Source organism: Furipterus horrens, unplaced genomic scaffold, assembly GCF_987537825.1.
Source record: "Furipterus horrens unplaced genomic scaffold, mFurHor1.1.pri manual_scaffold_7, whole genome shotgun sequence".
NCBI classification, from domain to species: domain Eukaryota; kingdom Metazoa; phylum Chordata; class Mammalia; order Chiroptera; family Furipteridae; genus Furipterus; species Furipterus horrens.
In genome coordinates, this window is record NW_028327177.1 from 30,624,313 (window position 1) to 30,696,401 (window position 72,089).

At 38.8% G+C, this 72,089-nt stretch overlaps 1 long non-coding RNA gene across 1 annotated transcript; it reads left to right on the forward strand.

Annotated features, from left to right (window-relative positions):
* The first annotated feature begins 30,454 nt into the window (after positions 1–30,454).
* Positions 30,455–35,289, forward strand: LOC150004208 (uncharacterized). Its single transcript, XR_016512278.1, has 3 exons — positions 30,455–30,647; positions 34,500–34,620; positions 35,175–35,289. It is a non-coding gene; the product is annotated as an uncharacterized LOC150004208 (long non-coding RNA).
* The last annotated feature ends 36,800 nt before the right edge of the window (positions 35,290–72,089 follow it).

A 72,089-nucleotide genomic window follows, 5' to 3' on the forward strand; every position in this document is an offset into this window, starting at 1 on the left:
AGTATATAATGTCAGTATTTCCATGGTCACTATGGAAACTATATCCTAGAAAAATCCAGTCACTTATTTCAGTATGACCTACCCCTTATAAAAATAAATTGGCCATTTCTAATAAACTTAAGCTTTTAAAATTGTTCCCTTACTAAATCGTTGGTAATTGTACTCATTAATATTCTTACCATGACCAATAGTACAATTAATATAAAACCAAGGCAGAATATCAAGACAGCTCTGGTGTAGTGGGAAAAATCATTGGACTTGAAATCAGGCACCTGGGATTGACAGAGACTCTGCCATTTACTCTCTGACCTTCTTAAAGTCACATCCCTTTTCTGAGGCTCAGTTTCCTCCAATTTAATATAGGAATAATAACACCTACCTCCACAGAGTCCTTGTTAATGTTTGATAAAATGACAAATAATCAGTCCATGGAAGCTACAAAATAAGTATTAATTATTTGTAATTATGTCTCCCACTAATTTTCTGCTACTGTGAGTGACATAATAGAACAGGATACAATTAGCATGGGTAAAGAAAATCAGTAAATTCCATCTTAAAACTCAATTAACCACAACTTTTGAACTCTTTCTCTCACCACACATTTATGAAAGATAGTAAAGTGCTATAATATAAAGCAAAAGTTTAATTTTCTTTTCTCTTGTCTCAACAAGTTTCCTCTTTGGAATTGATATTGGCCCACAGACATGTATAGACATGGAGACAAAAGATGTAACAAGAATTCACAAACTGGATGCTCAGCTCCAGGTATTTGAAAATTAAGTGGATTTGGATTTCTGCTTTTAATTATTCACTAAAAATCCAGAAAAAAATACAAATAAGTAGTTGGAGCAATTTATGGTAGTGCAATTATAGCTCAAATTGGTCTAGGCATGGAAGGGAGAACCCTCTGGGGAAATCAGTTCAGTCCACTGCCTCATCTTTCTTCTTGGTAAAATACTCATCTCTCAAAATCCTTATCAGATTATTGATGTAGTAATTAAAGTAATGATCCTGAATTCTGGGTGATTAGAGTTCTGAATTACAAAGTTTATTTCTCTTTAATTTATAAGACATCTCAACCACTTTGGAATAAAAATGAGATTGATTTACTTATTTATTTCTTAATGACTGCCACCAATCCACATCTTTGTCTAATGAACTTTTCTATTATTTCAGTTGACGAAGCAGCTTCATCTGGCCTTGAGACTTAGGTCCATCCATTGTCAGATAGTGTAGTACTCCTCTGTCCTGAGTACAAGTTAAACATGTGGCTACAGCAGTTTAGAGTCCAGGAACTCAGTCCCAAGCAATCTCCTGGGCATTTGATGGTCACTTGGGACACTTGTTGCTTCACATCTGGAAGCTCCATGACATTCCAAAATGTGCAGGCTTCTTTGTATATTGTCATGGTCCCTAACAGACTGAAGACCCCAATCCTCTATGGTACCAACTCTGGTGCCTATAGGTAAATATTTAACAACTTGCTCTCCCAAAGGAAAAGGCCACACTTTGTAGTAAATGCCAGTCTCTATAGTGTAAATACTCCTGTTATCAACCAGAAGTATCTATATGTGGATTTGAAAAGAGATGCTACACACCCCAGTAACTTGGGGGTAAAAAAGAGTTACATAAGTAGTTTTTAATAACCCCTTTATTTAAGGGCAGTGCTCATCTGGAAAGACTGATGTGTCAAACATAGTAGGTGTGAATGGAATTACGTCGCTAACCTATTGAAAATTCCTCAATGGCTCCCTTTTGCCATAGGAATATTTCACAGCAGGTGAGTGATTTTGGTACCTGGACCTCTTCTATCACCTCTACCCTCTTTCCAGCCTCATTGATTATTTTTCTTCCACCCCCAAGCCATACTAAAAATATGTTCACAATATCTAAATGCTCCATATATTTTCATGACTCACCCCCCCAGATGAAGAACAATCATGAGTTTATACACAATTAACAAATGCTCCCAGGCCACGTAGGAAATGTTTCCTGCTCTTCTGATCTTAGTTCATCTAGTCCTTGTTATTTCCACAGCACTCTGAGACTTTAAAAAATATGTTATTTGAAGTGTATCTGGCTTCTTGTGATCGCTGAGCTGCTATTACCTGTTATATGCTTTCTGGAAGGAGAAGTGAGAAAAGAGATTTAGTATTGAAAATATTAAGGACTTGATTCCAGAATAAAATTTTCCCAAAGAAAAGTGAGATCAATTCTTTTATACCAGCGTATACATTATGTTATCTTTGTCTCATTTCAATGTGTACAGGTAAAAACTTTATTCCCAATAATGGGTCCTTATTTTGGGCTTAATTTTTCTAATTCCAACTAAAAACTCCATGACTGCAGAAAGGTCAGTTTTGTGACATGACAGAAGCTCAAAAAACATTTGTGAAATGGATGTATGGGTGAATAATTATAAACAAAGTGTCACAAAAAAATCTAAAGTCCTAGTTTTGAAGTTCAGTCATTCATTAGGAAAAGAGACCATTGCAAATTTTGTGAGTTGCCTATTAAAGGCCAAGAAGTCATGAAAATATATTGGAGTGGATCTTTTCTGGGGAGAAAAGAAACCAGCAAAGATTTTATTAGTCTTAGGAGATGAGAGTAAAAAATTGAAAATTGGGAACTTCAAACACATGACTACTTTTTCTCACAGAATATTTGCTGAGTTCTGGGTCTGCATAAAATGCTGGTGTATCAGAGTCCCAGAGAAATAGGACCAATAGGATCTGTATCTGTATCTGTATCTCTATCTCTATTTCTATCTCTGTCTCTATCCTCTCTATCTCTATCTCTCACCCTTACTCTTTATCTTTATCTCTATTTCGATCTCTTTCTTCTCTATCTCTATACACATGTATATCTATACATATCTATATAGATATACATGTAGATATGTATAAATATGCACAAATATGGATGATTGGAATTTATAAAAATATTCAAGTGGATATTTTAAAGGGGCATTTTTTAATAATAAAATGTTTAATTCATTTCAAAGCTAGCATATCTCTAAATTTGATTTCACCCCATAAAATTTTTAAATATTTTTATTTAGCAAAACTACATGAAAAATAGATAAACTATAATCATAATGGGAGACTCAAACATACTTTAGCCAATAGCTGATAGAAGAAGCAACAGAAAAACTCAGTATGATGTAAAAACTCTGAACACAAATAACAAACTTGGATTATCTGACAAATATAGAACATTGAATACCTAAATAACATTCTTTTCAGATGCACATAAATATTTACCAAAAATTAACCAAAGCTAGGCCATTAAGCAAGTCTCAATAAATTCAAAAGACTGAAATTATGTAGAATATGTTCTTTGACCACAGTAAAATCAAGAAAAAAAAATCAGTAACAAAAAGACGATTAAAAGAATTTTAACTACCTGAAATTTTAAAAAATAGATTTATGAATATTTCATGTATTGAAGGAGAAATCAAATTGAAAATAAAAATATTCTAAACTGAATGATAATAAAGATATGAGATGTCAAAACTTGTGGCATGCAGCTAAAGCACTGCTTGGAGGGTAATTGGTACCTCTAAATGGAGGAAAAAGAAGTCAGGAAGTCAATAATTTAAAGTTTCATCTCAAGAAATGAGTAAAGAGGAATAAAGAGCCCATCAAACGCAAGAAAAGTAAATAGAAATAAATAATTAAAAGGACAAATCAATGAAATTTTTTAACACTCCACAAACCTCCAGTAGAAAATGAGCAAAAGCAAAAGTTAGTTTCTTGAAGAGACTTATAAAATTAATAAATCTCTAATAAAACTTACCAGAAAATAAAAATAAACAATATCAAGATTAAAAACAAGAACATTACTACAAATCCTATGGATATCAAATGATAGCAAGAGGATATCACAATAAACTTTACACCAACACACTTGGTAATTTGGATAAAATATACAAATTCTTCAAATAAATATTACTTTATTATAACTGACAAGAAAATTAAAGAAACTTTAAATAGTCAAAGATAAGATCTATTTAAAAATGAAATCTGTTATTAAAACTACAGAGCAACTCATAAAAAATGCAAAAACTATAAGTCAAAATTGAAACCAGTGATATATAAAAAAAATAATTCAGTATGGCCCATAGATTTTCGTCCAGTATCAAAAGGTTGTTTTAATATTAGAAAAGTTAAGTAACATAATTCATTACATTAACAAATAAAAGCAGTGCACTTGAATGGAATAAAAGAAAGAATATGACACAAGTCAACCTCTATTCACAATGAAAATTTATAGCAAACTAGAAATAGAAGGAAACTTCCTTAATTTGATACATAAATTATTTGATATATTATATTCAATAGTAAAATGCTAAAGATTTCATTCTTGAGATCAAGAGTGCATATGCTATGATTCACTTTATATAAAATAAAAAACAAGCAAAGTTAACTTATGTGTTAGAATCCAGGGGATTGGTTACCTTCTGCAGGAAGGGGACTTCTGGGGTGCTGGTAATATCTGGATATCTAGCTATATTCATTTTTGGAAAATTTATTGATCTGGTCACATAATATGTGTAATTTTTTCTATGTTCATTAGATATCAATAAAAAGTTCATTGAAAATATTCTGAGGAAAATTTTAAAATCCAACTTATATTTCCAATAGCTAGCATTTTCCCCTAAGATAATTGGTTGTATTCTTCAATGCTCAGGAAGTTGTTTACCATCGTGTTGACTCAGTCTTAGCAAGGACGAATGATGGACATTCAGAAGCCTATTTAGAGAATTTGAGCTCCTCAAACAATGGGAGACCATCCAGCCTTTCATCAGTTTCCTTATCCTTAAGTGAGCTTTTCCAACACCTTTTCCATTCCCCAGATAATGCAGTTCTATTTCATAAAACTTTTCTAGTGTGTGTATCTGCCCAGAGACTATCCAGAGGAAAGGCCTGGTGACCTACCACAACTATGCTTCTTAGTGTCCTACCCCAATGAGGTGGAAGGCAAGGTGAAAAGGCAAAATCTCTTAAAGCACAAACCATACTTTCAGCAGTAGCAGGAAATGAAGCTAACAATAGCCTACATGGTCCACTGGTCAAGAAACATATTCCCCGGACTTTCTACACCAAGAGCAGTAGCTGTATGCCAGAGATGACAACTCTTGATGCTGCTCTCAAGAAAATATTCTCCAAGCAAGTTGCACATCTTCTCTCTAGGCCTCAACACAAGAGTCCCTTTCTCAATTTCATTGTATTTTAGCATCTGTTCAGGAGCTTCCATAGCCTCACAAATGACTAAGGAATCAGGTGAAGTAGTGGCATATTTTCAGTGGGTGTTGTTGACTTTTTCCCCCCTCAAAATGAAAATCCAGTCAGCCAGGTTTAGCAAAATAAACTGTCTGGCTTTTTATCCTTTTTCTAATAGGCAACATAATTTTTGATAAGTTGACTTCCCATTCCTCCAAGAAGTTCTCTTGGACTTATTCCAGTTCCCAGTCCTCTCCCTTCTCTGAACTCTGAAAGCATGTAGGAGGGATGCTCAGCTTACAAACTGGCTGCTTTTACACACACACACACACACACACACACACACACACACACACACACACACCCATGCGATGTAAACTTACAGCTTGGAGCCCTGCCTTTGGTACAGATGTAATATTTGTGTGGTCTTTAGTTTCTCAGGATGGTCCGTGAAGCCTGCTCAATATAATTGCATCCAAAAATTTTGTATTTGTAGAAGAATGAAAACCTTTGTCTTTATAGAGCAACATTTAGCAGCAGACATAAGCTTTCAGAGTTCTATCTGGATCTAAAAGGACTCAATCTGTCCTTGGAGATAGAGGATGATTTTTCCTTGACTTGCTCTAAATGCTTTGCTTGTGGCTTACAAACCCAAAGCAATCAGGCTCTTTGCTAGTTCTCTTAACATCCTTGCTCATCCATTTTTTTCCCTCTTTGATTATTCTTTAGGCACACTGAAGAATATGCCAAAGACATTTCTGCAACCTTTTGTACTTGCTCTTCCCATGACTGGAATATTGCTCCATAAGACCTTCACTGGATCAAATCTTTCTCATTATTTGGTGTCAGCTTAAGCACCATCTCCTTAGAAAGACCTTGACCATGCAATCAATCTATAAGGCATTCTTCTTTTTCTATTTTATTTCTTTATTATCTTGCATATGGTGTATCTAACCCCACTTTAATACAACTCCATGAATGGAGGGATCTTGTCTGTTTTATTCACTCTTATCTCCCAAGCATCTAGAACAATGCCTGACACACAGTAGGTAGTTGTGTCCATTTGAGTCCTCTAAGGAGCATAAGCCAAAATAGGATTAGACATGCAAGAAAAAACTTACTGTGGAAACCACCTGTGAAGGCTAAAGGTAGGAAGCATGAGTAGGCTGGGAGAGTTTCCAGACTGTGAGATAGAGTCTGATACCTGAGAAAGGGGAGAGGAGAAAGAAGATTAGATAAGAAGAGCCTCAGACTACAAAGCAGTTCTAAGAAAGTCTTGGCAAGGGTGAAAGAGGGGCCTACACAAAGGTTGCCCATTAGAGAAGTCCCATATTGGGTAGGAATGGCTCAGACAGTCACTAAAAGTAATCCTTGGAAGCTGGATTTACAGTGGATCCAAAGGAAAAACATCTGAGCCTATAGTCCATGAGGCTACCTGTGAAGATCTGAGTGGTGAACTTGTACGGCCTCCCCACCAGGTTACAGATACTTGTTGAAAAAAGGAGTAAATGGAAAATACATGGAAGACTCTCTAAACTCAATGCTGGAGATGCCTTCATGGCCTTAACTGGATGAATTGTTGGATTCTTCAGCTGGTCTTGTACAGGGTTGGTTCTTCTAGCCCATCATTTCTGTGAACAAGCCATACGTGGGGCGGGGCTACTACTATGCTTGATACCTCACAATTAAGACTGTAATTGCTCCATAAATTAGCTTTATTATTGTCATTATTCTTGTTTGTTTCTAACCAGATGATACAATAACACAAGAAGGCTTATAAATGCTAACTTTCCCCCTGTTTTTCTCCACAGTTCTTAGCATAGTGCTAGGCACATTAGAGTTCTAAAGATGCCAACCTCAAAAGCTTACGTGAGCCAGGTATGTTATGAAAATGAGTGAAGCGGGTCTGGTGCAGAGTGGGAAGGAATATGATGAACTGGAGTGGGCTTGCCCCATCGAGTTGGGGTACTGCTATAGAGCTGTAGCCAATTATTACCAGGTGGGAATGCAGACTCTGAGTTACCAAATCAAGTGATGCCAGAAATCTGGATTTTTACGTGAAATATCCTGATTTTCAAATGTTGGGAACTAATTAAATATTTCTTAAGCACTCAGCAGGCTAACACTAGCCTGGCCAAGCAAAACATGCCTGTGGGATGATTTGGTCACTAGTTTGTAGTCTTCATTCTAGACTTTGGTTGATGGACAACATCCTAGATCTTATAACTCATAGTTTTGTTAAAAAGTTTTGTGGCAGTTATTCTTGGAAGTTTTCTCAGAACCAGCCAATGACTAGCCATTTAAGTCACTCCTGAGTATCCTGGACCCAGAGAGTGTCAAAGAGAATAGAGCATAAATGTCTGAGTCACGAAGGTCATAGGGCTCTTGAGACTGGGATGAAGTCCTCCATGAAATGCAAGGTGACAGACATCTCTTTACCAGTGTGTGAGCTGAGCCAGTCTGCCAGTAAGAGCAGGGCTAAAGATAAACAGATGGAACTTCCTTCCTGTCCAGAGGGGGTACAAAGTAGCCTCAGAAGAGAAGGAGTAAATTTTAAGGCAAGGTTCACTTTCAGCAAATGTTATGTCTTAGAACTAGAAAATAGATTTTTTTCTTTTAGTCAGTCACATGATTAGAAATTTCAATGGGTAAAGGTAAGAACAGCAGTAAAAGTCATTAGCTATTAAAAATTATGGGAGATTTAAAAACAGTATTAATAATTGTTAAAGTCCCTCCAAAAATGACATTTTAATCCATTTTTTTCCTGCCTGTATACCCAATATATTCCCAGTGATATCTTTGGTACATTTTGAACATGTTTATGAGAATGCTGACTTTTAATATAATGAATCATTTCTAATACACAGTAAGGACACACATCCTAATTTAAACTCCAGGTTTGTGGCACTGATGGTAACTCTCTGCTTGGGTTTTCAGAAGCATGAGTGAACACAGCAAATTTTAACAGACCTAGGAGAATGCAACATTTGCCAGAGTTTCATGCATATGCTTACTAACAAAATAGTCAGCAGGACCTTGCTTTGCTTTTAGGTCTACAAGAAGCTCCTAAGCTATGCTACCCTTTCAGAATAAATCTATGTTCATTTCTTAAAATTGTGATTCTAATTCACCAAAGCTGGCAAACTGCTTCTAAAATTTCAACTCTGGTTTTATCAATATTTCTAAATCCTTCAAATTTTGTATTTATTTTTTATTGCTTTATTGTAAGATGATTGACTTCTTCAAAAGTTATCTGTCCAGTTTTACCGTAAATAACTGCACTTCAAGAGTATAATGATGCTCTTCTTTTTTTCTCTTGAAATTTCAAGTTCAATGTATTTCCATGTTTTGTCACAACAGTAAGAAAGCACCACTGTGTGATTAACAAGCACTCCGACAATTTGGGTTCCTCAGTCCTTACATTCCCCAAAGTCCTTGATCTGAGGAAGCAGCTCAGTAAATCTCGTCATCAAGTTTCCCCCTCTGAAGGCATGAAAATAAACATCATCTGCCCCTGCTGCTTTAACTACTTCCAAATATCTCAGAAACTGGCCATGTGTGTGGGGACTGATGTGGAGAATAGTCACAGTTGGAATCAGTTGCTGCATCACATCACACAGCGGACTTGCCCACAAAGGTCATAGTCCCAACCTTTGCAGGAGGAGGCGATGAGAGTCTGGCACACCAGCCTGGGCTACTGCCTGCAATGAAGAGTCAGGCTGATTCTTTCCCTGTTTCACTGCAGGTGCCCCATGGATAAGTGAACTCATCTTCCCCATGCATAGACCACACTTCTCAAATTCACTATGGGCATGTAGTTAGGACTTAGCAGCTCATGTATGTTAGATATTCACACATATATATGTACATGCTTGTGCAAGAATCTATGCCTGTGACGTTGTAAAACATTCAGAGTTCCCATAACCCAGTCCAGAAGACTGTCCTACAAACTAAACTTCTAGACATTATCCTTTCATTTATTCAATAACTGTTTAATGAAAACGTTCTGTGCCTAAATGCCTAAATTTAGCTCTTACTTGTTTGGTTTTTAATTGTCAACCTAAATCTCTTCCCAGTGACAGTGCAAACAGGACAAAGGGGTTTATTTTCCAATGGTCCTGACAGACACTGATGTAGCAATTAGCCTCTCTAGATGGGATCCCCTGCTATTTCATCAGTATACTAACTTCTGTGCACTGGAATTGAGAATGCTGCCAAGTGCAGCATTCTTTGTGGGAAAAAAATAAATCCTAGTTTAAAATCCTCTACATAATCATATTCTTCTTCACTTGGCAAAACTCTTCACTCCTTTGACTGAGACAGTAACTGCCCTTTTAAAAAAAACTCACAGAATAAGCCTTGCATATTTCTAAATCTTTCTTGAAATATTATGTTTACTGTATATGTTCTACTGCAAGTAGTATTTTTATAATCGATGACTAAATGCTTTGTGACCTGCCTACATTTAGCTCTCTGCAATCTACCTTTTAGTCCACATCTGCTTATTGCTAAATAGCCTGCTTTCACTGTAACTTTGTGTTAAACATGACAAGCTATTATCGTGTTTGCTATTTGCTGCCATTTGCAATTGTCATCTTTTAAGACATGCTGTCTCCCTAGACCACTTTTGAGCATTTGCATGGCATAAAAAGAAATGACTGCAAAAAAATGCTCAAATACTATGGCTGGATGTGGTTTTAAATGAAACATCTGGCCTTATTCAAATCACCCTTCCTTCTGATGTGATTTTCTTTGCATGACTAACAAAGACAGGAGGTTTAGTCAGATGGCTTTTCCCAGGAGTTACTGGAAAAAGGGAATTCTTCCTCTAGGGACTGTTTTTAAGCTCTTCAAGGTTCTTGGGCAGAAATAGGTGCCCCTCATGCTATTCCCCTCAATATTCTCTAGTCTACTGGTAACTTTGATGAGAAAAGTGTCTGGAACAGAGGAGGGTCACCCAGGGACAGAGGCACAGTGAAGAGAAGGGGAGAAGCTGGGGAAGACTCAGCCATAGCTTGCAAAACTGTGCAAGGGAACCGGGCTTGTTCTGGCTGACTTGAGACTGTGGAATAGTCTGAGTACAAAGAGGAAGATTTCACTTCAGTAAAGTCCTTTACTTGCTCCTGCTTCAGGTCTCAGCTGAAAGAACACTTCCTTGGAAAGTCTTTCTCTTCCACCCAAGCTATGGATCACATCCCCTTGACAATCATGTCACTCTGCTTGTTTCTTCAAAACAGTTGTGACATTTGTGAGGTTTTCTTGTTTATTTATTTGCTATTTTTCGTTCTCCCCAGTGTGAAGGGAGCTCCATTACAATAGGCTGGAACCTTCTCTGTTTCGTTCACCCACACACCCACCATCTCCAGAACAGGGCTGGTTACACAATTTGTAGAGCTCAGTGCAAAATGAATATGCACAGTGTTTTGTTCAAAAATCAGGAAATCAGTCTTGCTAAAGGTACTAAGTTATAAAACATTTTACTTTCTTGAGTGGGCTCTCTCTGAACCCACCACTTTGTCTTTTGTTTGCTATTTAATGACATTCTCAGGAAAGAAAAGCTGAAATTGTAAATTACTTGAGTGGATTTTACCTTTTATCTTTATATCACACAATGCCAGTTTTAAATGCAAATATAAGAATATTTAACTTATATGCAAAGTCACCCAAATTAGACAATTTCTATTTTTTCACTTGTACATGTGCGTAATTTCATTCTTACCAGAATAGTGAAAATGCTACACAAGACTAACTCAACAGTTTTTATTTCACTTCCTGATGAATTCTACTGACACTCTCTACTTTCAGCTTACTAATGAGTAAGGAAGAAGGGTGCCAACACTCCCATTCCACACAATCAAAAATCCACTTGGCTATAGTCTCTCTATATCCTTGGAGGGTTAGTCCCAGGACACCCTTCTCCCCATTGTGGATGCTCAAGTCCTTTATATAAAATAATATAGACCAATGCACATAGTAGGCCCTCCGCATCAGCGGACTCGCAACCTCAGATAAAAAATAATGTATTTTATCCAAGGTTGCGTGAATCTGAGGATGTGAAACCCAGGAATACAGGGGGTCAACTATACATTTATTGAAAAGATCTGTGTCTAAGTGGACCCACACAGTTGAAATCTGTGTTGTTCAAGAGTCAGCTGTGTACATCGTTCTACCTTTCCCTTTCCTTCATGTCGTCGTTCCAGCATTAAGTGGTTGACTAATACAGGGAACTGACATGAATAAGAAAGAGTGTGAAAGAGTTTCTTGGTCCTTGTTCTTTTTCAAAAACAAACAAAACATAACAAAAAGCATCTATCTCCCCACCTTACTGGGTAGCAGCAATAACATGTTTTCCTTGTACTAGCTTTGGATCTCCCCAAAAGACCTCACATTGTGGGTCACAGAAATTCAGTGCTTGCGGGGAATCCACGCAGCTGTATGTGCATGGGAAGGCAAAGAGCTGTGGGTATCTCCTTTACTCGTGAGAATGCTTCACTGTCCCATCAGACTTTACTGACAAAACAGAAGTTCAGTAAAAATACTCACAATTGCAAGATGGCCACAGCGGTGCATTAAGCCACATGTGAGACCATTTGATTGCACTGGTCTCTATCCATAGAGCCAACCCTGGTCTGCACCCTGCTATCTTGGAAGACACTGAACACTGAAGATGAGCACATCTGTTCCTGTTGAACAAGTGAATGAACAATCAGAACTGTGTATCAATGACCTGGGCTGCAGAACTGAATCATGGCCCATAAAGAGAACAAAAGTGGTAAACAGGCTAGCTCTAGTTTTAGTCCTGATGCTGTTCCCCTTCTTAAGCTTATTTGTTTGTACCTTTTGCCTCGGTGTTCTATGAAATATCCCTATCTCTATATAATAAATCTTCCTTAATTTATCTAGGTTAGAAAATATGCTTTTGCCACTGTCTGAAAAAGAAGTTCATTTTGTTCTCTGCCTCACTCCAGGATACCACATTATCCAGTTCTCTGCACTTACCCAAAATTTTTACACCTCCATGATTTTGCTCCTCAGAGCTGTTCTCAGAATGGCGATGTTCTCCCTTTTCTAACAGACCAGTTCCTTCCTTCTGAAAGACCAGCTTTCCTGTGACACCTTCTCAAGATCTCACTTGAGAGAGTTGCTCAAGTGTCATTGCATTGAGAAAAATGGTTGACATTTCGGCTCCTGAAATCACCTGTGGGGCACGGTGAAAGATTGTTCACTTTTGTATTTCTGTTGTCTGGAACCTAATATAGTGCCTGCTCTTAGCAGATGCTCACTGTCTGTTGCATGAGATTTAGTTGTTGACTTAGCAAATTAACATATATTGCTGGGTCTGGGAAACAGTGTGTTAGGACTATTTTCAGAATACCCCAGTTACAAATTGGTTTCCACTTCCAAGCCCTTATTCTTTTTTGTTCAAGGATGGTTCTTCATTGAAAGAATTTTTAGCTGGCTGTGGGAATGAAGTGAGGCAGTGGTACTAGAAAGGAGGCATATTTAAATGGGCTTGGAGCTAAACTATTCCAGGGACTGCCTGAGCTCAGCTGTGCCTACAGTACTTTTGGAACAAACTAATTATGAAAGTATAGACCAAAGATTACTGACTATGACATCCACATTCATTCTTGAAAAATATGACTCAGTCACAATCCCTGCACATACCTTGGAGTAGGAATCTGAGGGGGAAGAAATACCTATCTATTGCAGATGCCATTCACTAAGATCCCCAGACGGTCTCCAAAGCAGCCTGCACTGTTCTTCTTGTCTGGTCTGATCCCACTGGAAAATAGTCCAGGACACTAAGTATTTCCACTGAATACAGCAGTCTTGGCATTGTGTTTTGGAGGGGTCTGTCCCGGTGGGACACTGTTTATCACTTATTTTTCATCCCAAGTGAGAATTAAAGAGAATTACTATAGAAATAAATCCTGCTTTCATTTAAGGACACAGATTTGTTAAAATGATATATAAAATATTATAGATATCATCATGATTTTGCAAAAAAAGATCTTACCATTACAAAATAGAAATCTTAATGAATAAATGGCACACATATTAAGACTTCTTCCTCATACTGTCAAGAGTTGGCAGTGAGGAATAAAATGTTAGATCATATGAGGACTACAAAGACTCAAGTGGGAAAGAGAAAAGGTGAAAATTCTGTGTGCGACAGAACAAGCCCTGGAATTACTATCATCTTGGCTTGCTTCACCATTGCACATATGAAGTGATTCCCTACTGAATGGAACACAGGCAGGTAAGACTGGCTTACATTCAAATGATGGGCAAAAGTTACTCTACTGTGTTTGAAGATCTAAAAGCTCTAAAATCCAGATGAAAAAATAAGAAGAGAGCATCACATATCCAGCCCCCCTCAAATGCAATACAGTGCAGGGAATCAGTTCCACTTTGTTTATTTCTGTGGTATAATTGTGAGTCTGTCTGATCATTAATTCTAGGCATATAACTCTCCATTATACCACTGTCTCTGCTGAGTGAGTCCATGTCAAATAATGGTTAAACCTTCTACTGTTCCCCAAAAGACTGAGCACCAGCTGGGTGTAGATCAGTTGCCAACACCAGCAGTCATGTGAAACCCACTAATTGGGCACATAACTCCAGAGTACACAAACATGCCTATGCCAAGGGGGTGGCTGTGCCTCCCAACACCTCCAGAACATGCAATAATTCCATTGCTTAAAAAAAAAAAAAGAAAAAGAAAAAAACAGAAAAGACAAGACTTGGCTGAAGGCAAGATTGCTTTTCAGAAGGGAAACTTTTTTCCCAGGGTGCACTGTGCAGACAAAACTTACAGCATCCCTTCCGAAACTGTGTCTGGAGCAGTTTTCCAAGATGATTAATAGAGCAAACATTTTTCACAAGGGCATATGACCTTGGAGAGCACAAGAGGACAAAAGGATAGGTGGCAAGCTGAAGGCTGACAAGACACCTGTGTCCACATACACTTCTTATCAGGGCCTGTGACACACTGTGCTGTCCCTAGAGGACCAAGTTCTTTACCTAAGGAAGATTTTCTTTCAAATTTTGAGACAGCTGGCTGGTATACTGTAAGTGTAGAAGCTGTGAAGATAAAATTATAAGATTCTTGCACCAAGTTTCCAGCTCTGAGCTGTGGGTCACAAGTTTAGAAACAAATTTCCAAATGCAATGTGTATGTTTCACTGGAGAGGGGAGGAAAAATAGAGTGGATATTTTGGAGAAAGAATATCAATATTTTTGAGGACCTGTTTTTTAAATCTTTATAACAGTTCTCGAAGGCAATGTTCATGTTCCCATTAACAGATGAACTGGACCTTGAAGATCTTGGTAAGATCATATGGTAGAAAGTAGTAACAATGTGGAGATTCAGGCCCAGTTAGGTATAGTTTCAAACTTCATTCTTCTTCCACTACCCCAAGCTATGTCAAGCTGGATAGAAAGGATTAAATAGATAGGTCTTGGTGGGAATTCACCTGCTTAAAAAGAGCACATATCTGATTGACCATCACATTGTGGTGAGGGTCTCTGCTGAGTTGGTAAATGTGTAAGTTTAAGCAATGCTGAATTGTCTTGTACTAAATTATAGTAATGTTGTCCTTAATTCCTGGCTCTTCTCTTACCTCTTAGTTTTTCAATAGGGTTTATTTCTCTCTTTTTCAAGATTTTATTTATTTATTTTTAGAGAGAGGGGAGAATAGGGAGAGAAACGTCGACGTGGAAGAAACATCGATTGGTTGCCTCCTGTACGTGCCCTGAGCGCGGATCAAACCTGCAACCCAGGCATGTGCCCTGACCAAGAATCTAATCCACGACCTTTCACTTTATGAAACAATACCAAAACACTGAGCCACATTTGTCATGGCTAATTATGTCTTTATACTTGCCTTATTTGTTGACTTAAAAATAGTTATTGAATAACTGATCTAGCCAGGTACTGTCCTGTGCAGTTGGTATACAATGGTTGTCTTAGCCTGGGTTTCCCCTAAAACTGAGCTGGAGACTACAGCTTTCATGCAGATGGTTATTTGATCTTAGAGAACAGGAGTGAAAAATCAAGAAGAATAAAACAGGGAAGGGGGAAAGCCAGTATAAAGATATATTATAGAGTTAGCCACCAGGGCAGGTGGTGGTGCCCAGTCCTGTCAGCACATTTTGGGGAGTGTATAGAGGGATCAGAGGAAGAAGCGTTTATCCATTGACTGTGGCCTGCTTTGGTTGGGAGTTACCCTACAGAACATTAACATTCATACACTTCTGGGTTGCACAGGAATGAATGTCAAGCAGACTTGCAGATGCCCCACTCAGCTGAGTGAGGGAAGCTCCCAGTCATGAAGCAGAAGTGTGTGTGTTACAGGTTTGAGGTAAGCTCTGCCGTTAAAGAGCAGTTTGAAACCTTGTGGAACTCTGCCAAAGCTGTGAGCTGAGGTTGAAAGGGTGTGAGATAATAAGCAAGATCTGATGTAGTGAGCTCAATGGATATGATACTTGTTCTCACGGAAAAGCCAACAGTTTAGTAACAGAGATGTATATTAAATAAATTAACAAACTACATAATTACAAATTTTGATAAGCACTGTAAAGGAAATGCACAGGTGCCAGGAAAGCGTAATAGGCTGGGCGGGAGACTTCTAGGCTGAGACCTGCGGAATGAACAAGAGGTGGCCAGGAAAGAGAGGAGGGGAAAAGGGAGGGGCATTGAGAGAAAAGAGCTTTTGCACACCTGGAGGCAGAGTAGATCCTGATGAGTGATAGAAACAGAAAGAAGCCCAAAGTGACTCAGCAGAAGGAGGAAGTTGGAGGGAGGTGTGAAGAATACCTAGAGAGGTATGCAGTTGGGTTCTGACTTTTGCTCTGGGTGGGATGAAAAGCCAATAGAGGTATTTTAATATGTTTGAAAATTCTCTATGATTTTTATGAAAAAGAAATTTTTGCTCTGCAATAGGGGAAGCAGGGAAGCTTTTCTGGGGTAGCTGCAATAGTCTGGAGAAGGAATGCTGGTGTCTTACATTAGGCAGTGACAGTTGGGAAGAAGAAAAGTGGGCAGATTGAAGAGCTACCTTTCCTTCAAGAGAAAGTAGTATAGACCAGAGATGAGGATAAGGAAGAAGGGGGAATCAAGGATGACTCCAAGATTTTCATCTTGTGCATTTATTCACTCACTCAACAGATACTTAGACTCACAGTCCAGGAGAAAACCTAGAAGGAAACAGACAATTCCAGAAGAGGGTAGTAAGTGCTATGAAAGCTGCATATTCTGGACCCCATTAAAAGCTAACGTAAGAGAGGTTACTTCCACCCATCCAGATGACCATAAATGTATTCTACTTGATATTCCCTAGAAGACTACCTTCCAGTTACCCAGAATACTTCAAAAAGTTTATCCAGAGAGGAATCAACTACACATGGGTTCTTTTATTCTCACTGGTTAATAATTGGCTTCTCAGGCATCTAGATATATTGTGTTTAACCCAGAGCATTCACTCCAGGCAATGGAAGTACTTAATGGATTGGAGTTCATAGGGCAGGATTAGCAGAGCAGGGTCAGTATTTGTGAAGAAGTGTTCCTGACATGATACATTGGTATTCCTTGTTCTGCTTTTTTTTTTTTTTTTTTTTTTTTGATGCCCCTGAAGCCCTGCCATGCCACCAGGAGTCCCATCCTCTAGCTGGCATTCTTACAATTATTTTCCAACATTCCCAGGCCTCATTACACAGGTATCCTTTACAAAATCAAAGAATTTTCCTCAAATCCTGCCGAGCTTGAGTCCTTAAGTTTATGACCATTTCCATGAAGGTAACTCAACCTGTTGTAGCATTTGCATTTGAACTTGCAATAAGATATCATCTAGCCTCTCTGAAACCATTCCACGTATGCGATTTGTCAGCCACGGTTTGGTCAAAACTGATACAAAATAACATTGAAACTAAACTGTAATTGAAAAATAGAATAAGTACTACTATTTTAAAAAATGCAGCACAAGAAAATTACCCTTGGAGGACTAAGGAAAAGACTAAGAAAAGCACCATTGAGACAAGGAAAGCACTGTGTCATGCACACTTTTAACAGCTGAAAACTTAAGATTTGTACTCTCTCATTCTGGCTAAAAAGCCATGGAAAACTTTGTACTAACTTCTCTTTCTGAAAGCATAGCACAGCGGTGAATCAGCAGTGATGGTGGCAGCACTAAATGGAGTGTGCCTGCAATTGTAGATGTTGACTCTTCTTCAAAGTTTTTGCACCATTACTTTCTCTTCAACATCCTAGAACCATGCTGTATATTCACTGATTGATTGATCATCTTACTGACAGTCCCAAGGTTTGAAAATGCAAAGATAAATGATTTTCTTTTTAAAAGACTCTGCAATTAACTTTTATTCTGTGTTCAGGGAAAACAATTTTGCTGGTTTTAATGTACTGTTCAAAAATATACTCAGTAGATTTATCTGAAGATAGCATATGAAAGCAAGATTTGAATTATACTGCTGAACTGCTGCTGATGTTTGGTAGGAACAAATTTTATGCAAACGAAAGAAAAGCTGTGGAGATAGAATGTAAGCTTTTCTCCTAACATCCTGCCTAAGATCCTATATCATGGAGCTGACTTCTATGCATAGAGTTAGGCAATCAGTGCATTCCATCCTCCTGACTGCAGCTTCGTTCAGAGATGAGCATGTGACCCCTTTAAGGACAATCAGAGCCTTGTGGAACCATTAAAAAGATCCTTTCTCTTTCTCTCTGATCTCAATCTGTGAGCAGGTATAAGCTTGGAGAGGTTAGTGGAATCTTGCTTCTACATGGAAAGAGCTTGTTTGCCTTCTTGGGGAGAAGCCAAGAAGGGGTAAGTAGAGTTGAAAAGGGGAGAGGATGGAGAGAAAGGAGAAGGAATAGAGGTCATGGAGAAAAAGAGAGAGGGGTGAATTGAGAGAGGAAGTGAGGAAGACGAGAAGGGGAAAAAAGAGGAAGAGAGGAAGAGAGATGGAGAGAGAAGTTGGGAGGGAATAGAGGGGAAAAAAAGGGTGAAAAGATGGGAAAAAAAGGAGGGAGAAAGAGAGGGAAGCAGAGAGAAAGGGGGCAGGAAGAGAAAAAGGTAAGAGAGGAAAAGAGAGAGAGGGGGAGAGAGAGAGAGGAAGAGAAAGAGAGACCTGAAGGCATTGGCTGAAATACTGGAGATGGGGTGTCTAAAGCAAGCTCTTAGTTATAGAGGACAGTGGACTGAGAGGGTATTTGTGTTTGTATCTTTTGCAACTGAAGGGTCCTGTCAATTACATGATACTGTTTGGTCACTGCAGTTCAGCAAGAATGCAGGCAACACTGGATGCCTTAGGAAGGACTTCCTATTTTATGAAACTTTTGCAGCCATGAAAAATTTTGTTTCTGACACATGCTTAATGACATGACAAAATATTCATAAGTCAAGTGAAAAAAATTTAAAAAACAGATTTGGTTTTTGGGTAAAATGTATGTTTATACGATTGTATAAAAGTAGACTGTAAAAAATATACTGGAATTTTACAAGTGGTTATCTCTTAGATAAGATTAAAATAATTCTAATTTTCATCTTTGTACATTTCTTTATTTCTCATATTTTCTACAATACACACAAACTGTCCCTATACTCTAGAATAAAAATATATCAGGTTGGTGCAAAAGTAATGTCTGAATTTTTTAAAAGAAAGTTTAGATAGTATTTATTAAATTTGTGCCTCTTCTTATAACTTTTTGATGTCACAGTGACTACTTTATACCTTATTTTTTCAGATTATCAAAGTATTGTTCATAATCATAGCCCTGGCTGGTTTAGCTCAGTGGATTGAGCGTCGGCCTGCGAGCTAAGTGTCGCTGGTTCGATCTTCCAGTCAGGGTACATCAGAGAAGGAAAACTCTGACTCCAAAAAACCTCCGCTGCCTTGCGGCATACCTCTTCAGGGGAAAGGCTAGGGGAGTAAACCCCGACAGAAAATCCGGAGCCGGAGTCCCTAAGGCGGTTTGACGTTGTAGTCAACACCGGCAACTCCTGCGACGCACCTGAAGCCAAGCTGTATCGACTCCGTCTTTCCCTTGGACCCTTCAGCTGCGAAGAGAGGGGGGGTCTGCTGCATGGGCAACAGCAGGCCCTCCATATTACCCTGCCCAGGCTCTGTAGCTTCAGCGTCATCGCAAGATGTCGATTCAACACGGGAGGAGACAGATACCATGTCACTCCCGAGTCGGACTGCACAGCCATTCTCAGCGGTGCAGATAGACTCTTAAGAAGCTACACCATCGTCTCTCGAGACGGACAGCTGCCGACGTTCATAATCATCTGCAATATTTGCACCCATGTTTGTCCTATCTAAAGACCACATTAGAAATGTTTTACTCTATGAGTTTCATGAAAGTGTCAATGTAAGCACAGCAGCAAAGTCTATTCAGAGCGCTTATGAGGATGATGCAGTGACTGAAAGAAGTTGGAGGAGGTGGTTTTCCTGTTTCCAAAGTGGGGATTTCAGTTTGAAAAATGAGTGAAAAGAGGGTCATCCAAAAAAATTTGATTCTGAAGTGTTGGAAGCTGTTGTCACAGAAAACCCCACCATTAACTCTAGGGAACTTGCAGAACAATGTAACGTAGCCCATACAACCGTGCTACGCCAACTGAAAAGGATGGGAAAGGTTTCAGTAGTTGGAAAATGGGTTGCACACAAACTGTCTCCAGAGAATCTGCAACAGTGTGTCGCTTGTTGTGAATCATTGCTTTTGCGACACCTTCAGGCACCAATTTTAGGTAGGCTTGTTGCAGGTGCTGAGAAGTGGATCCTTTACCATAACATTACATGCTGCCAATCATGGATCAGTCAAGGAGGAGGAAGAGATCAACAACCAAGAGGAGGACTTCATCCAAAGAAGATTATGTTCAGTGTATGATGGGATATGGAAGGAATTATTCATTGTGAACTGTTAGACAACAATCAAACAATTACTGCTAATCTTTGCTGTGAACAACTTCATCATTTGAAAGCAGCTTTGAACCAAAAGCGACCCTCCTTATTCAACAGAAAGGGTTTCATCCTCCATCACAATAATGCTTGTCCTCACACAGCTCGACTCATCAAAAATTTATTGAAAGAGCTTGTTTGGGAAATATTGCTTCGTCCTCCATAGTCTCCTGACCTTGCTCCTTCTGATTATCACTTGTTTTGGGGACTACAGAACCATTTGATGGTCTTAGGTTGACATCAAGAGAAGAGGTTGAAAATGAGTTGGATTCATATTTTGCTTCAAAACCTAAAGAATTTTACAAGTGTGGCATTTATAAGCTAGTTGAATGAAGTTCTAGAAAGCAAAGGAGGTTATGTTAACGAATAAATATTTTCATAATCATAGACTTTTCAGTTTTAAAATAGACCTTGAAATTGGACATTACTTTTGCACTAACCTTATATTAATAAAAGTCTGAAACTCATACTTTTAGATTAATTCAAGATGGCTTCCATTTAGCCCACAAGGTGCCCCAAAATGTATCAAAGTTTATGTTTTCAAATAACTGAAAAATTTAGTACTTGACTTTCAAATGACATCCTTTAGGTGCTTATGTACTTTGTTATAATGGACCTGACCACATCTCTAGCACTGTTGCACTTTTAATTCAAGCTAGGAATGAAAATTGTACTTTTCCCATGGAACGAAAGGGTTAAGTTATTACCACAGATATTAAGAGAAGGGAAAAGTTCTGAACCCTCTATTGATAGGGCAGTTGTGTCACCTGGAGGACATTTCTTCTCAATTTCATCTGACAAAAATGCTATGTGTCACACTGTTAAATAAACAATACCAAGTTCCTGTGTGGAAGCTGAAAGCCAAATAGGAGGTACTTCCTTGTGGCATAAAAGTATATATTTAAGAATTAACTTATCACATTTCACAGTCCACTGTAAACTAAGAGAGGTAGAGAAGAAAGGGTCAAAGGCTGCTCTAATTACTCTCATCTTAGCAAGCAGAATGAAATGAAGTTTCCTGGGGTAATTAATCAAGCTGTGATGAAAAGTGAAAACACACTGAACACTTGTGGTCAGGGACTTGGTGGAAACCACCACTGCTTCATGGAGGACACTGTTGTCGGTCTGGAAGGAGCTTCTCATTTAGGAAAGAATGTATAGTTAGTAATGCAAGGTCCAGCATTCAAAATAAAGACAGAAGGAAAACAGCAGCAATCAACTGACGTTGCTGTCGCTGAGTTTGGCCTCAGTTCTTGTTGGTAACAGGAGGCTTGCGAATTTCTACGGTGTGTTGGGTGGAAACAGTCTATGCCTGGTGATTTTCACAAACAGATGAATATACTCCTATTTCCAAGCATGCAATTCAGTCCCTTGGACTACAGCAAAAACTGCCACCCTTTTCAAAGGAACTGGTGTAATGCAGTCCTTACTATCTGAGCTCATATCTATTACGAAAATCAAGCTGCATGTTTTTCCAGGTGCTACCATCTTGGAAACAAGGCACAAGGGGACCAAAAAAAAATGTGTTTTAGAACCTAATGTGAAAGCCTCCAATTAGGATTTTTTTTTTAAATCTAGTTATTGAAAGCTATTTTGGCTAAAACCCGAACATATTTAAATGTCTTCCAAACTTGTATATTTGCTGCTCTTACTACTTATGCATTATTTTGGAAATGTTCAAAAAAATTCTATCAAATTAAACATTTAAAAAATTAAATATTTGACATTGTAGTTTACATTAATCTTTTTTATTAATTTGAGTGTGGAATAAGGCAATGCCTGTTGATTGTCAGTAAAATGAGTACAGTAAAATGACTAAAAAGCAAATAGTCCAACTGTCAGAGGATTTCTGAAACCAGACCAGGAAAAACAGCAACATGGAATTAAATGCCATTCAGAGACCTTGATTTGTCTATCTGTCTCTTTATGGTGTTCCATATTTCAGACCAATCTTCTTCCCTCTCCCAAACCCCACGCCCCACCCCCAAACAATATGAAAAACGAAGAATAACTCTCTTGCTTCAGAGAAGGAAAACTCTGACTCCAAAACACCTCCGCTGCCTTGCGGCATACCTCTTCAGGGGAAAGGCTAAGGGAGTAAACCCCGACAGAAAATCCGGAGCCGGAGTCCCTAAGGCGGTTTGACGTTGTAGTCAACACCGGCAACTCCTGCGGCGCACCTGAAGCCAAGCTGTATTGACTCCGTCTTTCCCTTGGACCCTTCAGCTGCTAAGAGAGGGGGGGTCTGCTGCATGGGCAACAGCAGACCCTCCATATCACCCTGCCCAGGCTCTGTAGCTTCAGCTTCACTGGAGAGGACACTCCAGCGTCATCGTAAGATGTCGATTCAACACGGGAGGAGACAGATACCTTGTCACTCCCGAGTTGGACTGCACAGCCATTCTCGGCGGTGCAGATAGACTCTTAAGAAGCTACACCATCGTCTCTCGAGACGGACGGCTGCCGACGACTCTCTTGCTAAACATTGTGTTGTTCCAAATTGTTTTTTAACCCTCTTGCTCCATTAGTCACATGTCTGAAAGTGCATAGAATATCCTCTTAAGCAAGAGTGTGATTCAAACTTTCACTACTTGCCTGCAAAAGACCTTTGACATGCCGCATCCTTGAGGAGGCAGGTGGGGTTGAGACTAGACCAAATAGTGGCAGAACACCTTTGTGAACATGGAGTTTGCTCCTGAGTTCAAGGCTGGGTGAATCTGAAGGGTGGAGCAGCCCGCTGGGCTCCACAAAAAGTAGAAGGGACTGTAATGTTGGGGGGAAATTAAACAGAAAGTGAAGGAGTCAACCTGTGGTTGCTGCCAAGTTTCTCCTCCTCTTTTCCTACAGTAAATTTGGAATCTGCTCTTATCTCTTTGACCCCACCTTCCAAATCTTTACTGGAGTCTGTATTTGTTCTTTGCATGCAATGCATTACATTCCAACTCAAACTCTAAGCCAATGTCTGGACCATAAATCTGGCCATACTACAAACCGTCCAGTTCATAAAGCCCCCCCTCAAAATCCTACAATGATACCCAATTGTTTTCTCAAATGCTTCATCAAGCTTCTCTGAAAAGCTTTTTCTTGTATTTTCAAACCTGGATATCTTACCTATTCTCTCCACATTACTCATCAAAGTTATTAGTCTCCCCAATAAACAGGCCTCTGTAGGCTTACTATGAAATAATGGGTTGAATCAGGGAAAAAATGTTTAAAAATTACTATATAATTCAAAAGCACTGAGTTGATGGCCCTGGAAGCAAGATCAAACATAATAGCTATCACAATAAAATTATTGGAGTTGAACTAATAGACACTTCAGAGTGGGTGTTCAAAATGGTAATTTTTAAGAGTTTAAAATATTACTTTTTTATTTTATGACTTATAAGAAACAGATGAGCATTGTAGAAAAATCAGAATAAATATATTAAGATAAAAGAAAACAATAAAAATTACCTATAACCCCACCACTGGACTGCTGATGTTTTTGAGGCATATTCTTCAGGACTTCATATTAATATATTTTACAGTTATGTATGCAAACCCATGTGACAAGACATCCTGTGTAAGCCAGAGCTAAGATACAGATATGTTTAGTATTATGCTATCAGGTGTCACCCCTGCCCATTTCCAGCTCTTTACAAATATATATATTTGCTTCTACATGATTCACATTGGAGACTGGGAAGATTTATGGGAATGGAATGCAAGATATGTCCAAATGTGGGGTCCAGATATATATAGTTATGTCCAGCAAACGATGTGTCTGTGTTTGGAGTGTTGCTCTTCCAATTAGGAATCAAATATCAAAGGAGAGTTATGAGAAACAATTTATTTTAAACAATGAGTTTATTGGGCCAAACTTAGAAACACAGACTGAAGGATAAAGTCATGATGCTGGTTTCAAGGTGCAGCTATAATTTCAATTCCCACCCATCCTTCTCCCAGTGCCCCAAGTTAAGTGAACTCTGGAGAAGAAGACACAGATGAAGCAAGAGTAAGAGCTTAAAATTCAAGATTCCAAACAATCTTGTAGTAGGACTCTTTTAACTGATCATAAAAAGACAATCAAGAAGTTAGGAACACTCAGGCATTGGTAGTAGTTGTTCTTACTGGAACCTCCACTGACTGTTCAAACATACATGTGCTCATATGCACACGATACTGAATGTACTCTATAATCTGTTTTTGAAAATATAGTATACTATGATCATCCAATCATGTCAGTAAATATAGTTCTATATCATCATTTTAAATGGTTTCAGAATATTGATTTTACCGTAAGTTATTTATAAACAGTGTTTCAAGATCATCCTTGTAGCTAAATCTTTGGGTGTATGCTAAATTATTTCATCAGGATGAATTCCTAGCAATGAGATTGTGGGTTACATGAAATACACATATTTAAGACCTGTGATATAAACCATACATATATTTTCTACCCTCTAGAGAGATTAAACTAACTTACTCCTACCAGCACTGAATAAAAGTGACAGATAAAATGTTATTTTTTAAATTCATGCTGACATCCTAGATAGACTAATCCCTTCCCTTTCCTAGAATCACTACCCATTGTAGATAACATAAAGGTGTTAAACTAAATGAACCTGTTCACAGTTTGCAGTGTTCAGCCCATCTTAGACCAATATGGCAGAACTACCCCACGTGTCAATCTTTAACCACAGATAATTTTGTCCCTCTTCACTCGGCAAGCCCATATCTAACTTGGCTACTCTCAGTACAGTTTTTGAGTACTGTATTTCCCTCCTTTTTAATATTATGTTGCTGAGATAATCTCCTTCCCTGATATATCATTTTACTTTCCCTCAGATCTTCTCTTGTTCGGCATCTCCATCCCACATTTCCAATCTCTCTGAGTATGTTGGCTTCAAGTGTTGGAATTCATTCACATTTGAGCCATTTTAAATTAATGTGCCAAATAAAAATTCCTGGGGCACTATCATTACTAACAATTCCCCAACACTACACATCCATCTTTTTTTTTTGCTCCTGATTTTTTCCTGTGAACTCATTTCTGATTTCATCAGTATCCTCTATTCTTGTTGTCCCTGTTCTACTCAATTTTATGAATGCATTTCTAAGCAAATCAGTCATTTAAAAGGGGACTGAAGAATACACTATGAAACTCAAACTTGTTGTTTTATCACTGAACAAAAGTTTTAAAGAATTTCAGGTGCTACACAGGAATTAAAAATTAGCACTATTATACATTAGTAAGTATAAATTAATATGTTTCTATATAAACATGTAGCAAAATTTTAAAAAATATTTTGTGTACGCAATTCTCTCTCTCTGAATTAATCTGAAGAAAATAATTGAGTATATAAAGATTATGTAAAAGTGTGTTTATCATAGCTCTATAAGTTTATAAGTAAAATAGAATGTTCAATAATAGGAAGTTGTTTAAATAAGATGCCATATGCATGTGGAAACATATATAGCTATTAAAAATGAAGGCAAATGGTATTTATATTAATGAAAAAACATAGATAATATGTTAATAAAAATGGCAGGTTGCAGAATAATTGGCATAGTGTGATCACATCTCAGTAATAAAGACGTTTGTATTTATAAAATCAAAGTTAAAAAAAAGGCTGGATACCAATTCAACTGGTATGCATGCTCAGCAAAAGAGAGTAGGGGACCAGAGAGAAGTGTTGGGGACACTTGTGCCTAGAGTAGAAAAAGGAGAAGTTATGACCAAAGGCCATGGTCAGCCTATGTCTCAGTATGATCCCTGTAAAGAGGGGTCATTCCCTCCAATTATGAAACTTTGAGTGTGATGGGAGTGAACCTGGAAGGACAGCATCCTGGGCAGTTTGGCCACAAAAAGCAGTGAGAGTAGGCCATTGGGTTGCAAAAATATAAAGGCCTCTTAAGAAATTGACACAACAGCATTTCCTTCTTTTTTTATTGAAAGTAAGTAACATAACCATTATGAAGTGAGGTACAGAGGAAATGCACGTTACTTCTTTAGTGGGGTGTGGTGGTTAGGTAAAGTCAAATTTCCAAGGGTGTGGCTTTAAAGGGTAAAGAATTTAGATCATTATTACAATCTAACACACCTGTACTTTCTCATAATTTAGACAATAATCACATAATATTTGTGTAGTCATTCCCATTAAAATACATGGTGTGATGATCAAGTGGGACTTATACCTGGGATGCAACATTGGTACAATATCTGCAAATCAATTAACATGATACATCACATAAATAAAATGAAGGGTAAAAATCATATGATCATGTCATCAGGTGCAGAAAAAGCACTTTACAAAATTTAGTACCCATTTATGATAAAAACTCTCAGCAAAGTTGGAATAGAAATAACATACCTCAACATAATAAAGACCATATAAGACAAACCCACATGTAATATTATACACAACTGAGAAAAACTAAAAATGTTTCCTTAAGATCAAGAACCAGACAGGGATGTCTGCTTTCACCACTCTTATTCAACATAGCACTAAGTCTTAGCCACAGCAATCACACAAGAAGAAATAAAATGCATCCAAAATGGAAAAGAAGAAGAAAAGCTGTTATTATGATACTGTAAATAGAGAACCCTAAAGATTCCATCAAAAACTATTAGAACTGGTAAATGAATTCAGTAATATTAAGAAATTGGTTGCATTTTTAATACACCAATAATGAACTATCAGAAAGGGAAACTAAGAAAACAATATCATTTCCAATTGCATCAAAAAATAAACAAATACCTAGGAATACATCTAACCAAGGAGGTGAAAGATGTGTACTCAGATAACTTTAGGGCACTAAAAAAGAAATTGAAGAAGATACAGATGGAAGCACAGACCATCTTCATGGACTGGGAGAATTAACATCAGTAAAATATCCACACTACCCAAAGCAATATAGATTCAATGCAATTCCCATCAAAATACTAATGGTATTTTTCACGGAACTAAAACAAATAATCCAGAAATTTATATGAAACTACAAAGGATCTCAAATAGTCACAGCTATCTCAAGAAATAAGAACAAAGTTAGAGGTATCACACTACCTGATATCAAAATATACTCCAAGGCTATAGTGATCAAAGAGTATGGTACTGGCACAAAAACAGCCATGTAGATCAATAGAATAGAACAGAGAAAGCCCATGTCTATATGATTAATTAAATTATGACATAGTCAACAAGAACATACAATGGAGGAAAGAAATTCTATTCAATAAATGGTGTTGGGATAGTTGGACAGACACATACAAAAAAAAATGAAACTGTCCACCTTCTTATACCATATATAAAAATAAACTCAAAATAGATTAGACTTCAATGTAAGATGCAAAACCATAAAACTCCTAGAAGAAAACATAGGCAGTAAAAATCTCTGACATTACTCTTAGCAGTATTTTTTTTATATCTCCTCAGGCAGGGATTACATCAAACTAAAAAAATTTGCATAGCAAATGAAACCATCAACAAAATGAAAAAACAACCTCTGAATGTGAGAACATATTTGCCAATAATACAGTTAATAAGGGGTTAATATTCAAAATTTATAAAGAACTCATACAACTCAACACCCCGTCCCCAAGAAACAATTCAATTGAAAAATGGACAGAGGACCTGAATAGGTACTTCTCCAAAGAGAACAAACATGTGGCTAATAGACATACAAAAAAAATACTGTGTCACTAATCATCAGAAAAATGCAAATTAAAATCACAATGAAAGAACACCTCTCACCTCTCAGGGTGGCTATTACCAATAACTCAACAAACTACAAATGTTGATGAGTATGTTGGAGAAAAGGGAATTCTCATATATTGTTGGTGGGAATGCAGATTGTTACAGCCACTTTGGAAAACAGTATGGCGGGTACTAAGAAAAAAATTAAAAATGGAACTGCTTATGACCCAGTGATTTCACTTCTGTATATATATCTTAAAAAAACCTGAAACACTAATTCAAAAAGATATATGTACCTCATGTTCATTGCAATGTTATTTATAAAAGTCAAGATATGGAAGTAACCCAAATGTCCATCAATAGACAAGTTGTTAAAAAAGCTGTGGTACATATATATAATAGAATATTACTTGGCCATAAAAAGAAGGAAATATTACCATTTGAAACATCATAAGTGGACATAAGGGATATTCTGCTAAGTGAAATAAGTCAAACAGAGAAGGACAAATACTATATGATATCACTTATATGTGGAACCCAAAGAACAAAATAAACAAATGAAATATAAACAGACTGATAGATACAGAGAATAGACTGATGGTCTCCAGATGGGAGGAATGTTGGGAACTGGGTGAAAAAAGTGAAGGGATTAAGGACTATGGATTGGTAGTTACAAAACAGTCATGAGGTTGTAAAATACAGCACAGGGAATACGGTCAATAATAACTATGTGATATTGCGATACCTATGTACAATGCCAGATGGGTACTTGAAATATCAGAAGTAACACTTTCTAAAGTATATGATTGTCTAACCACTATACTGTACACCTGAAACTAATACAAAATAATATGAAATATAAATTATAATTGAAAAAAATAAATAAAATAAAATATACATGGTGTGATACTTTGTTACCCTAATGGCCACCAAAGAACCATGTCTCCTAGTGTTTATGCTTGTATTAGTTTGCTAGGGCTGCTGTGACAAAGTACCACAAACTGGGTGGCTTGAAACAAAAAATTTATTCTCTCACAATTCTGGAGGCCAGAGGTCTGAAATCAAAGTCTTTTGGCAGGGACATGCTTCCTCTGACGGCTCTAGGAGAGGATCCTTCCTGCCTCTTCAATCTTCTGGTAGTCCCAGGTGTTCTCTGGCTTGTGGCAGGCAGCACTACCCCAATCTCTGTCTTCACATGGCCTTTTCCTCTGTGTCTGTGTGACTTATCCTCTTATAAGAATACCCATCATATTGGTTTAGAAGCACACTCTTCTCCAGTACAATCTCATCTTAACTTGACTATTATCTTTAAAGACTCTATTTCCAAATGACGCCACATTCTGTTATACTGATTGTTAGGATTTCAACCTTTCTTTTGGGGGGGGGACACAATTCGGCCTATAATGATGTCCTTATGTAGTCAACTTCCTCATTGATCCTGGGCCGTGTGACTTGCTCTGGCCCACAAGATAGAAATAAACTTGACATAGAAGAAGTGTGAAGACTACTTGGACACTGCCACCACTCTGGGAGGAGGCCTGGTGAAGCAGGTGTCCCAGCTGAGATCAACCAAAACTCAAGCTGAATTCAGTCACCTGAGTGAAGCCAGGTGAAATCACAGTTGCCCAGGCAAATCAAGAAATGGTGAAAAATTATAAATTATAGCTTTATAGGAGCTACTGAGTTTTGAGATGACAATAGTAAATAACTGATACAGATAGTTACTGAGTTTCCCTACATTCTAAGCCCAGTAAGGTCTGATGTTTCCCAACCCACCAGTTCTATATAATCATTACTTTAATTGGAATTGAAAAGAACTTTAGAGATAATCCAGTCTTATTTCCTTATTTCAAAGATTTTTTTTTTTAATTGAGACTCAGGAGCTGAAGTAATACACCTGATACCATGCTGCTGTAGAGGCAGGCATCAGACTCCTGACTGGTTCTGTGCTCTTTCAACATTATCACGAGGTCACATGCTCGAATATGAAACTACTACTCTGAGGGTGGGGCTGGCTCATGGTCACACAGCTATTTAGTGTCAATATCAGGGCTAGAAATCAGGTTTCCTAACTCCCCATCTAGAATTCTCTTCCTTTTGGGGGATGGCGAGCATACCGTGTGTGTCTTTACTCACACATTTAACTGATTATTGTCCTATGAAGTGTTTATCTTTGTGCCAGAGTGGGGTACAGAGGGAAAAAGATACCATCCCTTATCTTTCCTAGCTCTGAAGCCTCTTTCTCTTCCTTTTTTTCTCTTCCTCCTTAGTCCCCCAGCCTTGGAAATATGAGTAAGAATTCCTACCCCTCCCCATCAGCCACCACTTCATGCAGGATGGATTAATGAGGTTATGTCTCCAAAGAACTTTGAGTTCCTTGGAAGAAAGGCATTAACATGCAAAGTGGTGGTTGTTATTGCGATTACTTCACTGAGTAGGGTTTCACAGCTGTCCTGATGGAAAAGGGGCCAACAAAACAGAATGCCAGTTTCCCCCAGCAGAGGAGCAGCTGGAATAGATTATAAATGAGACCTGTGTGCCCAGCTCTCTTTTTCGTCAAAGCCCATCAGCCTTTCTCAATGCCCAGCTCTCCCCTTGACAGCCCAGAAAACTCCCTGAGCCAGACAGGTGTGGGCAAGGGCACCATCTAGCTCCACGTGGATAAGCCTGCTTGGCAGGGGCAGCAAAACACTATATTCTGAAATGGGGCCAACCCATTACCAGTGCTCAGTAATGCAATGGATTTCTCCAGTGGTGATTTGGGGTAAGTAAAACATTCTCATTGCTCAAACTTCCCTCCACTTTATAGGGCAGGAGGGACAGGGGAAGGAGAGGGAAGAGGGTGTGCAGACTCAGGCAAATGTCACACTGCCAGGATCAGAGCACCTCTACCCACCTTTTCTTCTTCCTTTCTCCCTTCTTTCTCCCTTTTTCCTCTGCCATCTCTCTCTAACCCTCCCGCCCTTTCTGTGTCACCTTTTTTTTCTCCCTCTCTCCCTTTGTCCCTCTGTCCCTCCCTCCCTGTCTTCCCTTCATTTAACATGTGTGTATTTAATATTCTGTGGGGCAGCCTGTTTCGTCCCAGAGATATAATGGAAAACAAGTTGTAGTCCTTTTCTTCAGAGTTGCCCATCTTGGTACAAGAGTAGTGGTGATGAGTATGACAAACGGACAGAAAATCACATTCTGTAACACATTCCAAAACTAATTTGGCAAGATTAGGAGCCACATCAGCCTGGTTTTGAAGGCATCTTTGATGACCTCTATAGGATCAATAGAAGACTATCAGGTTAAGTGAAAGGCAAGTAGGGGGGTATTCTAAGCAGCCATAGTCCCATTGGTTCTGCAATAGTTCAAAAAGTATAAATGGTGTGTGTGTGTGTGTGTGTGTGTGCATATATAAAAGAAAAACAGAATATGAGCATCGTAATAGTATTATGCTGTGATGATAATATTATTTATGCATTTATTGAACACTTGTTATGTGTTAGACACTACTAAAAGCTTTAAATACATTACCTTATTTAATCCTCACAACAATTTTATAGAGCAAGCCCCATTACTATGTTTATTTTACTGAAGATGAAACTGAGGCCCAAGGAAGTTAAGTGACTTGCTGAAAGTCACAGAATTAGTAAGTAGAAGAGTCAAGTTTACACCTCGATAGCTTCACTTCAGACCCCATACCAATAACCCAGCAGTCCCTTTCATGCAGAGACCATCTCTATATGTAACTTAGCTCTGTCTAGATTCAACATTCTTTTAAAGAGTAGGTTTAAAGTAGCAAGACATAAAACTAAAAAATATACTTCCCCAAGCCTAGGAAATGTGGATTCTCTAGTACATTGGGTAAGCAAAATGAAATTTTCTTCTGATCCAATAACTCATGCATACATACACTTAGGGACAGTTTGGACCTTTTTAGTTATAGCTTGCATTTCAGTTGTCAAACTTTTTCTAACCCTTTTGTCTTATCTCTCTAACTGAACAGTAAGTCCCTTGGTGGTCAGAGACTTGTGTCTTTCTTTTTTAATGTTTGTCCTTTTCATTACCCACACCCACTCTCTACCTTGTGCTCCCAGAGTGTCTGGCTGTGCCTTTATCAAAGGATTTGTCATAGCAGGATTTGAGTTAGTTATGTGAAAATGTCATACAAACATTTAAAAAAATATTTTATGTATTTATTTTTAGATAGAAGGAAAGAAGGCGGAGAAACAGTGATGGTTGCCTCTCACATGCCCCCTGACAGGGGACCTGGCCCTCAACTAGGCATGTGCCCTGACCGGGAATCAAACCAGTGGCCTTTTGGTTTGCAGGCCAGCACTCAATCCACTGAGCCACACCAGCCTAAACAAAAAATTTTAAAGATTTTCTTTCTTTATTTTTAGAGAGAGGGGAAGGGAGGGAGAAAAAAAGGGAGAGAAACATTGCTGTGAGAGAGAAACATCCATCGGGCTCCTCTCATACGTGCTCTATCTGGGGACCAAACCCACAACCCAGGCAGTGCCCTGACTGGGGATCAAACTGGTGACCTTTTGCTTTGTGGGATGATGCTCAACCAACTGAACCACACCAGTCAGGGTTCATATAAATTCTTGAGGACATTTTGGCAGGGGCACATAATAGATTTCCAGCAAACGCTTTTAGACTTGAAAACAGAAGGCATGTGGTAAAAGTTCAGGGCTGCTGGCAAACCAAACCCAAATCAAAGGCTCTCAGCCTGCTTGTGTATCTTCTTCAACGTCCTGTGTGCTTCCATCCTCTCAGCTCTCTGAGCCCATCCTCCTCTTCCCGCCGCTGTGCAGCCATCCCGTGCTACACAGCAACCCCCCCCCCTTTTTTTTTTAATCCCCTTGCCCAGAACCCTCAGTTATAGATTTCTCTTGGGGGATTATCCAATTTGGAAACTTTTAAAATATGATGAAGATTTCAAATACCAATAAAAGTGTTTTGCTTTGTTTCAGATTTGTTTGTGTGTGTTTATTAATGCCAACTGTCCTGTTCAATGTACTCTGATAATCTGACTTGCCTATTTTCCTTGGTGCTTTCTACTTAAAAGTTCCTTGTTGATATAGACAATAAAGATAACTTATTTAATAAAAATGTGAGTGTTATTGATCCCTTAAATCTAGCATGGGATTAGGCTCAGACTCTTTTATACATTTGCTCATTAGCATTTAACAACACCAGTATGAGGTGGGCACTCATGTCCACACTACAGATGAAGAATTACAGATTGGGGGTTACAAGTGATTTTTAAATGGAATGCTGATATTCACATAGGTCTAGTTTACTAGTGCTCTTAAAAATTCTACTCTTTTGCCTCCTCTTATTGACCTAGAATCTCTGATTTCTCAAAGCACTCAGGGTTGGTCTCATTTACCTCCCACATACAGAGGAGGAAACTGCTGGGCATGTGTAGGTGATATGCCTAAGATTGCAGAGACTGTTGGGCATGGATTCTGTTTGTGGGTGATGCCCCCCTATTCATGCCTGTTTTGAATAATGAGGTCAAAGAGGGTAGGAATCCAGTTGTTTCCTCTTGCTTTATACAGATGTGGGTCACGTTCAAGTGACAGAAGTAAACAGATAATTTAAGTATGTCTGGGCTCTGTAAAAATTAGCTGCAAAAACAGTGTCTGTCTTTCTCAATTCACCAGACGGTCACAGAGTGAGGCAGGGTGAGAGGGTTGGCCTACCCAAGCCACAGATCTCCACATCTTTCAGTGGTTACTTTATATTGTCCCCCAAACATATGTAACCAAATTGTCATTTGCCAGCACTCCTCCAACCTTTCTTCCATGTGTGGCATTTCCTCTGGAGCAAGCTGAGCTCAAAGAGGAGGGACCTGGCAGGCTGCCTGTTGGTTATTCAACCCCACAAAAATAAAGAAATACAGAACTAGGACTTGGCATCTGGTTGGATTCTATCCATTATAAACTAAAATTATTTCAGAAGGAATCTTCCTTTTTTTATTCTTTTTTTCCCGTTTACCTAAAACCTGACATGGACTTTGTAGACGCATCAGGACCTCTCTGAGCTCCACATAGTGTTCAGGTAAAAGGCAGTGTTGGGAGTGGGGCAGGTGTGAGGTGAGGACACTTGAGGTGGACACCTCAGCCACCACTTCCAGCACATGGCCTTGGCCAGTGACCTCACTTCCTCATGCAGATTCAGCCCATTGAGACCATTCAATGTGGTAAATTCTTTAAAGCATCTATCACAGGGTTTAGTTCATGGAAGGCACTTAATGTTAATTCCAATTCCCCATTTGTTCACAATATTTATGATGATTCTGATGAATTATTTTGTCATATATATGTCATATATGTGTATATATATGACATATATACATCATATATATGTGTGTATATATATATACCATGTTTCTCCCAAAATAAGAGAGTTTCTTATATTAACTTTTGCCCCTAAAGACACACTAGGTCTTATTTTCAGGGGATGTCTTATTTTTTCATGAACAAGAATTCACATTTATTGTTGAACAAAAAATCAACATTTATTAACATACTGTAGTCACGTCATCACAAACATCAGCATAACCAGCCAAACTCTGAATTCCATCAAGAATTTCTTGTGACTCTATTTCCATGTACAGCAAACGCGGCGGCTGCGGTGGCGGGCCTCTTCCAGCTCACCCGTGCACAGCGGTCCTCGGAGCAGCGGCTGGAGGGTTCTCCCTTTCATGTTCTCCGGGCAGCAGATGCCTCCCACACAAGGTAAGGCCTATCTAAATGACCTGCTAACACTAATATATGGTGTGGAGGGAGCTGTAACAATGACTACTGCTAGGTCTTATTCTCAGGTGAGGCCTTATATCTCTAAGCTCAAAAAAAAAAAAATTGCACTAGGTCTTATTTTGGGGGGATGTCTTATTTTCCGGAAAACAAGGTATGTATAAAATCTTGGGTATTTTTCTGCTTTGTCACTACCCAGATCTTTGTTCATGGATATCTCACTTGCCTAAAATGGAGTGGTCAGTAAGAGTTTGGACTCTGGAGCAAATTGCCAACATTCGAATTCCTACTCCATCACTGCCTGGTTGTGTGACCTTGGAAAAAATCACTTAAACTCACTGTGACTCAGTCACTCATCTTTAAAATAATACTGACATCACAAAATTGTTTTGAGGATTTGAAGAGTTAATCCACATAACTGCTGATAATATTGTCTGGCAAATACAAGTGCTCAATAATCATTAACTATTATTCTTTCTTTTTCTTTTAAGAAATTTTTTAAAATTTATTTATTTGTTTGGTTATTTTATTTTCAGAGAGGGGAAAGGAGAAAGAGAGGGAGAGAAACATCACTGTGTGGTTGCCTCTCACCCGCGCCCCCGACTGGGGACCTGACGTGCAACCTAGGCATGTGCCCTGACTGGGAACCGAACCAGCAACACTTGGCTTGCAGGCCGACACTCAATCCACTGAGCCACAGCAGCCAAGGTTACTATTATTCTTTCTTAACTTGTCTTTGCCTCTGCTTTTTCATGTTCTATCTGAAAAAAATAAACAATAAAATTCATATTTTCTGCATTTCTCTTGTATAGTTTTTGTGGAGAAAGTAGGCAGTTATAGAGGACCTACTATGTGAAGGTACAAGTAACTCACAAGTATCTAAAATAAAACATATTTAAAGTAAAAATCAAAATTAGGGAAATAATATACAAGTCACTATGATTTTAATTAATATTAGAACTAATTGGGAGAATTTTCATAATACTGAAAACTTTTGCCTTTCACTCCAGGGAGATGGTTTTGTTGAAGTTTTCCAGGGTTAGGGATACAGAATAAGTGACATGAAAAAAAAAGCAGATGTCACAGTCAGATTTTTCCAGATGATCCCTGAGTGTCCACCATGGGAGTACAAGTTCTCTCTTCTTTCCAGCTCTTGCACATGGCCTCCCTTTGAAGCACTTGTTGTAATTGACTTTATGAGCTGATAGTTGTTTACAGGGTATGAAGTGAAAAGATCCAGAAAAACTTCCACCCAGAAATGGCCCCAGCTCCCACTGGTTGGCATGTGGATAAGGAACCAACCTCCGCCTCCTTCTGTTCCACATGCTCTCTCTATACTCATTTCATCTGCTTGCAGCTCCCTGGGCACTTCATGCTGTTGACCACCTTCAGACCTTTGCTCTTGTACCTCCCTCTGCCTAGAAACATTCTCTTGTTTGTAAGAAAACAGACACACAAATAAACTGAATATCTGAAGTCTCATTAAGTCATTACCTTTTACATGTCTCCTTCCAGATCACCTTTTGCCTCAACCAAACATCAATGTGAACACACATTTTCTGGCATTCCCTGCAGGTGTGTGTGTGTGTGTGTGTGTGTGTGTGTGTGTGTGTGTGTGTGTGCATATATAAAAGAAAAACAGAATATGAGAATAAACCCTGTATAGAGTTCACAGAGAGGGGATCATGGGAACACCTGTAATACTGTATTACTCTTGTCATTGAAATGTCTATATTCTTAATGAGCTAGAACACTTTGAGGAACACAGAATATCTTAATCATCTCACCTTCCCCAGAGCCTAGCAAAGTGCCTGACATATAATGGTTAATCAATAAGTGTTTGACAAAAGGATGGATAAATGAATTTACTACCTCTCAGTCTTAAGAAAAGCAGAAAAGGAAACTGAAATCAACTAATTTTACTACTTCAAGCTACTTTGGATAGGCAGTACTGGGAGAGAGGCTCAAATTCTTAGCTACAATATTTTCTGGTAGAATTATTTTATTCCATCTTCTTATTTCTGTGTCTTGCAGTATTTGAATCAGTATATATTACATAGCTGGTGCTGAAGAAATGTTTGTTGAATGGATGGAAGATTCAAGATATTTCATTTTTAGCTGTGAGATCTTGGTGTCATCCCACGGGAAGGTGGCCCCAGTAGTCTAGAACCCGGATGGACAGTGATAGGCAGTGACACAATTTCTAGGAGAGAGAATTGGAGCTGCTATCTTGATAACCCCAACACGAATCAAAGGCGTTAACCATTCTGAGACAAAATCCAGTGAAGAAGGAGCTGTGGAAAGATTTCTTTTCTCCCTGAAGCTATCTTACTTTCAGTAATTCTTCTCTTCCTTAGAACAGATAAAGAACATAATATTTTGAATGATATTAATGGTATTTCTCTTTTAGTTTTAGATATTCATTATTGCCTTCCTAGTCAATGTAAAGTAAGATTATTGCAAAGTAATGGAAAATTTATTATTGGATTTTTGATGTTCAAAAGAGGACTTTACAGCAAGACAATAGTCTGCAAAGCAAGCATTACAGAGCCAGAATTTTCTAAAGTACTCTAGTAGCCATGTAACCTGTCAAGGCTAGTCCTGGCAGAACACATTATATCGTTTAATGTGATGTGGAGAAGAAGGGGGCCTCAAATAAAAGTTTGCCCCTTTCAGGCCTAAAAGATTGTGCAGAAAGGATGATGGCACCATGAGTTGAGAGTAGTGATAAAGAATACAGCTTCCTGAACATCTCCTCTCTGGGCTTTGAAAGTCCTTTGGGGTGTGGAGGTGCAATGGATAATTTTAGAGTACAGTGAGAACATAAGGGTTTTTTTTTTTTCTTTTCTTTTTTTACTGTTGACGTTGTTACAGATGCCCCTACTTCCCCCCACTTTTCCCACTTCCATCCACCCTCGCCCCCCTTCCCTCTGGCCATCACCACACTGTTGTCTGTGTCTATGGGTTATGCATATATGTTCTTTGGCCAATCCATTCACCTTCTTTCATCCATCCCCCCTCCCCCCTCTCCTCTGAAAGCTGTCAATATGTTCTATGTAACCATACCTCTGGTTCTATTTTGTTTGTAGGTCATTTTGTTAATTAGATTTCACATATAACTGAGATTACATGTTATTTGTCTTTCTCTGGCTGGCTTATTTCACTTAGAATAATAATCCAGGTCCATCCATGGTGTTGTAAAAGGTAACAGTTCCTTCTTTTTTATGACTGTATAGTATTCTATTGTGTAAATCTACCACAGTTTTTTTATCCACTCATCTTTTGATGGGCTCTTGTACTGTTTCCAGATCTGAGTTATCGTAAATAATAATTCAATGAACATAAGGGTGCCTATATTCTTTCTGATTAGTGTGTTTTTGACCCACCTTTGGTTTTGGATCGAGAAAACTGACCCTGAAGATATATAGGGGCCCTACATAATTTAGAGTGTAGAATGGAATGTTCAGGTGGAAGAAAGCAAGTTTGTGGACCTGAGCTTTCCCTGTTTTCACATGACATGAATGCTCAGATGTGAAGACAGAGACCTTCCATGGCTTCCTGGGATGGAAGCTGAGATGAGCCTGCAGGGTTGACAAGATGAGCCTGGGGCCACAAGTGGCAGATATGGAAAAGACTGAAAGGGGTCTTCACCAGCAAGAGGGGGTGGGCAGCATAAGTAAGTCTTCAGGGAGGGGCCTCCAGGCTCTGAGCAAGCCAAGCAGAAATAGACCACAAGTACATCAGCCACAGATGTCAGCTGCGGGAGCCAGCTGTGGCCGCCAGCCATAGGGTGGTGCCAAGCATTCCTCAGCAGACACCAGGCACCTCCTACTCAAGCACAAGTGCAAATCCAGGGCTCCCCTCCCCCAGTCCATGGGCCATGGGACCTGGACAGAGCAGCAAGACAGGGAGAAGAGAGCTCTGAAGAACTGAACAGAAAAACCAATGAATCTAAAGATTCTGCATAAAGGACTGGGCAGCACTATTGTCAAACTAAATTACACTAAATGTAGTTGTCCTGTTTTTATTGCTACTGAAGTAGATAAAGGGCTCATGAAGAAAATCAGATCAGGTATCAAGAAAAAAAGTAGCAAATTTTCTTTCCAATCTGAATGCCATGTGAGTAATTTTGGGACTCCTCTGCTCGCAGGCAATTTTGATCCTTAGCAGTTTGGTCATGGGGCTTAGGAAGGACGTGGTTTGTCAGGTAGAATGAGAAGCGATTCCATTCAACATCTCAAGAGGAGGAGTTCCAGGGGTTTGGGATGCTCCATCCTTGGTCTGTCCTGTCTCCACCCCTCCTTTTCTCCACAATGAGCTTTCTCTATCTTCTTTCAACTCCTTCCCTCACTTTCCTGTCTCTCTTTTCTTGACTTTTTCCTTCCCGATCTCTGAAGATAGGAAATGCACTTCACCGGGTAAGCTGAATCAGAATAGTGACTTTGTCAGCTTTTTAGAGATTTACACGGTGAATTCAAGCTGAACTACACAGCCCCCAGGAAGCACTTCTCTGACAGGATTATGGATGCCCTCAATGAACCTTATAATTGATATTTCCACATTAGGGCCAAGGAAGAAATACAAAAGAGAACAAACAACAGAAGCTCTTTAGTGGACTTTGCGTTAGGCTGGTGAATATGTTAGTGAATTGAAGAAACCCTCAAAAAGTTTAGCAAGTGGAACATTCCTAATGCAGTACGTTAACTCAAGTAACCTAATATAATAACGGCCATAGGAAAAAACAAGTCATGCTCCCCAGGGACTATCTATGGTCATAGAAAGAAGATGTGACACTTTAAGTAAATAACTAATTGGAATGATACAAAGTGTTGTTTTGACTAATAGTGCAGTCTCTGTATGGAAATATGAACTGTCTTCACTTTGAAGGTTTTCACACACAAAATAATCCTGCTCCAGTGGAACTTCTGAGTGTTTAGTAAGTGACAAAATCTTGGAAAATAGGAAGGGGGATTGAAACTAAGCAATTTCAGGGCCCAGCTGCAGGATAGAGAGGAGATAATAAAACACCCCTTCTCTGTCTCCTCTCTCTTTATTCCCGTGAACTTGTAACTCACCAAAGTTTAAAATAGAATTCAGTTTGGTGCAATGCTGAGGCACACAAGCATATGAATATAGAAAGGTTTGCATCAAACAGATCTCTCTCCTTGGAGATGACTTCATGTATGTCAGCATCCATTAGTCAATGACAGGACAGAAGTAACATCAGTTGAACTCCTACTACATATATGCCAGGCACTACAATAATTACTCTAAATATCTCATTTCATTTAATCCTCACTACAATTCTCAGGCTTGGATGTTGTCTTCATTTTACAGATAAGGGGTTTGAAATAGTGAAAAGAAAACCTCAGTTTTGGCCAGATAGACCCGGGCTTGAATCTTATCTTTGGCCTTAGGCAAGTTACTTAAATTCTCTGAATCTCAGTTTTCTAGATGTCAAACGATTGACAACAACACTAATTCATAAAGCTTGGAGAGGCTTAAATGTTACATGTGTAAAGCTCTCCGCAAGATGCATGGCACAAAACAGAAATATAACAATTGCATCCAATTAAGTATTGCAGATATTTCTGGTATTAGGATCCTTCTGCCTGCAATGCAAAATTACCAGCTGCTGAGACAATCTCCCAACATCTTTTTTTTTTTTTTTTTTTTTTACCGAGGTAATGGCTGGATTTCAGGCATATAGTTTACAGAATAAGCTCTTGGTTAAAGTTTGTTGATTTTTAACACAAAGTATCTATAGGAATTCTCTTCTGTTTATGTGTTTCTTTTTTGAATGATTGAAGCTACTCATAATAAACTACATACTCCAGCATTATCAATGTTTTTATGATATAATTTTAAGACTCTCAAAATAAATTCTACTTCTATGGTGAAAGCAGACTAACTCTACTTTGGATACATTGATGTACTGGAACCATGGAGCTGCCTTCTTCAGTCCTTGGGGGACAAGGGGGTGACGCAATGTAAGAGCCATAGTGTGAGGAAGGCTGTTTCTTCTTAATGAATGCCCAGCCATCCCACTTGGTTTGGTTGAAAAGCGAGACTCAAAGTCTCAGCCTCTCTGACTGCCAAGATCCTGTCACTCTTAATGTGCTCGTTTCCAGCTGTGGCCCCATGATGCCTCTTCAAACAAATTATTCTGCACCGATTGATCATGTCCCACTCCTTTTAGATGGCCCATAACCACATTTGAGAGTTAGACAGAAATACTGCCTGACAGATGATCCATGTCGGGGCCAGAAGTCTTAGAGCGCAACATCTCCCAACCCACTTGCCAGTGTGGGACGTGCCCGGGGCCCACACCTAACAACTGTGTCAGTGGTAACAAGGCCTAAGTGCTGACACATTCAGCTGCTTCCTGCCTGTGAACGACCTCAGGGCTTTAGAGCAATTGCGCATCTGGACTTTTCTTCCAAAGACACCTCCGTCTAACAAGCAAATGATTTTGTTAATTGTCTGTCTCCATTTAGCTGGAATATAAGCTCTAATAAGGCAGGTCATTTGCTTTGTTTCACTTATTGCTGTATGTCCAGCTCATAGATGCACATCGTAGGTGCTCAATTTATATTGGTTAAGTGGATGAATAAAAAGAGAATCCAACAGGGATGTCTTTCCTCAGTGTTCCTCAAAGAAAAAGAGGTCTTAATACAAAATAAGCAGGTTGTGAATATGCTCCCTATGGAAATTTGCTTTATTAAAACATGAAATACTAAAATAGGTGTTCTTTATTCTGGGGTATAGACAAAATGTGGTAAATTTGATGGCCCTTCCATCTGATAAGAAGAAAAATGTGCTCATTTTTATTTACTTTTACTATTCCTACTCAATAAAGACTTTGGAATGCCCACATGAATCTTTTTTATTAAGAATTAAATTTCAGTAACTGGCCAGTCAAAAGAAACATGGTTTAGTCCATAAAATTCAATGTGATATTGTTTATATTTTGAAGCATAAGAGTGACAGGGGGAGGTGCTAGAAATGGTTTGCCCTACGATGAAGTCTGAGGATCAAAACTGTTCAATAATCTTTCTTCATTTCCTAAAAAGGACTTACTTCCTGAAATATGTAGCTATAGATGATGGCTAGACCATGACAAAAACCTGTTATTTTTTCTCACAGCATATGGCATATGTTCCAGTTGTTGCTTTCGGACATGAGTTTATATGTTTAACTCTTTAATATCCATCTTCCCTGGCTAAATCGTAAGCAGGGATCTTTGTCAGTTTTGTTGATGCTATATCCCCAGTGTCTAGGATAGTGCCTGCAAATTAATAAATTGCCAAATGAATGACTTAATTAAAATGTATATCACAGATCCTAATATCGTCGTTGTCGTCGTCGGCAGCCGTCCGTCTCGAGAGACGATGGTGTAGCTTCTCAAGAGTCTATCTGCACTGCCGAGAATGGCTGTGCAGTCCGACTCGGGAGTGACATGGTATCTGTCTCCTCCCGTGTTGAATCGACATCATGCGATGACGCTGAAGCTACAGAGCCTGGGCAGGGTGATATGGAGGGTCTGCTGTTGCCCATGCAGCAGACCCCCCCTCTCTTCGCAGCTGAAGGGTCCAAGGGAAAGACGGAGTCAATACAGCTTGGCTTCAGGTGCGCCGCAGGAGTTGCCGGTGTTGACTACAACGTCAAACCGCCTTAGGGACTCCGGCTCCGGATTTTCTGTCGGGGTTTACTCCCTTAGCCTTTCCCCTGAAGAGGTATGCCGCAAGGCAGCGGAGGTTTTTTGGAGTCAGAGTTTTCCTTCTCTGATGTACCCTGACTGGAAGATCGAACCAGCGACACTTAGCTCGCAGGCCGACGCTCAATCCACTGAGCTAAACCAGCCAGGGCCAGATCCTAATATATGTGCAAGTATATCTTAGAGAGGAAGTGATGATAATAACAAGGCTTGGGACCCACAACATCCATTGTAGGAGATCTGGACTTAGGAATGGATCAGCCCAGGTCTGCTCTTTTCTAGATGCGTTGTCATCGGGCATTTAATCTCCCCTAGCTTGGTTTTAAGACTTGAAAAATGGGAGTAACAATATTCATTTAATTAGAGAGCTAGAATGATCATATGAGATAAAAGATACAAATGTATTTTGTAAAAGCTGCTAGGACATAGAAACATCAGATATCATTATGTGTTGGGTGTCTGCTGATGGAGTGAGTGATTGGGTTACATTAATCTGTTACATAGTTCAACCGCTCTGCTGAAGGAGCTACTAATGGATGCTCAGTTATCATAGCAGGTGATAAAGAGAGGTGGTTTTCACAAGAAAAAACAAGGATTTGGGGCTCACTAATATTGCCTGAAGAGCTTTTAAAAATTATATATTCTTAGATGTGGTAAGCAGTATTGTTTGTTCACAATTTATCTTCCCCACCACCCTCAGCCTGTCATATATACTATGCTTTCCTGTAGGTGGTGTTTAGTCTTCACCCCATGAACATTGAACATGGCCATAGATTTGCCTTAGTCAATGAATTATAAGTGGACATGATGCACACCACACCAATGTGGAAATCTTAGACATGTTGGCATGGTTTGGCTTGGCACCCCCACGAACTTCTGACCTCAGTTATGAGAATGGTATGCTCTAGTTAGTGGACACTCCTTCAGCCTGGGTTCTGGAATGAGAATACACATGCTTCTAGGTCAAGCCCAGACATGCCCAGCAGAGCTACAGCAGACTCATAGCCCTCATGAAACGTGAGCGCAAATGTTTGTGTGAGCTACTGAAATGTCAAGGTGGTTTGTTACCATAACAAAAACTGACCAGTACACTAGCATCCACTTCAAGGTCACTGAAGTCCATACTCTGTGGCTAAGGAATCTGTGTATTTAAAAAACTCTTCATGTGATTCTGATAATCAATCAGGCTTGGGAACCACTCTCTCAGATTATATACACCCTTTTCCTTCTTCCTGCCACCTGCCCATATGAACAGGGCTTGACTAATGCTTCCACTGTTCCTATAACTCAGCTGGTAGCATTCCTGGTTGTCAGGTGAGTAGGAAAAGAAAAGAATGCCCCTCTGCTTTGGAGATGGTGATAGAATATGAAGCTTCAGGGACTGAATCTCAAGTTAAATCAGAGACTTCGGGGCCACCTGACCTTTCTCTCCAGCTCTTTATGGGAATGTGATAGAATAATTTATTACTATAAAAATAAGATCTAACCTATAGTGGCTATAATTTATTATAGGTAAGGTGGTTTTGATTTGTGTGTGGTCATTATTCTATTTTCTGACAATCCCTAATAAGTCTATCTATGTTAGCTACTATATTATTATTGGTTAATCAATGTCCAGCAGTTCTGCCTGCTGATGAAGCAGCTAGAAGTGGTAAGAGGGCTCTGTCAATGGCCACTGGTACAGAATAAGCCTATGGTTCCAAGGAAGACTTTTCATTTTACTTACTAGCTTCTCAGAAATAAAACTGGAGCCTGTGGGTTTCAATTATGAAGAAAAATGACCTTTGTTCCATGACCATATGAAAGGTCATAAGCAAGAGTGAAACCACTTCATATGAGTCAAAATAGATTTCTTAAAATTTGTTGGACAATCTCATAATCATGGTGACTTCTCAATAAGTTCAGACAAGACTCCATGGAGAACTAGCTCTCTAACAAATTGTCCTACTTCAGTGTCAGTGACACTGTAGTAAGGGTGCCATCCTTGGTTTGATTGTTTTTTCTTGGGAGCAAGGGCACAGGGGAATGTCTGAATTATCATTTTTGACATTAAAATTGAAACTTGAGTTTCTGTTCTTCTTTTAGCCTTGTATAAGCTGTAACTAACTTTTGTTTTTATGTTGTAAAAGCAAAATTCCTATAGCCTCCAGATTATGGTCAGTAGGATAGATAAAACTGTTTTATGTACTCAGCTATGCACAAGAAGACCTTTTGAAAAGAATATTATTACAGAGCTTGGGACTAATCAAATGAAATTCCTTAAGTCATTCTTTCACTGCACAGGTATCTTAGTAGATCCAGAGACGCAATCACTCATGACAAGCACTGAATGTACAACAGCCTTCTAGAATGTTTATATCATCAGCACAAGAAACTTGGGAATATCTCATATTCAAACACATTGAAATGGAGATGTTTAGAGCCAAAAGCTATGTAAATCCATTTTTCCATGGAAATAGAGGTCTACATTCCTTCGACTGTAGCTTTCCTCAGCTCCTGTCCCCCATGACTCTCAGATGTATGAAATTGATAAATATTTGATTACTCCTTGCAGAGGAGACTTAGCAACTGACATTCATGTTGATTTCACTTATTCTTTTAAGAGAGAAATGTGATTATCTTAAATATTACTTAGATGGTAAACCTCAGTTACCTGAAACACTCAAGGAGGGAACCCAAGAATCTCCAGCTGCTGATGAAGTATATTTTGTTAGAATCCCTGCTGTTAATGTTGGCATGCAAGGTGCAGGGGGCAGAGTTGAGTATGTCACTTTTTGGAATAAAACCCAGGTATGAGTTTATTTGCCTGGTATTTGCCATTTCTTTTAAAACTGAAGACCAAAAATTCTTGGTGATTAAAATTTCTGCATATTTAGATTCCAATTATTCTATTTTACAAAGTCATGTAACTTTTTTTAAGTTATGGGGATATTTGAAAATCTGTTGAAAGAATAGACTGCCTCCTTCTCAGAAATCCACATTTCAGAGAGTTCACCTGGGGTTAATGGAGTCATGGTCAAGAGCTCACAGGATAATAAAAACAGCATGAGACCTGAGGTCTCATTTCTCCCTCATTTCTAGCTATGTGGTCTTAGACATATCACTTAACTTCTCTGAGAATTAGTTTCCTTTTAGCTTTGTAAATCATAAAGTGGCATATGTAAATTTTAGCAATTTTCCTTACAATTGTAAGAAATGTAAATTTTACTAGGCACCCAAAATGTTGTTCTCTTTCTCTTTCTATCATTAAGATTTCTAAGTGAACTGAAAGGTAATCTCTTTATTGCTACCAATTGTATGTGACCATAAAGTCACTCAGTGGTGTCCTTCCTAGGTCTTTGCTTTGTGACATCAAAATTTACACCTTAAATTTATGTATAAGAGAATAAAATGGGGCAAAAGATAAGGCCAAAGCAAAATGTGCACATTTACAGGTATTTTTATCTCCTCACTAAAACTAATTATTATTATTATTATTATTATTATTATTATTGCCATCCTAGTGGTTATGAAGTACAATCTCATTGTGGTTTTGATTTACATTTCACTAATGACTAATGCTTTTTGGCCATCTGTATAATGGAAATGTCTATTTGGGCTTTTATTCATTTTTAAACTGGGTGTTTTATTGTTGCTGAGTTTTAAAAGTTCTTAATATATTATGGATACTAGACCTTTATAATATATGTTATTTGCAAACATTTTCTCCCATTCTGTAGGTTGTCTTTTTATTTTCTTCATTATGCCCCTTTGACGCTGAATTCAGCTTCAATTTTGCTGAAGCCCAATTTATCTACTTTTTTCTTGCTGCTCTTGCTCTTGGTCTCACATCTAAGAATCTATTGTCAAATCCAAGGTAGTGAAGATTTATCCCTAAGTTTTCTGCTAAGAGTTCTATGGTTTCGGATATTATATTCATGTTGTTGGTCTACTTGTAGTTAATTTTTATACATGATGTAAAGTAGAGACTCAACTTTGTTCTCTTGCATGTGAAAATCCAGTTGTCCCACATCACCATCTCGTGAAGAATTTACTCTTTTCCCACTGAGTGGACTTGGAATTCTTATCAAAAATAATTTGGCCAAAAATATTTTTGGATTCTTAATCATATTCAATTGATCTACCTATCTATCTTTATGCCAGTACACACTGTTTTTTTTTTTTTCTGTAACTTTGTAGTAAGTTTTGAAATTAAAAAGTGTTTATCTTCCATCTTTGTTCTTACCTTTTAAGATTGTTTTGGCTATTTAGAGTCCCTTGCAATTGCATATTAGTTTGAAGATCAGCATTTAAATTTCTTCAAGTAAATAAATAAATATCAAAAACCTGTTGGAATTTTGATAGAAATTGTGTTGAATATTTAGAGCATTTTATAGAGTATTGCCATCTTAATGATGCCAAATCATTTTTAAGTATATTTTATTGATTGTGCTGTTACAGTTGTCCCAATTTCTTTTCCCTTTGCTCCCCTTCACCCAGTACCCCCTTCCTTCCAACAATCCCACCCCACTTAGTTCATGCCCATCAGTCATGCATATAAGTTCTTTGGCTTCACCCTTTCCTATATTATTCTTAACTCCCCCTTGTCTGTTTTGTACCTACTAATGCTAAATCTTTCTATCCATGGAAACAGGCTCTCTTTACATTTATTTAGATGTTCTTTACTTTCTTTCATTAATATTTTATAATTTTCATTGTACAAGTCTTTTACCTCCTTCGTTAAATTTATTCCCAGATGTTTTATTCTTTCAACACTAAATAAATATAAATAAATAAAATTGTTTTGTTAATGTTAGATTGGTCACTGTTGATATATGGAGACACAGCTGATTTTTTTCTTGTTGATCTTGTACTCTGAAACTATATTGAGTTTATTAGATCTGGTAGCTTTCTTGCAGATTCTTTGAAATTTTGTATATAGGTTTATGTAATCTGCAAAAAGGAATTAATTTTAATTCTTTCTTTCCAATTGGAATGTTTTTAATTTATTTTTCTTATCTCATCACTCTTGCCAGAACTACCAGTACAATGTTAAATAATAGTGGTGAAAGTAGACATCCTGATTTTAGAGGGAAAGCTTTTAGACTGTTGCCATTTTGTATGGTGTTAGCTATGTGGTTTTTGCAAATACTCTGTATAATACTTAGGAAGTTCTCTTCTAGTTCTAGTTTCCTGAAAGTTCTTATCATGAAAGAGTGTTGAATTTTGTCAAGTGATTTTTTGTATCAGCTGAGGTGATCATGTGAGTCTTTTTCTTTTATTAATGTGATGTGTTACATTGATTTATTTTTTATGTCGAATTACTCTTGCATTTCTGGAATAAATCCATTTGGCCATGATGTATAATCCTTTACATGTGCTGTTACATTTAGTTTGCTAGATTGAAAAGAAAGCTTTTAATTTAATTTAATTTAATTTTTTATTTTATAACTGTGAATAAGGAATTGTAAACCTGTAGTTCAGTAAGCTGACTTAACATTCAATGCAAAAGAAGTTGATCGGTGGAGCCACATCAGCATGAAGGAGATCCCCAACAGTATGTCTCTCTGTCTCAGGGTTCTGACTGGTTCTCTTTAACATTTTGAAGATAAAGAACCTTCAAGATGAAGACCTACTTATCACATTTGTCACTGAGAGAGTGAAAGGGAGGCCTAATATTTGAAAAAGCAAAAGATCTGACACACTGGAATAAATAGGCCAAAGTAACAAAGATGCATTTAAAATCAAGAAATTGATATTTGGGGTTCAATAAAAAAGTTGGAGAAGGTGGGGAGGGGTTGCTGGATCAACAGCCATTCCCATAAAGGGAGCTGGGATTGAGCTAACTGTAAACCCAGCGTGAACTGAGCATTTCGAGGCTCCAGAAAAGGAGTGCAAACTGGGACTATGCTGACAGTGTCATGTCCACAGTGTACAGATGCATATATGTCTGGGGCTTGCTTAGTCCTGCTCTTGGCTCTGCAGGCCCATCCACATCTGGAACATTTATTGCTTCAGTTCTGAGTGCCAATTTTTAAGTGACAAACTGGAACCCATCCAGAGGAGAGTGACCAGGATAAAGAAAGGGCTCAAAATCATGTCAAGCCAGGGAATGTTGAAGGAACCAGGGCTGTTTAGCCTGAGGGAAAGAAGATTAAGTAGGGGATTTGAGAGTTGTTTTCAAATAACATCATGTGAAAGGAGAAATAGACTTGCTCTTTGTATTTCAAGAGTGGAGAAAAAGACCTAAGGTGGATGTTAGAAGCAGGGAGAGGTCAGCCTTCCACAAAGGAGACATTGCCAATAGTCACTGATGTCTGGAAAATCTATAGTTACACACATTGTTGGTGGCAGAAAAAGTGTTTTAGCACCTTAGCAACCCCACTCTCCCTTCTGGGGAAATGCTTCCCATTTCTTTATGGTTATTACTGGAACACACTGGAAGTTGCACCTGATCTAATTCAGGCCAAGGGTCCTTCCCCTGGGATTTGGGGACTTAGGAGTGAGGAAGAGTAGGCTGCCTCTGGCAGAAAATGTAAGAGCTAAAACTAGGGAAGAGTTTCTCACCAAGAGGAGACTGATGTATAGCAAGAAAGGAAATTAAAACTAGCACTCAGAGGAGTGAGAGAGAAGAAAAGGGAAGAATAGAGAAGAGGAGAGGAGAGAACAGAGAGAGAAAACAGAGAAATATTTGAGTACTGGATTTCAGATATTCCTGAGGCTTACTATACTCTTACCCTCCCACAACTTAGTCAGTCACTCAACTCTTTCTTGGATTTTGTGAAATACTTTAGTATCATTCCAAGGGCTGGTCTCTCTTAATTAAATCAGAGTTGGGTTTTTGTCACTTTTAGTTCAAAGGATTCTAACCAATACTAGTATTCTGAGGAGGTGATAAGATCTCCATCAATGGAAGAGTTCAAAGAGAAACAGGGCTACTATCACCTGCCAAGAATTCTATGAAGTGGGTGGGAATAAAATTAAAATATAAGTAGTCATAAATTCATAGTTTTTGAAGCTGAGTGATAGGTTTATCTTATTCTATCTACTTTTTGATACATTTAATATCTGCCCCAATAAAGGGAAGAAAAAGAAATATGAAGAAAATTCTAGCACTGAGGGAAAAGGAACTAAATTAATGGTTCTCAAACAGTGAAGTTTCCACAAAAAAATTAAAAATGGAACTGCCCTTTGACCCAGTGATTTCACTTTTAGGAATATATCCTAAGGATCCTAAAATCAATTCGAAAGAATATATAAACCCTATGTGCATAGCAGCGTTATTTACAATAGCCAAAACCTGGGAACAGCTCAAGTGCCCACCAGTAGATGAGTGGATAAAAAAAACTGTGGTAATTTACACAATGGGATACTAAGCAGATGTGAAAAAGAAGGAAATCTCACCTTTTGTGACAGCATGGATGGACCTGGAGATTATTATGCTAAGTGAAATAAGCCAGTTAGAGAAAGACAAGTACAACATTATATCACTTATATGTGGAATCTAATAATCAAAATAAACTGATGAACAGGATAGAAACAGAGGCAGGGACACATGGGACAGACTGACAGATGTCAGAGGGAAAGGTCTGAGGGGAACTGGATGAAAGGAGGTGAAGGATTAGCCAAAGAACACATACGCATAACCCATAGACACAGACAGCAGTGCAGTGATGGCCAGAGGAAAAGGGGCGAGCGCTGGTTGGACGTGGGCAAAGCAGAGGTGGCAATGGGGACATCTGTGGTAGTGTCAACAATAAAATTTTAAAAAGTCAAGGCCTCAGTTCTTGAAATTTTGATTCAATCAGCCTGTGAGGAAGCTCAGGATTCTACACATTTTCAAAATCTCTCCAGATGGCTCTAACCATCATCCAGGTAAAATCCTTGTTGCATTAGATGACATTTAAGGCATCTTCCAATTTAAGATCCATAGGCTCAAAAATAATGAAGGCTGAAAGTGACCAACACCTTCAATTTTAAAATGTGGAAACTGAAGCCAAGTGATTAAGATTACAGCGTTAGTAAGCAGCAGTGGTGAAAAGTCTCAAACCAAGGCAGTCCTTGTTCTCTGTCCTGCTCTCACAAGTTTTATAAAATGATGAAAACATTGAAAAACAGTGAGACCGTGAGACACAAAGAAAGGTGACTCTGGATGCAGACTGCTTAGCTTGAGTCCTGGCTGAGCCACTTAGTCCACTCCCTGTGCCTCCGTTCCCTCATCCGCACCCACTTCACAGGGTGGTGGCTGTACATTAAACAAGTCAACAAATGTATAGTGTTGAAAATCAAGGCTTAGTATGTGGTAAACAAGTGTTTGCTGCTGTTATAGTTAATACTTGCATTACAGTAGGGAGGAAATTCTCACTGAAGACCTACAAGAACACGAAATAGCTGTTCACTGGTGACAGTACAGAGCAAGGGTGGAGTATTTTGAGCCCGCACTCAGTATCTATCTGACTTATTGCTTCACGCCATCCTGTTCAGTACAGGAGGCTATGGCTCAGGCCACAAAGGTTGAGTCATGAGTGTAGCCCTAGTGGGTCACCTCTGGTCACTTCAGCCAGAGGAAAGAAGAGCCAGAGTGCCCATAAGGGCAACTTAACAGCCACATACATACATACGTACATATATACATGCATACATACATACATACATAAACAAACAACCCCAGAAGGGCTTTTGTTTTGTAAGTTTGATTTGTAAAAAATTTCCTACATACCCAGTCATTGAATGAACAAATAACAATACCTGACTTTAATTTAAAAGATAAATAAATGACAACAAAATAGCTAAAAGGATAGAATTACTTCTAAGGGAACTGTTAGATGTTGTGAAATTAGACATTCCTAAATTCCCAAAGAGTAAAGACAGGGACAGAAGAGTGTCACCCCAGGCCGGCAGTGTTTGTGCCTGCTTTGCTCACTGCCATACCTGGTGGCCAGTGGCATGTCTGGCGTGTGGTAGGGGTTCAATAAATATGTGTTCAAGGGGTGATCTCTCAGAAAGTGGCTTGTACATTTTACAAGCAGTTTCAGATTCAAAGTGTAAATCTACAATGTTAGTTACCCCTTAAAAACTAAAACGAGAATTTCATGAAGTAATTTTTTTTAATATGAAGACTAGATATTCCCTGTGGCTTAAAGGGCTGTTGAAAGAGAGAGGGAGAGAGAGAGGTGGGGGGAGAGAGAGAGAAAGAGAGAGACAGAGACAGAGACAGAGAGAGAGAGTAATTTTCAGGGGCAAACACAGAGAAAAGCAGAAGTGTGAGAATAGTTGCCTCACCCTCATATGGTTCTTCCTCTCTCTGTTCTGCTCCAGCTTTATCCTTTCTCCTTCCACGGTTTGTCCTCTCCCCAGGACTTTCTCCCATGTTTCAAAAAGGTTGTCCTGTTATGTTTGTTTTTTTTTTTTTCCTTTTTCTTCTCTTTCTCTTCTTCTTATTCCTCCTCTAACCCAGTCTCTTAACTTTTGGTGATAAAATGTAACTGAAAAATTAATTAATTAAATCCTTTAACAACTATTTAGGAAGCTATGTGCTAAGCACATTTTTATGGTTATGCTGTTTTGTTGTTCAGGTATAATTTACATACTGGAACTTCCCTTGGTGAGGATTTCACAAACTCCCCCATTGTTTTTCTTGCTAATTCTTTCCCACCACTAGAGGTCAGGGTTCAGTTAGTACTACAGAGGGCTGAACACGTGTGAAGAGCCAATGAACACTCAGAAGGTCTGGGGGTTGGGATGGGGACACAGGACTCTGGGGACGCAGGAGTTGTGTGCTCAGGCTGAGACTAGGCGTGAAAAGGCTGAGCTAGCTACCCAGGCAAACAGGTTGTTGCATTACCACATGGAAAATGGCACTCAGCCATCACATCTCTCTCTCTCTCTCTTTTTATTTACTTATTTATTTGCTTTTAATTGGCAGGGGCATTTTATCTAACAAAGCACGGATATTTCACTTTCTTTATTTTAGGCGGAAGAATGCTTCAAGCTCCAGAACAAATTTAATCGTTACTACTTGGAAGTGTCTGAAATGTTTGGTTTCCAGATTTAACAACAATAAAAATATTCACTCAGGAGGTTTTGGGGGACTACTTGAGCAAGAGCAAGTTATTTTTTTTTTCTTTTTTTTCTCACACCTAAAAGTATTTAGGAGGCAACTATTGCTACTTTGTTGACCAAATATGTTTTAGGATTCTAAAGCCTTTCTGCTTAAAATCCAGCTTTTTAATGCTGCTTAATTCCCCAACCCATCACCCCAGTTCACCCTGACCTTGCAGTGCCTAACCCAAGGAGGCGTAATGAGCACTGTCATTTTAATCAGTCTTCTGAAAGGTTAGGGCAAGAGGACAAATTTGGAGATAATTTAGGCCAGTGGTTTTTAAAGAAATGATTGAGTTGTGAAGCACTTGGTTTTATTAAATCTTACCCGGAAGCCCTGTATTATAAAACAGATAAAAAGCAGATTTCCTCTGGATGAAGTAGGAACCCATACAGCTCCCCAAATCCATATAGCCAATTCTGTGGCCACTGAGGATCACTTCAGAAATCCTATAATTCTAGAAACATTGTTTGAAAACCACTGATCTAATTCAAATCCCTTGTTTTGTGAATGATAGAGTTGAAAGCCAGTACTTGCCTTGTTCGCATCATTCAATAACAATGATCTCTGGTGAGAAATATGGCTAGAGGCTAAAAGATGTTTTTTTAAAAAATTTTACTATTGTTCAATTACATTTATCCCAATTTCCCTCCCTGTTGCTCTCCCGTGCCCCACACACCCCACACCCCTGCTCCCACAGTCAATCCCCACCCTGCTGTCCATGTCCATGGGTCCTTTCTACTTGTTCCTTGACTAGACCCTTTTATTAAACTTTAGGGTCTTTTTCAACATTCTGTATACATTATCCCAGCATACACATACATTGCTATATAGATTGTGTGTATAAGACTGAATAACATGTTAGCTCAAGTATTCCTAGACACTTGAATTGGTGAAACAGTAACCCAGTCATGTTCATATTTACTGGGTTAAAATCATGTTCTGATCAACTTGAAATTGCACTAAGGGTCATGATTTGTTCACTTCAAAATAAGAAGCAGTTTTATATCTCAAGTGCCCACTAGAATTTGCTGCTATGGAGACTACTCTCTTACACCAGATATTGGAGAGAAAGAGTGAAGTTTCCTACAGAAGATGAAAATGGGCCATTTACCTGCAGAGAGAAGGTAACTAGGCAATTTAGTTATGGTCGTGGGCAACATTGTGCAGCAGGTGTAAAAGAGGACATGAGGAAAAGCTAAGAGTGGAAGATCCAGTGGGAATCATAAAGTCTTTAATTGCAAGTGACATTCATATGCCAGTGACAGAGGAAAGCAATGAAAATTTGAGAGCAACTTTTCAGCAAATGCTTTTAACATCAAATTGCTCTTCAGTCTCTCGTGTTTATCTATATGGCCCAGTAACCAGTTACTCTAACTTTAGGGAGTCTAATATAGATGAGTAATGTTATACTCCAGGTTAGGAAAGACCAGGACAATTAATATCGGGTAAGGATCAATGAGTTAGGAATTTTTTTGTACTTTGGTGTTTGAATTTCTTTAAGTCTTGCCCTAAATTGTACTTCATCTTTAAATAAAAAACAAATCAAAACTACTAGTAGTTGTGTTGAATTAAAAAAAAATTTTTTTGGAGTCCTGTGACAAGCAGAAGCAAAAAATATTTTCTTTTCTTTTTCTCTTATTTTATTAAATCTAGGAAAAGCCTGCCTTTTCAGAGTATACACGCAATAATAGAGGACTCTGGGAATATATACCAATATCAGCTCTTAAGCCTAGAAAGGAATAGTTTCTTGTAAACCTAGATAGTTGGCCCAAGTTTAATTCTTCTAGTTACACCTAATTTCATAGGATGTGCAGCTTGTATTCAGGGAGCATTCTGTCATTAAACAAACATTTATTAAGCACCTACTATGTGTTGGGTACTATTCTAAGCACGAGTAAAGCAGTGATGAGCAAAACAGATGCTTGCCCTCATGGAATTTATAATGTAGTTCATTAATCCAATGTGTCAACATATTATTAAAAATTGTGTAAAGTTCTCAGTGAGCAGAAATCCTTTCGATCTGCATTTATGCAGAGGGCCATCTCTGATCAGACATCCAACACTTCTCTCTTCTCTGCTCACACTAACCTCTTGGGACAGCCCTCTGTTTTTCTTTCTCTTCTCTCAAGTTATTTTTTCCCCTACTGCCATTTACTTAGAGGAGATTTCTTATCATACAACGTTAAAGACCCTCTCTTCTCCTAAATAGAGTGAAACAAAGTCTTTTCCTCAGGTGATCATGGACTGAGAGCTGTCTTTTTCCTTTTAACCCGAACACACAACAGCATCTGTGTCCAAGGGCACTGAAAAATTACTCTGCACTCATAGCAGGATACAAATGGGAAGCATATAGACAGATATTATAAGACTTATTGTATGAAAGCCTCAAAGTTAGTCACTGGTACCAAATTCCAGAAAAATTGGACTGGAGCTTTAACCCAGCTGAACCACATGAAGAATTGGCAAGAGACTCCAAGTTTCTCCAGGGAAACAAAGATACATGAATCTGTTTTAGAGACTGGGTTGTCTCCCAAACAGTAATCAGATTCCTGTCTTGCATCCCACAATCCCACAGGTGTAAACCACATGAACAAATATGTGCTCAGGGGTGAGGGTAGGAGTGGTGGGGGAGGTGATGACAGTTCTGAATTCATAATGCATCATCTCAGGTGGCAGCTGTGCATCTGTTCCATATTTTGAAACCCTTCTCCCATACCAGTAGAGCTATTTCAGCAGATAATATCTAGGATTGACTGAAAAAAAGTCATATGTTACCCAATGTCCTGAAATGGTTCAAGAAGATGGATAAGGGGAAGGTGTTAGGGTTGAAACTTGTATTTTACCTCCTGACTTTCAAAATCATTTGGATGGCAGCTTTGATGGAGTCTTGGAAACTGGACTTAATTAGCAGAAACCAGGCCTCTACATGGGAGCTCTCGGACAGGCACTGTGGGTCCCTGATTCCCCGAGCTCCCTCCCAAGGATGGGGATTTGAACAGTTGCAGCCTGTGGGGCTCCTACAAAGTGCTTCCAGCCCATATGTGGCTAAAAGTGATAATCCCAACACGTTTTGCAGGAAGAAAAATTGTGCTGGTTACAGCAAGTCAAGCATTTGTTGAGTTTTAGTAGGAGGTGTGAAAAATATGTAACTCTACTCAAGGTCATTCCCGTTGGCCTCACTGCTCGCCACAGCATGTGTGGAGAGAGGCAGAGGCTGCGCCAAGCTCACATCCATCTTTCTGTGGCCCCATTAATCTCTTCCTTTCCTGAAAACCAACTTATCTTGCAATTGGTCTAAAAACCTCCCAGGGTTGCAAATAGGGCTGCTTTGAGCACCGAAGGGCCTCAGTGCTAATTAGAAAAAGACATCCCCTCTCTGGAGGAGAATTGCAGAAAAATGCCACCTCCTAGCAGAGCAGTTAGTGAAGGTGCACCTTCCAGGTTAACTCAGGCCTGTACCAGGACTTGGGGTTCAGCAGTTGGAACAAGGGCTGGAGTCCCCACATGTTCTTTCAGCTGGACCCCATTGTCCCACTGTCCCAAAGTCTGTTCTGTGGCTCACAAAACAGGCACTAACTAGTCTCCATAGTTGGAATGAACTTTCTTCTAACCAAGTCCCCTTGCTGATACCTACATTCTCCATCCTCTGCACTTAACAAACACTGTTTATTCATCAAGGGAAACCAATGAACATACAGATAACAATGATTTCCGTTGTACTGTCCTGTCCTGAGGTAATGATTGGCTCTCTGAACACAAATTTTGTATACAAATTTTTGCTTAGGCACTCCCCTTCATGACACTGTTTCCAATATTTTCTTCCTACCCGAGGAAGGGGATGCATGCTTAAATTCATGTTTTTCCTGATATTGGGGGCAATTTTCTGTTATGTCTTCCTTTGCCATTAGTTTGAGATTATTTCTGATTTTTGTAAGCCATTTAATCAGTTTTTATTCTTGGCCTTTACGTATATCTGCTGCCTTAAGACCTCACCTATCAATAATAATAGCAATAATAATAACAGTGATATAATAATAATGTAATTTTTAAGAATTAACTCATTTTAATGATCACAGAAGCCTTTTGAATTTGATATTATTACTATTCCTGTCTTAAGATGTGATAACTGAGCCAAGAAAAGTTAAATAATTTGTCAAGGGCATACAGTGAGCATTGGAGCCAGGAGACAAGTCTAAGCAGTCTGGTTCTAGAGCTCATGCTCTTTACCACTATGCTATATTGTCGCCACCTAGCCATTCATCTAATTTTGTCTACCTCTCTATCCATCTTCTATCTATTTACTTGTTCTATACACATTTATTAAATACCTATATGCCAGATTCAATGCTAGGTACTGGGGATGCAACCATGAACAAGATACAGACCCTAAAATAATGACGGTTTTAGAATAGTAGAATGGACAAGTAAGTATAAAGACAATTAGATTTTATAGAGTTTTGTAGAAAACATGTCCTGAATGTTTACTTTGCCAATAATGTCCTATTCCAGGAACTTCCCTTTCCTTTGCTCTTATAAAGGGACAAGCTTAGATCCCATTTTTATAGCACCTGCTGACCACAGATTATTATATCAGAGTGAATATAAGACTCACATTCTACCAATTTGGTAGATACAAACCACCACTTAACTAGTACGGCAAATTTGAACTAAGAGACATGGTAGAAGTAGGTACTTAAGAGAAAGGCTGGAGCTGGAAAATCACTTCGGTGAATGCACAAGTTGGGAAATTGCATAAGCAAAGCTCTGACATGAGCCCCACTGACCATGGTAATTTATGGACCATTATGGACCTGCTTGGCTGCCAGGGAGATAGTGCCTGGGCTAAGTGTAGTAGGAAATAGCCCAAAATATGAAAAAATTCTCATAAGCTGCAAAGAAATATCAGTCTTCTTACTGTGTGTCTAACTGATGACCACGGGAAAAGGTTGTGATAAGGGAAGGCCTTGAGGGCCAAATGAAGATGTCTACACATGATTCAGAAGGCGGCTTCAAACCTTTCTTTTTGCAAAATAAATGTCACAAGAGACCTCAATCCTCCACGCAGATGAAAAGATAGTCATTCTGGTATGAGCAAGGGTCAAGGCCATGAATCTCTCCTTCCCTCTCCTATGGTGGTGGTGCCCCGCAGAGATGTGTAACTCAGAGGTTTCACTTTGAGAGTTCTTAATCTGAAGAGTGTGGATTAAGAAGAACATTTCACCAGAAACTGGCACAATCAGAGCTCTTGGGGGACCCAGGGTTCCTACAATGGACTGAAGGGGAAAGAATGAGGGCCTGATCTAACAGAGGGAAGGGCAAGGAGAGGACAGCACTGCCAGCTATTTTGAAGGACAGGCTGGCAGCCAAATTTGTTATCTGTATTCAGTTGCTCTCAAAGATTTGTAGAATTTCTGGTCTTTTATCACTGAGTTGATGGCTTTCTTAGCATCTGGATGATGCAGTTTGGCCTTAATCTTAATTTAGCATGATTTGAGATATACAGTCTCAAGTTATAGACTCTAAATCCAATCTTAGCCTCAGTTTGATTCACAGTTTCCACACTCAAAATAGGTATCCAAAGTTTGTTGAAATATTGAACTGAATGAAAGTAATTATAAAGAAATAATTCATTACATCAGAATTGTCATAGAATAAGATGAGAACATTGTTAGACAGTGGGAGAAAAGCCTGATAGCTCCACTACAAAAAGGTTTTAGGTATAATATTTATTTAAGTAAAGGAATGGATAAAAAAATACACTATATTTCTTCTATCTCATATCTGGCAACATAAATAGACCATGGCCCTTGAAGTTAGACAGACATGGATTCCATGAATTCTAGCATTCTAGCTCACCATGGTTGATAGTAGGGACAGCTATAGAAATTCCCTCAGCATTGGTTTCTAGAATAAAAAGTATAAAACCCAACTTCAAGGGTGATTTTGAAGATTAAAGGAGGTATTATGGGGCAAGCAGTGTGTTTACTGCCTGGCATATGACAGACACAGTATATGTGTTCACTAAATTAAGTGAATCTAGTTATTTTACCTCATCATCTGAATACTGTATAACAATTATATAACTTTGACAGGTTTTTGAAAGACCAAATCAAAGAATGCATTCAAGAGCACTTAACACTCATAATATCCATAATATTAAATTTAAAAATAGTTTAAAATGGATGACTTGAAGTGTAAGAAAAAAGGCAAACCCAAAATCTAAGAAGTAGCTAAGAAGAGTATTTCTACCCTTTTTTAGATTAAAAAACAACAGCAATGACAAATTTATGGTATAGGCAATGCATTTAGGAGTCTGGCAGTGAACAACAATGAACCAGGTTATCTGTGGATTGGGAGGTCACAGCTTCATCATTCTGGCAGACAACCTTCTAGAAAAATCAGTCCGGATCTATCCAGGTGCTTGTGTAGCTGAATCAGCAGAAGCAACCCCTCTCAGGTATGGCTGACATAGAATTGTCTCTCTGTCTGTGTCTGTTTGTCCTTTGGGACACACAGACTGTCTGTATCATTTATTCTTTAGCATAAATACTATTTTAGTGCTTCCTACAAAAGTAACGTCAAGAGAGATTCAATACACTATTCCATCTTAATGTTTCTCCTTTTCATGAATGAGGCTGTTAATCATTTTATTTGTGTTCATTTACATATTTTGACTGGTGTGGTGTGGTTTAAGTTTGACTTTTTTCTTAAGTATGTGAAGTGACCTATTAGAAAAGACACATAAAGGATGTGTCTCAGTGAGCTCAGGCTGGCTTATAAACAACAGAAATTCACTTCTTACAGTTCTGGAGGCTAGGAAGTCCAAGATTAAGGTAAGGGCAGCTTCAGTGTTTGGTGAGAGCCCACTTAGTTCATAGATGGCCATCTTATCAGTTTTTCCACACTTGGCGGTGGGGAAGACAAGGGAACTCTCTGGAATCCCTTTTATAAGGGCACTAATGCCTTTCATGAAGGCTCTACCCTCATGATGTAATCACCTAACCTCCAACTACTATCACATTAGATGTTAGAATTTTAGCATATGAATTTTGGGTGGAGGGAACACAAATACTCAATCTATAGCAGGAAGAGACCAGTAAAATAAAGGTTAAGAAAAGGTTGGTGGATATGGGGATGGGCCAAAAATGCAGTGAAAAGTCCTAAATGGTTTAAAGTATTTGAAAGTATTAAAGTCTTGCATCACTATGCCAAAACTGCCATAGTAATGGTTAGCGTGTTTTGGTTAGTGTGTCATCATCTCATTCTCATACCTTGACTAATAACATTTTTAAATTTAGGGAAAAATTTTGATTTGAACACCACTGAGTTTACAGCTGCTGCAAATAGGTTAGTAATTCAAACAAGGAAAGAGGACCGGTAAGCCAGGGTGAGAGAATGAAAAACCACAGAGCCAGAGTACTTTACTATTTATTATACCTGATTTTGATTGAGCTACAGAAATAATGGTTGGTTGAGGTGAAATTTTCCATAACGGTATTCAACAAATTCTAGAAATTAGAACATAATGAAGGCCTAGCAACTTTCAGTCTAGTCAAGCACTGACTAGGTGAGAAAACCAGGCAGGGTGATAAAGAACATTATCTCATTTAGTCCTAAGAGCTGCCGTGAATAATATAGCCACTCTTCACATGTGGATATTTAAATTTAATTGTAATTAATTAAATAACCAAAATTTTAGTTTCTCACTCACATTAGTCACATTAGGTACTACTGTAAGCAGAGGACTGAGTACGAGAGACCACAGGCATATGTGGAAGATACAGGATTTTAATCCTGGCTCTGTCACTTCTGATCTATGTGACCTTGACTTACTCAAGTTATACCCTTGGAGGCTCAGTTTCCTCATATGTAAAATGGGACTAATAATACCTATGTTGTACAATTGCTATGAGGATTATAAATTACAAGTTTGAAAGTCACTTAGCAGACTGTTATATAGATGATGATGATGATGATGATGATGATGATGATAATGATGATAGAAGGGAAGAAGGAGGGGATTCAAATTCTTTCCTCAAAAAGCTTCTGGTGTCGCTATTACAACATTTTGGTCACTCTCATGAAATAAATGTGCAGCCATGGTAGAAACCCCTTCTTTTTTTTTTTAAGACCTTTTTTCTGTTTATTTCAGTCTTAAAATATTCAGGAAACCTCCTTTCTACACATTTCTACCATTTCCATAATAAATGTCCCTCGATGACACAAATCCCTTCAATGACTCCATGCACTTATGTTATTGCCCTACTTCCCACCGTTTTTCAGGAAGAATCTGGAAACTTGGTAAATAAGTTGTAAGATTCAAAGGTACCACAGCCCAAAAGTTAAAAATTCTAAATGCAAGCCAATCTAATATCAGAGGTCATCTTCAACTGAAAGAAATCAGTCTCTACCTGCAATTCCAGGAGTCAGTGAGAAGATACTGGAAATAATTTGGGGCAAGGGCAAAGCTTCTCCTCCTGAGATGAGCTTTGATCATATCTTTTCTCTTTTCTGATTTCTTACAGATAAGACATTGCTTAAAACCCCCCTTGCTGTTAGAAGACGGAAACAGTCACTCCTTTACAGACCAATACACTTGCAATTTGTTCTGTTTTCTTCTGTCGCACCAGCCGTTTTTGCAACATCTGGATAAGTAGCTACAACACAGCATCTTTTCATGTCTTGAGTCTCAGCCTCCCACTGGCCACAGGGTCAAGTGTTTGTGCTTAATTCCATAGCCTACCCTACTGTCTCTTCAATCAGTGCTGTCATTTCTCCAGTTGGAGGGCCCGGACAATAGGTCTGCTATAAGCAAGGCTTTGCCTGGGGTATAGATTACTCATAAATCATATATTTATAACAGTAGTAACAGTCCTTGTTGTCTAGCAGGTGTGTTGCCTAGTGGTTTGTGATCTGTCTGGACAGTCAGGCTTTTGCCAAATGCATATTTGTGAAATTCTCAGAGTGCACATATCACTGCCAAATTTTTTTTTTTTTTTTTTTTTTTTTTTGCTTGCTTGCTCAAGCAGGCTTTTTCTAGCCAAAACCAGCATTAGAGGTGTGCAGGTGACTACTGAACAATCCGATTGCTTGTTGAACATCTTGCTGTAGGTTTTCAATGTACATACTTGCACAGTTATTTCGGTAGGCCCAAAGAATTTTAAATGGAATTGGAGAACTCACATTTGCTAAGCATCTGCACTGTGTCAAGCACTGTGTTCATTGCCTCAACCATCTTATTTTATTTAATCTTCCCAACACTCTCATGAGGTGGGTACCACCATTAACCCCATTTTATAGATGAGGAAACTGAGTTTATAAGAAGTTTAATAACAAAACCAGCTAGAAGTTATCATACCCTGATGCAGTAATAAAAGACATTATCTCATTTACTCTCCATACTAGCTGCACTTTCCAATAAGGTAACAACTAGTTACATGTGACAATATATATTCAAATGAATTCAAATAAAATAAAATTTAAAATTCAGTTCCCCAGTCACATTAGCCACATTTTGAGTGCTCTATAGCTACATGTGGCTAGTGGCTACTGTTTTGAGCTACAGAGACATAGGACATTACCATCACCGCCCAAGTCCTACTGACCCGTGCTACCCCAGAGCAACGCTACATGTAGATGCGGGTACTGTGATACCTATACTATGGATGAGCAAATGGACACTTCAGTTGGTTATGTGACTTGCTGAATAAAAGTAACCAGAGCTTGTGCATTAGATTAGATCCAGGCCTGAATCCAGTTCCAGGTCCTTGCTGGCTCTTAACTACAGCTCTGTTCCTTATACTCAGTGACTTATTTAAGGTCCAGTGACCAGTATATGATGGTAGGAGATTGCTGTGTAGAGGTTTCCTTGAGTATTCTTGATAGCTGTTGCAGCCTCACAGCAGACTTTTTCCAATAAGCCTTATCTTTAATGCTAGGTACGTGATCCACATTTCTGGCATTTCCTTGATCTGGTTTTACTCCTGGGGTTTCCAGAAGCCCCAACTTTTTGCCTCCACTGAGTATGTGCATTTTTAAAGGGTCTCTTGCCTTTGAGGGAGCCCATCTTCTGGTTTCCCCATCTGCCACCAGCATCCATCTGGGATGGACCATTTTATCCCAGAGACTCCCACAAAGTCTTTATCATTCTCTGAATGACCTTGGAGGTTGATCCAGTCCTCAATAGTAGTCAGCCTGTGACTCTGGCTTGCCCCTGGGAGCATGAAGATACTGAGCAAAATCGGTTTTGTTTGCTGCTGTGCAAGTTCTTTTGCCAACGTGGGACCCAAGACTTCCTCTGGAGCTAGAAGAGGAGTATGGCAGGTGGACAGGTTTCATTTGCTTATTCCAGCCTTGGGCCTCTGCTTTTTTCTCAGGAACCATTTCACTGAGCCAGAACCTCCACTTACTTCAAGAGTTCACTACTCACCATGATATAAGAATTTTTCCAAGATTAATTCCTAGAGTTACAGAGGAGGCACATCAGGGACCATTCAGTTTGTTGAGTAGAACTGACATATCAAAATCCTATCCTAAGAAGTTTGAAAAAACAACTAACACTTCTTGAGCCCTTACTATGTGTCCAAAGCTCTGCTGCAGGCACACTATTTTATTTACTTTGCACAAAATCCTTAAGTGGCATATGTTTTATTACTCCCACTTTACAGACTAGAAAATCAGGACACAGAGAAGTAATTTACTCACATTCACACAGATATTTGAGAATTAATTGGGATTAATACTTTTAATTACTATGCTGTACTACTCCTTCATTGACTCCAGTTCTATAAATAAAAAATTATTATGCATAATTTGCCAACAAGAAAAATGAATCTTGGAGATTAAAGATCTTTGTCTGGGATTCAGGTAAGTAGCTAAACTGAAAATCACCATAATAACATTAAAATAAATTTGTAATTATCTTTAAAAGTCCAATTTTAAGCAATACAGCTTGAATGTAAAGAGTTATTTTAAGAATAAAGCAAGAAATGTGCTTTGAAAAGCAACCTACAACCACGATTTCTCTATCCAGCAAAGCTATCATTTGGGATGGAAGGGCAGATGAAGTGCTTCACAGACAAGGTAAAGCTAAAGGAGCTCATCATCACCAAGCCATTATTGTATGAAATGTCAAAGGGACTTATTTAAGAAAAAGATCAAAACTATGAACACTAAAATGACAACAAACTCACAACTATCAACAACTGAATCTAAAAAATAAAAACAAAATCCAACTAAGCAAATCATAGGTATGGGGATCATTTGGAGGGTTATCAGATGGGAGGGGGGAGGGGGGGAAATGGGGAAATAGTGCAGGGACTAAGAAGCATAATTGGTAGGTACAAAATAGACAGGGGGAAATTAAGAATAATATAGGAAAGGGTGAAGCCAAAGAACTTACATGCACAACCCATGGACATGAACTAAGGGGGCATGGTGTTGCTGGAGGGAAGGGGGGTACTGGGCAGAGGGGAGCAAAGGGGAAAATAATTGGAACTACTGTAACAACATAATCAATAAAATATACTTAAAAAAAAAAAGAAATGTGCTCTGTGAAATGTAAATCACTCCACAAATTTAAGGTACTCTTTTATGTAACCAGCTCATAATTAAATGTACTAAATATTATATCTCAATTATATTCTTTAAGTTAGAACCATTGAAAACTTTTATTCTCAAAGGTGCTCAAAACTCAATAAAGGAAAACAAGGATTAAGTTAGGTTGCATTAACAGAACAAACAATATGGCTTAAACTTGATAGCAGCTTATTTCTCTTTTGTGCAAGAGAAGTCCCAAAGCAACAAGTGCAGTGCTGGTGTGGTGCCTTTCTCTGTGGCCCTCATTTTCATGGTCAAGATGGGTAGTAGAGTTAGGGCCATCATGTGTTTGTTGAAGACAGTTGTATGTATGGATGGAGAAAGCAGAAAAGAATGATGGATATCTTCCCTGTTAAAAGGAATTTACTTTTATTTATACCCATTATCCCACTGGGAGTCTGGGAAATGGAATCTTTTTCTGTTATGTGAGGATACATCCAGCTAAAATCCAGGGTTCTCTCTAAGGAAGAAAAGAAGAAGAAATCTGAGGTAGGCAACTGGCCATCTCTGCCATAAGAATTAATGCCTAGAAAGTCACATCTGCTAATCTGCTAGGTACTCTAGGCAATCACCCCTTTTCTGGCTCACCTCCAATCTGACTTTTCTGGATAGGCCTTTAGTGCGACAGAGCATGATCTCTAATTCTGTCGATGTCAGAAGCTACAACAATAACAAAATCACACATTGTTTTCCCTTTTCCTTGTTCAACATCCTTTCCAGGACCACTTCCTTGAAGGATGATCTTGGAAAATCACAATTATCTTCTTTGTACTTCCTACTCTCAAAGTATCTCCTAATTTTTATTTTAATAGTGTTTTTGTTTGAAGCCAGGCCTCATCTCTCATAATTTTTTCTCATTCTTTGCTTTTGTGTCTAGATGCCCATTGGATTTGGGCTTGGCAGTATTTGAGTCCAGGTTAGTTGTTAGTACTCTGAGAAGACTTTCATCTTATGTCATTATCACCAAATAAATTGGAACACTATTGCTGAGTAGAGATCTTTGGGAAAGAGTTTTAATTCTGTTTAATTAAATTATTAATTGATTGAAGAGCTTTCTTTCTCTGAGGCTTACCCATTTTACAGATGTGGAAACTAAGGCTTACAGATGCTAATCTTTTATATAAGGAAGTTGGGGATTCAATTATATGATCAATAAAGTCACTGTTAGTTCTGAGATCTATGATCCCTCGGACCTGTTTGAATGGGACCCAGGAGGGCCAGCAATGTGAGGATGTGGTGACCAGAAGCGGAGTGGCACTGAAAGGGAGGTTGAAAGGGGCCAAAATTCTGTATAATTTTTCAATTCAGCCTTTCCCACTCTGAAACTGAATCAATAATCATGCTTGAGGGAGAGAAGAAGGGGCAGATGTCTCTTCCACTAAGAAGTGCCAGTGCTCAGAGGTGCATCCCACCAGGTGACTGGGATGAGGAACACACCTCAGAGCTGCCCTTCTGGGCTCTCTCTCTACCTTTCTGCTGGCTTCCTCTTCATTTCCATTCCTGACGATTTCTGCTCCATTCCCTACACTTTAGTGTTCCCCAGGATCCTATAACCCACATTTTTTACTTCTCACTCAACAGACTTTTTTTTTTTGGGGGGGGGTCCATTTTAGCCTCACAAATCTGTATCTCCAGCCTAGTTTTTTTCTGTTGAGCTCCAGACCCTCAAAAAGTAGCATTCCCAGACTCTCAGAATATGAACTTACCCCATTTCCCAACAAAATGTGCTAATTTTTCAATATCCCCAGTTCCAAAGAGCTACACTACACACTACCTAACTGCCTAGTTTAAAACCTGAGTCATTTTAGAACCTGCCCCTTCTCACCTCGCCTACCTTGGCCCTCTCACTTCGGTCACCTTCTCCTCACCGCTAAGTACTCATCATTTTTATTCACTTTAATATAATAATTTCTGACATTCTCTAATCTCCCCACTATAAAATAAACTTCTTTTAAACTGTAGGTCTATTAATAATAGTAACAGTAATAACAAAATAATCATTACTACTTATTTTCCCCATTGGTTGTATGTGCTCTATACTTATTATCTTCAGTTCTCATAACAACCTTATCATGAATTTAATGTTTTACCCACTTGACAGATGTGGAAACTAAGGCTTACAGATGCTAAGCAACATTTCAATGTCACCAAGCTAATAAATAGTGAAGGCAGGGTATGAATTGCGTTCTCCTTAGCTTCAGGTTCTATTCTGTTCTAAAATCCCTCCTGTCCTACTACTTGTCCCTCTCCCATTGCCTTTTTGATGGAGTTTCAACCCTCTCAGCACAGTAAGTGTGGGCCTTGACGGCCTAGCTGCTGCCATCTCCCCGTGTCATCTCCTGCCATGTCCACTCTCCGAACCACACTTGTTCAGAACTGCTTCCAGCTCAGATCTTTCCCTGCCCTTTTGTGTCTCTTGCCATTTGTAAATGTTGTTCTTTACCTGAAAATATCATTCTCCAGGGAATCACTCACATGAGTTTGGATCCAAACATTCAATTTAAATATTCAAATGTCACTTCTTTTTCAAAGTCTGTCTGGCCTTCTAAGCCTGTTACTTCCACTATCTCCTGGGCTAACCACTTCTATAGAATTTATTTTTCAAACCTCACTGTCTCTCATTTTCTTCTTGAAGCAGAGATTTTTTTCACATATATGTAAAAGATATATATATATATATATATATATATATACACACACACACACACACTTTTTTTTTTACCTGGCACAATTGTACCTAGAACACTTTGCGCTCATTTAATATGTTGCTGATCATGACATTCTTCATGATGATGATAGTGAAAAGCTGGTGGTGAGATAGTCAGTAGAAATGAGTTTGCCCCAGAATTCCATCTTGTCTTTCCCTAAGCTCTTCTTCAGTCATTCTATCCATTCCATGGCTTTTTATACCTACTTTTATATTGATGACTCCAAAAGTTTAGTCTCTAGACCTGGCTTCTCTACTGATCTCCAGATGAATATATCCAACTGTTTCCTTGATACCTTCATTTGTAAATCTAATAGATATATGAACCTTAACTTATACAGAAAAGAACTTTGGAATCTTTTCTTCCCAAACTACTGCTCTTCCAGTCCTTTCCATTGCATTAAATAGTCCCATCTTTAACTCACTTGCTTTGGTCAAAAAATGAAAAGGTGACCACTATGCTTCCTACACCCTACACCCAATTTATTAGTTTATCTGTTGGCTTTACTGTCTCCCCAAGTAATGATAAGCCCCACGTTCTTCTCTTTGTCTCCTTTACCACTGCTGCTATCCAGGTGTAAGTTGAAGTCATGCTTCCATAACAGGCTCCTAACTGGTCTCCCTATTTCCATTCTTGTCCTTCTACCATCCATTGTTCACCCAGCAGACAGAGTAAACATTTGTAACAGAAGCATACCCTGCCATTGCCCTCATTTAGAATTTTCCAAGGCCATCCCATCACAATTAAAACTAATATGCACTATGTCCCCTACCAGGACCTACAGGACGCCACTGACTATTGGCTTGACCTGATCTCTGCCACTGTGTCCTTCTCCCATCAGGCTCTGGCCACACTGACTTTCTTTTCATTCCTTGAAGCTGATCAGCCTGTTTCTGCCTCAGGCCCATGCTCTTGTTTTTCCTCAGGCCTAGAATAGATTTGCCCCCAGATCTTTGCACAGCTAGCTCCTTCTCCCTGTTCTCTGCTCGGATAACTCCTCATAGGGGTCTCCTCTGGCATCCCACCTAAAATAGTCTCAACTCCACCATTGTTCTTTTCCCCATTATCTTTTCTTCTTAGTACTGATCACTATCTGGAATGAATTTTATTCACTAATTTTTTAAATCATTTACTTTTTTTTATTGTCTATTACCCCCAACTGGAATGTAAGCTCCATGAGGAAAAGTGTCTCTCTCTTTCTCTCTCTCTCATAGATTTTATAGAAATAGATTTAGATTTTAGAAATCTATATGCATATTCATAAAATCCTCCCTGAAACTCTTTATATTACCACAGTAATATCAATAATACCAACAGACTCAAGTACAAGAAGTAAAACTTTTATTTGTTGGTTGATGTCTTAAAAACCCTTTTCAGAAAATCTATTGTATCTCAACAATTATCCTCCAAAATAGAATGTCTGAAGAGCTAGTGGTTTGATACCTGCAACATGGTAAAACATTTTAGTAAATTAATCTAGTCAGAAAGCAGTATGTAATTATTTCATTGATAGAACATCATGCTGAAGGAGGGAAAGCCAGTCTGAAAAGAGTATGTACTATATAATTGCACTAACATAAACTTTTTAAATGGACAAATCTGTTCTATGGTTATAGAAATTAGAAGACTGGTTACCCTTGAGGGCATTTACTAGCAGAGGACTGAAAAATCTTACTGGGTAATAGAAATATTCTTGATCTAGACAGTGGTTATATGGGTATAGGTTACATATATAAAAATTTGCCAACCTATACATTTAAGATTTTTGAAATTTACTCTTTGCAAGTTACTTCTCAATCAATCAATAAAGCCTGTAGTAGTAACCATTTAGCCACAGTGAGATCAGAAGCCTAAAGGGATTTGACATAATGTTTTAAGTAAGGATATTTTTTAGGCCAGTGCAGGCTCCACTCTATGAAAACAATCTCCTGAAAATATAAAGACAGCACATCAAGTTGTACTCTTCCTGTTAGAAGGAAAAACCTACTTAAGTCTTTACGTTTACTTGCTCCGCTTCCCGTAGCTCCCAAGCACAATAGTGAATGTCAGCTACAATAAAAAGGTCATTTTCTTCTTTCAGCAACAGTAACACAAGTGGCTACATTTCCTGATTCTGGATTAAGTTCAAGATTTCAAATACAACTGGACTCGTTTCTGATTAGAAAGTTTGATATTTATCATAGACTTCCCTGTCTTCCATAACCAGTATGAGAGAGATTGCGAAAAGGTAAACTGAAAGGGACCATTCTTTTATTCAACAATTAACCCCATCTGGGTAAATAATACGGCGCGGTGCACTTGAGCCATTGCTGTTAGGCTCTGAGTTCAGAACTCAACACGGCTTCAAAGCAGCGTCAATGAAACGATGACAAGATGCTACAGAAATGGCTTTTTATGTGGAATATAATGCGCGTCTAGTGTTACATAGTACAGTAATGAGGAGAAGAGGGTTGCAAAGGCAGAGGATAGAGTGTCTGGAAGTACTTACCTGAGGGAAACACAATCTTGGTTTAGTTCAGGCCCTTAGGCCTGGAAACACAGTATATGGTCTAGAAACTTGAATATTCGAAAACATTTTCACCAAGGGTTGTAAGGTTTCCATCACAGGCAAATAAAAACAAAATTCTCTGGCAGTCACCAAGGCAGCCAAGAGCTGAGATGCTTCTGAAAACCTGAGCTTCATTCCCTCTTTTATCAGATAATTTCATTATACAAAGGGGCATATGTCTCTTAAAAGTATCAAACAGCACATTAGAACCGTGAAAGCCCGTCAGTCAACAAATCCTTTTGATAAAGATCGATCGCTCCCTGAATAAGAGGAAAACATAGTCCAGGTCAATCTGTCAGCAAACGCATTCAAAAATCTATACTCTGAATTGAGACAAGGAACTCTAATAAACTGAGATTACTTTCCAAGAAAATATTTGGGTATCTCTACAAGCCCAGGCCTCACACCTGACTGCATTTGGCATCCCCAGGAAGAATAGGCCGAGTGATCCACGGAGGTGTGCTGGCATCTTTGGTTACTTCTGAGAGGCAGGCCTCACCCGATTTCCACCCACCTGTATCACTTTTAGTAAATGGCACAGGAATGGAAATTAGTGGGGGAACCAGCTCGAGACTTGGGCAGCTCCAATTTCTCAAGTGGATTTTCTATTGTAATACGGGTACTCTGAAGATCACATGAGAAACCAGGGTTTGGAATCTGCTTCAACAGTAAACTGTTTGCAAAGTTCCTCTGGGACAAAAAGGACTTGTGCATCTAAACTCTGTCAGTTACAGACATCTCTAGAGAGACCCGCGAGGAAAATAAAACAGGGAGAAAATAGATTTGAATCATCTTTATGACCCAGGATAAACAAATATCTTTGCCAATTAATTGAGGTACTGGCTCAGACTCCCTGGGAACGAAAAACAAGAGAAGCAAATTATTATTGAGATCCTACTGTGTGTGCTTCACAGTTTGCAACCATTATCTCATTTAATCCCGGGGCAACACTGAGAGGTCAATATCATTACACCCACGTCACAGAGCTCTGGGAACACATGGGGAGCTAGTGAATTTACCCCAAACGTTTAGCTATAGTGTCAGCAGTGGCATTTGGGCCCACTGTGTCCTGTGCGTCAGTCTTGTCCATGAGAGGGACTGGCTTCCCCTTTAACCTTATAATCCAAGGCCACCTAACCATCATCCCCAGTGACTCCCTTCTCAGTGGTTGCATGACTTCTGGGTGGCTGAGAAACCTCTGGGCTTTTTGCCATTTAGTAAAAGAAGCTGATTCAAGGTGTCAGCCAGGTAAGAAAGGATTAGAGAAAGAGGAGGTCAACCTAATTGCCCAGTTGGAAAAACCATAGACCAAAGCCCAGCTACACAATTTAGAAGTAGATGCACACAATATCCTCTGCCCTGATAGTCAGAGTACCCCATAACTGTATGGGTGGTCAGAAGCCAGGGGATAACGAGGTTAGAAATAGAGGTTCTGTGCGAGGGGTCACATAGACTCAATCTCCCACTTTGCTATCTAGCCTCCACTTGTCTTTACTATGAAAGAAAGAGGTGACTTAGAATTTGAAAGGACTGGATTCAAATAAGAGCTATGCCTCAAAAGCAGCTGTGGAACTTGGGGCAAGGTCATTTACCCTACTGTATATATCATCTGTATATTCAGGATAATGGCTTGAAAAAGGAAGATTAAAAAGACAAATGCATAGGAAGCATACCCCAGTGCCTATAATACTGTAAGTCCTCAGAAATCTTACTCAAATCCATTTCTGTTCTCATCTGCTTCAGGAAGAGCCAATTCTACAACAACATTGCCCTATTGCCTAGCAAAAGAAAATAAGTAGTAATTGGTTGAACTGAGGAATTCAAACACAAGGCGATTGATCCTCTGAGCAGTAGCCACTTGAGGACCTCCCGCATTCTTATTCTTGCAAAACATGAAACATTGTTGCTTAGGAATACATTCAGGGCAACAAGGATGGATCATTTTGCTTCCCTGCCACCACTTTGTGCAACAGCAGAAAGAAGTATTCAGATAGTCATCACAAGCAGGATGGGCCCCTACTTGCCTGGACCCCAACCTTAAACACAGCAGTCATACTCCATCAACTGTTGCCTTCCCACCTTGAATGACAGTCTCTGTCCCCACTCCGCACCCTACCAATCTTCACCCCAGTGTTCCAGGCCCTCATCTCTTGGTTTCAGCCCGAACTCCCACTCGGCTTTTCAATGGCCCACTTGAGTGCATGAGCCTGAGAATCAGAATGAAAGGGTAGGGTGAGCATACACAGGAGTGGGTGGGAGAACATCATCTTTAAATGAGAAATGAGTATATTTTACCATCTCTTGTATTTCCCTTAATAGTTTTGCAGGGAAGTCATTGAACTTGAAGTCCTGAGTCTACCCTCCTCCTTAAGTGGGACAAGGCCAAGCCTCCATTTGGCCCTGGGTTCTCCCATGAAGTTTTTACTAAATTCTGATATTTGTCAGGAAGTAATCTGGGGTCCAGTTTCCTCTTAGTAAAATATGAATGTTTGAGATACTGTCTCTGAGGTTCCTTCTATTCAAGCATTTCGTGAGCCTATTATTCTGTTTCATAAGGTTATCATGCACTTTTGAAGAGGATTGAGGAGAAAAAAGTAAGGGTTCGGGAGCTGTATAAGAGGTGTCACTAAACTTGGAGTCCTGGATCTGTTACTAACTCAACATTCTCTTAAGATATTTCCTCATTTTTCAGCTTCCCTCTTCCCAACTATATATGGAGAATTATATAAGAATGGTCAAGATTTCTTTAAACTCTTACTATTCTACAATGGATTCATTAAACCTTCATTTTAAGGC